This window comes from Labeo rohita, chromosome 8, assembly GCF_022985175.1.
Source record: "Labeo rohita strain BAU-BD-2019 chromosome 8, IGBB_LRoh.1.0, whole genome shotgun sequence".
In the NCBI taxonomy this organism is placed as follows: Eukaryota; Metazoa; Chordata; class Actinopteri; order Cypriniformes; family Cyprinidae; genus Labeo; species Labeo rohita.
This window is the reverse complement of record NC_066876.1, coordinates 32,990,784-33,062,872: the sequence shown is the minus strand read 5'-3', so window position 1 is coordinate 33,062,872 and position 72,089 is coordinate 32,990,784. Positions and strand designations below refer to the sequence as shown.

Sequence of the window (72,089 nt, the reverse complement as noted above, 5' to 3'; positions counted from 1 at the left end):
CAGCGCTGTATATCGGTGGGCTGCCCACAAAGCTATCGGCGCCGACAGGTTTTTGGACTGGAGTGGTGTGGATTACTTGTGATGTTTTCATCAGCTGTTTAGACTCTTATTCTGACGGCACCCATTCACTGCAGAGGATCCACTGGTGAGCAAGTGATGTGATGCTAAATTTCTTCTGTTACGATAAAAAAAAAACTTATCTACATCTTGGATGACCTGAGGGTGACCACATTTTCAGCAAATTTTCATTTTTGGCCTGAATTATTCCTTTAAGAAAACTGAAATGTGTATTTCCATTTTGATTTCCATCCCTAGAGAAAAGAAAAGAAAAAGGAGGAGTGAACAGGGTAAACGTGTCTTACAGCCGCTTTGGCCTCTGCTGCTTTGGCTTTCTTGAGTCGCGCTTTACAGGCGTCAAGATCCAAGCGCCGATTCTCCAGGAGTCTCCTCTCTTTCTGCAAGGTGGAGAACATTATTCAATGCATCAGAATCACCCTCAAATCTATTAGTACAAGGGAGTCAAACGCACAGAAATGGTTCTCCAGTCGCCCTCCAAAAAGTTGCGCAGGGGTGTGAGGAAGCTAATGGATGAGCTCTGCAGAAACTCTCTCTCAGCGCCGCCCAGTCTCCTCTGACAGTCGCCCACTTTGATCAGGGTGCTTCCTACATGGCCAAAGCACAGATGAGTCATGAGTAAAGCCCACGGTGTGGGCAGATTCTTGGCTGCATAACTTCATTCCCACAAAAAACATTTTATTTCCAACACAGATAAATGAAGTGTATTAAACAACACATTTTGAAGAAAATTCTGCTGATTTGCAAAAAAAAAAAAAAAAAAAAAAAAAAAAAAATGCTAATATTGCCTAATTTGATGATGCAGAGTCCAAAAATGTCAATAAAACTTTCCAGCACATACTGTTATTTTCTACATACAGTCAAAATAAGAATTAAGATGTTCAAATTATATATCTATCAAAATATGACAAAAGCAGTCAAAAATGTCAAAATTTTGGTTTTAATGACAAGTATTAGTAGAATGTATCATTTAACTTACAATATGCAACAGGGCAGTAAAAGTGTAAATCAGGATTTAGGCTTAAAATAATATCTTTAATTCACACATATGAAAATGAGCAGAAATTTGAACAAATAGTTGTAATCTGGCTCAGACTCAGATAGGAATTGTGTTTCTGGCAGTTTTTCCTGCTGATTAAGGGAAAATACAAGACTTCTTCACCATACAAATGGTTGCTGAAAACGAAAATGCTACAAAATGCATCATATTTCATAAGAAAGTGTGACGTGCTCAAGCAAAACAGGCACTATTTTTGGAATCAGAACCACAAAAAGTACTGGATTTCATTCAGCAAATAGGATGCAGAGCAGTGTAATTGTCATATTTGTCTGAGTGCAGTGCATTTACAGTATTGCAATCAACGGAGAGATCTGATGTGGATGCAAAATGAGGATGCAAGCAAACAGCCAGTTGAGAGGGATGTTCACAAACACAGGTTAATCAGAGCAGCTGTTCGGCCCACCAAATCAATAATTAATGCTGAACGCCTCTTTACATAACAGTCGATGATTTTAACTGCAAAACTTCACTGAATTTCCTCAAGCTCTATTTTGGTAGGCTCTAATATGGCTAGACTTAAAAATCACCATATTTTCTTTATGTATTTATTGTAAAACATAAATAGGTTGTTCCAAAAGTCTAAAACCACACCGAATGCTCATTTAAACCTGAAAATTCAGTTTTATGATTTTGAAAAAAAGTAAAACAAGACAGTTACAATGCAAAATAAAGAAGATTTTTTGCTGTATTTCTATGCAATGAGTGTCAATTGATCATGTGATTCTTTGTACAGACGGTCAGATGTTCCAGCTGCTCTTTGGATCATTTCAAATCATGCCGGAGAACACGATAATCAAATCCCTTAAGGGATTTTACATAAACATTAAGGGAAACAAAAAAAAACACACCAAATACTGATACATTCTTAAATGGTTATTAGAAGAATTAAAAAGAAAAGCATTTTTCAGGATACCTTTTAAAATGTATACATTTATGTGACCTATAACATGCTTTCTTGATACAAGTAACCTAATTAATGGCCTGCAAATGCAGTCAAAAGTTCATCCACAAACACGCATCTATTAATTTTACAAACAGACACTTCAAGATTTTCTATACTGTAGATAGGCTGCATTAGTCCTGTACTTACAGAGACAAACTGTGTATTTCCACTGACTGACATTACAGCCCATCCTAAAAGCATGTGGCCAGTCACGGGACGTTAATAAGCCATTTAAAACCACTAAGTGCACTTTAGTTTGAGAACAGACAAACAAGACAAGCACAGTCCTCTCTCCACTCAATGGATCTGTTATCATTTAGACCTGTGCTTCTCAAGTGGCAACCAAACACAGCAATATGAGCATTTATCATATGGCAATAAACTGGAATTCATATTATTATTGGCTGTTTACTAATATTATCTATACCAACCCATATTTAATGTAGTCGAGTCAAATCTATTTTTACAGCGCTTTTTACAATGCATACTGTTTCAAAGCAGCTTTATATATAAACATGATGAAAATGTTTATATCATAATATCTTCATGCCTTATAGTTACATTTAGCAGATTAGAGTTGGGTGATAATATAGTTTAGATATTAGATATATATAGATAATATAGCATTTTACAATGATACAAACAGTCAAGCAGTAAAGCAGTATTTCCTACATAGTATATGTGCCCTACATGTGAATATACTGAATGCAGATAAATTTATTTTAACTAAAACAATAAAAAACACTTTCGTTACTTAAAATAAAATACACTTTAGTTTATAAAAATAAAACAAACAAAAAAAATAATTTATTTTTAGGTAGTTGCCAAAGCAACATTTTTCATTTTCATTTAGTTTAACTTGATGTACTAAACTGCAGTTTTAATAATAAAAATTATATATTAAAAGTATATTATTTTAATGTGATGCAAAGCTGAATTTTTATTAGAATTATCAATGCTGGAAACCGTTGTGATGCCAAATATTTTTTTGAAACCTGTGATTCTTTTTTTCAGGAATCTTTGATGAATAAGTTAAAAAGAACAGCATTTATTCAAAAATATAAGTCTTTTCTAACAATGTAAATCTATGCTATCATTTTTTATTAATGTAACACATCCTTGGTAAATAAAAGTATTAATTTCTTAAAAAAAAATAAATAAATAAATAAATTACTGACCCCAAACTTTTGAACAGTAGTGTATATATTGTTAGAAAAGATTTCTATTTTAAATAAATGCTGTTCTTTTTAACTTTTTATTCATCAAAGAATCCTGAAAAAAAGTATTACAGGTTCCAAACAAATATTAAACAACACTGCAACAAAACTGTTTCCAGCACTGATAATAAATCAATAAATTAGAAAAAAAAATTTGAGAAAAATTCAGCTTTGATCACAGAAATAAATTTGATTTTCAGTGTATATTAAAATAGAAGAATGTTGTTTTACATTGTAATAATATTTCACAATATAATTTTTTTCTGTATTTTTGATCAAATAAACGCAGCCTTGATGAGCATTATTATTATTATTTAAAATACACCTTACTGATCCCAAACTTTTGACCGGCAATGTATATATAATTAATACAATGTATATATTTTTATAAATAAAATGCTTTTACTGTGTTTTGACAGATGAATGTTGGGCCAAATTGCTGACCAACATGTTTACATATCAATAAGCGCATTTTTTTTTCTGCACAACTGTATGGTTAATTTCATTCTTACATTTTAGTAATTTAATGTCAGTTTTATTATTTGCATTTAGCTATATTATTTCTTCCCAACTGTGTGCACAATCAAAACAGACCTGAAAAAAACAGGTCACAGGTCTTGTTTTGATTGGGTTACAGAGAGCAAACGGCTCATACTGCTGTGACAAATATGTTGTCACTGCTGTGACAAATATGTTTTCTAAAATTACTTTTTTTAATAGCTCAGAAAGCATAAAATGCATCCTCTGTCTGGCATAAAACCGTAAAGCAGAGCTTTAATATTATAGTTTTTGAGTATTAGGTATGAGTATTTTGATAAAAATGACTGAGGCACAGTTAGGTCAATTTAATTATCATGGAAGAGGCAAGAAAAACAACAACTACAAAAAAAAAACAAAAAAAAAAAAACAAGAAAATCAATTGTACAACTCTTGTGCTTCTAATAAAAGTTATAAATGGGAAAATCTTTGTGGAAGAATGCTAGCCAGGAAATGACATCACAGACTGCTGTGACCTCTGACACTATTGATCAATCCAACGGGGAACAGAAAGGAAAATGCATCGAGATTTATTGGTTTGGCTGTTTCCACACAGCCTGCAGGGAAAAACCATCAGAGACTGCAAAATCAATCCAATCACATGGAAAAACTTCAACATCGCAGTCGCCGCCGTTTGATCATTCCACCACTTAAAGAGTGAAATGCTCACTAACCTATTGCGTTTTTATATTATATCTACAAAAGCAGCTTTAGAATCACAAACACAGACAGTGGCTCTTAATGTTTCTGCAGGGGACTGAATTAAATTAAGAGCAACATTTGAGAACCAAATCAATGGAATTGTCCTCGACCGAATGGAGTTCAGCTTATTTTACTCTTACAGACAAAATAAATCAAGCATTTAGTCTTGGCAGCCTTTTTATGCCAAAAATGCACACAGACAATCCAGTGCTGAGGTTTGCAAAGAACTTACAAGTACTGATAAAAATAAATAAAATGAGACATTGTCAGACACATTTCTGAGTTTGGATTCTTACCGTACGGTGTTCCCGGTCCAAACTCCTTCGCTGCCTCCAGCATGAACTGGCCTAAGATCTCTCCATTAGTGGGCCGCGGTGGAACCTTGCGGTCAAGCTTTTCATACAGGAACTCTTCGATGCGAGCACCTGGCAAACAAATGGACAAATACAGCAACATCAAAAACAAAACATCAAAACCATCTACAACGCTAGACAGAGGCATGGACTGAAAATGAAAATGATGACAATGATTTTTGTTGCACAACCTTTGGTCTACTTCATAGTTTTTTGAAGGACCTTTAATTAGACACACATAAATACGTTTGGAAGTTATGAAGTTTTTAATTAAAGGACATTTTGTCTGCTCCTAGGATCATTTTAAATAAATAAATGATAGTGTTAAAAGAAAACACTAAAATAGCTTACTACTAAATGGATAAATAAATAAGAAAGTTAATCATTTTAAAGGAAAGATTTTAATTGCTTAAAACATTTTATTTCATTTCTTTTCATTTTTTCTTTCTTTAACTCCTAAAAGTGTTGAAAGATTAAATTTGCCCTAATTTCTGTATTTTGTGCTTGTTCCTTTCCTAGACTTTTTCATAAAATATATTTCCAAATCATTTGGTATTAACAAAAGATTTCCATTTCAGATAAATGCTGTTCTTCTGAACTTTCTATTTAAGATTATTAAGATTACTGTTTTATACATAATAATAATAATAATAATAATACAAACAATAATAATAAATGTTTTTGAGCAGCAAATCAGCATATTAGAAGGATTTCTGAAGGATTATGTGACTGGACAATTGATGCAAAAAAATAAAAAAAATTGGCTTTGAAATCACAGAAATAAATTACATTTTAAAATATATTCAAATAGTTATTTAAATACTAAAAATGTTTCAGAATTTGACTTTTTTTGCTGTACTCTGGATAAAATAAATCCAGGCTTGGTGAGCAGAACAGACTTCTTTAAAAAATATTTTTAAAAAAATCTTACTGTTCAAAAACTTTTGACTGGTAATGTATGTACAAAAATTAAAACTAAATCAAATTATTAATAATAAAAAAAAAAAACTAAAACAGATATATAAATATATACAATATATATGTAAACATATAGTCCATATAATTTTAAATGAAAGATTATGATTGCTTAAAACATTTTATTTCATTTCTTTACATTGTCTGTCTTTCTTTAACACTTTCTCTTTAAGTGTTGAAAGATTAAATTTGCCCTAATTTCTGTATTTTGCGCTTGTTCCCTTCCTAGACCTTTTTAATAAATTATTTTCAAATCATTTGTCATTTATGTAGATTATATACTGTACATATATTGTACACAAATTGTTTAGAACAACAAATTCTGTTCTATTGTGAGCTTGTTCCCTTTCTATCCTTACATATTTCCAATTCATTTGACATGATGGATATTAAATATATATTATAATATTATAAAATAATTACAATTATATTTACATCATCATCAAAGTATGTTTATTATGGGTCATTACCAAACTGGTCAGCATTTGGGAATTTAATTTTTTTATGTTAACTGTAATGTTCATTTTACTGTTATGTTAACTAATCCTCAGTTACTTTACTTCTTCAGAAAAAAATAATGTCATTACGATCACATACAGTAGTAGATGTTTGTCCAAAGCCTTAACCAGACATTTATTCCAGATCATGTTCGAGGTACCACAGATGAAACACAGTTGACAGAAGCAATGAAAAGTGCCGTGAAATGATGCATGACTCTTATATATCAGGTGAGTCATGAGCACCTGCTCACCAGGGTTTGGCTGAAGCAGAACTTCAGTCTGTCTGTAGATCTTCTCGGTCCAGTTTTTGGTGCAGTCAGCTCTGGACAGCAGATTCTCAAAGTGAGCGTCCAGCTCGGTCTTCTCAGCCTGTCCCAGTTTCTCCTCTGTAAACTGGAGCAAAAGTAACGATATCAACAAGACTCCATCATATTTCTGAGAGCAAACGCATCAAAATAATAACAACAGCCCGGTACATTTAAATACGCCTCATGTTCAGTCGATCAATATCACTATTTAATTCCTGTTTTAAAACATTCACTACATAAACCACATTAATTATGTTCTAAACTACATATAATTCAGCTAAAAGTGTATTTGTGATTTTATCTGTGAAACTCGGTTTCGTGTTTTGTGTGAACGCATATGCGGGTGTCACGCGCTACACATCAACTGTCACCGACACTCTGACTGCCGCGTTTAAATTCGTACGTTTATCCACAAACGGCCCGTTTTTACCTGAACAGCCCTTGAAAAAAATATTCCAGCATCTGTGGCGAGTTTCCTCACGTTGAAATCCATGTTGTAAGCGGAGAAAGAGGCGGAATCCCCGCTGCATCAGGCGCTCCGCAGAGGCCAGTGTGTTTCTGTCTTCCAACGGTTTCTGAGAAACCAACGGTTGTTCCGGTAGGGGGCGCTGAGCGACTCACCAATACGATTCTCCATTGAGTCGCATTCAAATCTCAGGAAGGTTTTTGTCTTAGTGGAAACATTTGTGCAGGGGAGAGTGTAATCGTTTAAATACGTTATTTTTAAAAGATTAATAGCCGATATACAAATAAAAATCCGCTGAAGCAATTGCTGTAAAATGACTTTTTAAAATTCCTAATCACAATCGACTGTGATTGGTCCATCTAAGCAGCGCTGAGAAAAGTAACAGCTATCACGTGAGGTTACGCCCTTTCAGCGCTTGTCGGGACAATAATAAATAATAATAATTTATACATGAATAATAAGTAACTTCAATATAAATTTAATTTATTAAAAAAACACAAAGTGAATAATAGGATAATTATTATATAAACTAATTATTACGGACCAATTACAGACAACTTCTGTCCGCCACTCCCCGCCTATTTGTAAAACACTATTAATGCAGATTGCCATTCTGCTTCTTATATTTCTATGAGCTAGTGTGTGTATTTAATTTAAGGCAGCAGTGCGCTCATCAGTCTACTGCTCCGCCTTGTTTAAAGAGCAATAGCACAGTTGAGATTGTATGAATTTATGAAAATGAAGATGAAATCACAACTACAGCTCGCACTATCACTTAGTTAAAGGACACATGCATAGTCACTGATGAGAATTTTATTGTTTAGTATAGAAATAAGCCTATAGGTTTTCTTATCAATGTACATCAACACGTTTATAAACAAAAAAATAAATAAATAAAATTTAAAAATAGACTTCAACTTAATTGTAGCTTGTAACTTGTAACTTTTATATATTTTATGCTATTATATATATATATATATATATATATATATATATATATATATATATACATATAAACGCAATTTTATTACAAATATATCATAGTATAAAATATAAGTTATAATATCTTGTGTGTGTCTGTAATCATTTTAATAAATGTAAATATAGTTTGTAATCTATATAATTAATATGATAAATAATAATCTATACAATCTATTTATTTTTTATATTTTATTTTTTAATTAATTTAAAAAATTATATATACTATTATATATTTTTCATAAAATTATATACACTAAATAATGTAGGCAATTTATTAACAGTAAATACAGTTTGTAATGTATATAATTTATATAAAAACACACACACACACACACACATATAATACAATGTAATTATTTTACTAATTGTAAATATTGTAATATATTGTAAATATAGTTTGTAATTTATATAATTTTATATTTTATACTATTGTATATTTGTATATATTATATTTTATGTAATGTAATCACTTTACTAACTTTAAATGTATTGCAATATATAATTTGTATATTTTGTACTATTATATATTTTTAATAAAATTATATACATCATATAATGTAAGCAATTTATTAACAGTAAATACAGTTTGCAATATATATAATTTGTATATTTTATACTATAATATTTATAAAAATAATATATATATATTATACAATGTAATCATTTTACTAATTGTAAATACAGTTTGTAATCTATATAATTTTTATATTTTATACTATTATATATTTGTATAGATGATATTTTATGTAATGTAATCACTTTACAAACTATACAAATATATTGCAATATATAATTTTTATATTTTGCACTATTATATATTTGTAATAAAATTATATAAATTATATAATATAAGCAATTAACAGTAAATACTGTTTGTAATATATAGCATTTTTATATATATACTATTATTTTAATAAAATTCTATATATATATATATATTATACAATGTAATCACTTTATTAACTGTAAATGCATTTTGCAATCTATATTTTTTTTATATTTTATAGTATTATATATTTGTGTAAATTATATATTATGTAAAGTAATCAAATTACCAACTGTAAATATATTGCAATATACAATTTTTATATTTTATACTATTTTTATAAAATTATAAATATTAATGTAATTGCTTTACTAACTGTAGTTTGCAATATATTTTATACTATATATATAATAATATATATAAATTATACTAATATATATAAATTATATTTTATACTACTATATATTTTTATAACACCATATGTACTATATCATGTAATCACTTTACTAACTGTAAACAGAGTTTGTAATAATGAGCTGTTCTGTTGTTGGTGTAGAGCTGTGCTGGAATCTGACACATTCCTGTGCATTATTATCACTAGTGTGTTAACTGACTAGTGCTGCAGTTCTAGTTAGTAGTCAGACTCAGTAGCGGTGGATGTACGTGATGGTTCTCTTCATTCTGAGCTTGGTTTATTTCTCTTTAGGCCTCACAATAACAGCTCCTCCACCTGAGCTGAAGCACAGCGGCTGTATTAAAGTCAACCGGTGTAAATGTCTGATGCGGGACGGGTCCGGCCTCATCGATCTGGGCTCAGTGGCGACTGAGGACGGGTTCATACAGCGACTCAAACCCCTGCCATCACCGGTGGGAAACACAGATGTACTCCTGTCTTTCAGCCCGTGTCTGCCCTTCTCACAGCCCGACTTCAGCACTGCACCAATGTGGCTGCTTGTGTCATTATACGGTCAGATCAGCACATTTAAAATGATTTTTGCTCACAAAGCTCACAAAATATCCCATCTGTTGTTGGTTTGAGGCATACTGTTATGTAAGTAAACTTCATGGAAGCTGTTTCTGCAGGAATCATCAGGACAACAGGTCCATCAATCAGTACTTGAACTACGGCAGACATGAAGGCAATAAATTCAGCTATAACGACTCAAAGAAAACTCTCACAGTGTCTTATTCCAGTAAGTAACTCTATCAAGCAAGTCTTTAACTCATTATTCACTTAAATTTAAGGTTTTTAGCAAATTCTTTTTTACTCTCTTGTCAACAGTACAATATTTCAAGCAGATTTTGAAAAGATTTTTTTCAACTTATTTATTTACATTTTTATTTAATAAGTAATATGTTTAATAAGTATTTTTTTATCAATTTAAACTGAATAAAACTGAAATTAAAGTTGAAATTTTGTGTTTTGAATGCATTAGAATTATATTTTATATTTTATTTTTAGATTTTCTGATTTCACTTACATTTTATTTAAAGTTTGTCCACATCAAAAGAAATTTACAAAAGGGATTTTATGTCCATAGAAAGCACATTAAATGTAAGTAAAGCGGCTACTTTTAAGTTTTTGGAGAATAAAATGTCAAAATTTGGTTGAAATAATGTTGTAATGTTGTTGTCATTCAGAGTAACACAATATTTATGTAAAAATTCAAACAGCATGCTTATTCTGATTTTCATATTAAAATACATAAAAAGGGAGCATATTAAATGTTATTGTGTTTTAAATGAGTGAAAAAATCTTACTGACAAATGGGCAAAACTTAGGATAGTGGCAAAATTAAAAAATGTAGAATTACAACTAATTAGTAATAGGGATGACATAGGCTTTTACATCTGAACTCTTCATATGTATATATATGTATATATATATATATATGCTATAATATGTAATTTTTATTCATGTTATTTAGTAGTTTTTAGTTTATTTAGTTTTTTTTTCAGTACTTTGTCAAATGAGATATGCTACCTTAACAGCTAGCTAAAATAAGTTTACATTTTTATTTTTTTTATTTTATTTCAGTTCATGTTCATTTTAAGTTTGCACAGTTTACAGGATCACTAAATGGTGCTCATCAAAACAATTTCATGTATGTAAATCTAAGGCTATCTGAAAGCAATAGAGAATATATTTTGACCTCATGACCTCTGTCTCTCTGTCAGTGTTTCCTGACAGTGAGCCTCAAACTGTGGTTCATTACCAGTGCAGCCCGAATCACTCCATCACACACAGCCAGAGCTTCAGCGCCAACGGGCCCCTGCAGATGTGGGTGGAGAGTCCCTGTGCGTGTCCGAACGCCTGTGCGTTGGTGGATGTGGGTCCCGGGACCATCTTCCTCATCATCCTCTGCCTCAGTGTGACCGCTTACTTCATTATAGGTCATTGTGCATCTCTCAGATGAACTTGTAGTACTGCTGAAGGCCAGTAGAGGGCATTACAACCACAGCTCCAAACACAGTTCAGTTGAATGATAAATTTTACCCTCTTCATTACTTCATTACCCTATATTTATTACAATATATACATACATATATATATATATATATATATATACATATACATATATATATATATATATATATACAATATGCTTTCAACTTGAACTGTTACCAACTAAACCGCAGTGGTCAAACTATTTCAAATACAGTGAATTAAGCTACAAACTCGATCATAATGCACAATGTTTCCATCTAACATGTATTTTGAGCTGCAGCTCGTCATATTAATGGAGTGTTTTCACTACTTAGCAGTAAACCGGTTAGCTCACCTGAATATGTTCGTAGATTTGTGTTGGATGTTATCTTTAGAATGGAAATATGTATATATTTTATTTGTAAACATCATACCTTTTCGCTTATTTCTGGTAATGTCATAAAACTAACAAGCTAAGCTAGTAGTAATACTGACAGTGTCATGTAAACATTACTGAGACACGATAAGTGGAGGAACCGACAAACCGAATCAATTGAGTGAGTCATTTACGCTGGAGCCGCTCCGACTGATTCAAACTTGTGACTTTGATCATTCAGTTTATGCGATTCACTAGCAAAATCAAATCAAAAGAGTCATTCGTTTTAGAATTTCGACATCGCTAAATGGTTTTAAAAAGCAAGTAGTGATGGGTAAAACAGAGCTTTTTGAAACTCCGAATCAATTATTCCATTGCGTTGCAAAACGATTCACTGTTTCAAGGTGCTCCAAATGGATCGCGTATCGCGAATCATTTAATCAGGACTTCGGAGCAGGTTCGCCAATCATTTCGCAGACTCGGAGCGTGGACTGCATGCGAACCATAAATTTAGATCGGGACTTTCGGGGCGCGGTTCTCAAATCATTCAATTCCCGAATCCGGTTCGAAGTTCCAATCTCAATCAAAAGATTCACAACCCGCTCCGATTTTCTGATCTATATATCAAATGATTCGCGATTCGGGCTCTGTAATCCCGATCCGAGTCGTGATCTAAAATGATGATTCGTGATTCATGGTCCAGATCCAGACTTCGGAACGGGTTGACGAATCTTTTGATTCAGATTCGAACCAGATTCACGAATTGAATGATTCGAGAACCGCGCCCCGAAGTCCCGAGCTAAAATTATGGTTCGCGAATCATTTCGCCAATTGAATGATTCGCGGTCCACACTCCGAAATGATAACTTGCGATTCATTGTTCAGATCCGATCTTCGGAGCGGGTTCGCGAATCTTTTAATTCATATCAGAACTTTGGAGTGCAGATTGCGAATCATCTGATTTAGAGCGAAACATCAGAGCGGGATCGTGAATCTTTTCGCGAATTGAATGATTCGAGAAGCTCGCTCCGAAGTCCCGATTTGAAATTATGGTTCGCAGATCATTATTCAGAATGGGAATACAGAGCGCGGACCGCAAATCATTTGATTTAGATCAGAAAATTGGGACCTGCTTGTGATTTTTTTTTTTGGTATCTTTCAGTTTTTCTTTGATAGGACAGTAGAGCTAGGACAGGAAGTGAGTGGGGGAGAGAGAGTGGGGTCTACAAGGTGGGATTCGAACTCGGGACGCCCACAAGGCTATCGCCGCCGACGGGTTTGTGAATATTTTGATAAAGATCGGAACTTTGGAGTGGATTCGCGAATCATTTTGCCAATTGAATGATTCGAGAACCACACTCTGGAAGTCCCGACCTGAAATTATGGTTGCGAATCATTATTCCAAACAGGACTACGGAGCGCAGGTCGCAAATCATTTGATTAAGACCGGAACTTCGGAGCAGGTTCGTGAATCTTTTGATTCAGATCGGAACTTCGGAGCGGATTCGCTAATCATTTTGCGATGATTGATTGATTCGAGAACCACTCTCTGAAGCCCCAATCTGGAATTATGATTCGCGAATCATTATTCAGAACGGGACTACAAAACGGATCGCGAATCATTTGAGTTATATCAAAACTTCGGAGCAGGTTCGCTAATCATTTCGCGATGATTGATTGATTCGAGAACCAAGCCCGGCTCCAGAAATGAGATGACGGGTGGGCCAAGTGAAATCCGAGGTGGGCCAGGGGGTGGGTGGTGGGGTGTAGTGGTAAATACATACATTATTTTAATGCATAGTGTGTTGAAATAAAATTTTAGTTTACAGGGCCTCAAAATATCACAGCTGAGTACACTATAGGTGTTCTTAAGATTATTTTACTAAAGAATAATTTTTGGTCATACACTGATGATTACATTACTTGACCACCTACATTGACGTTTAGCATAACATTTAGAAATAAAAAATCATTTAGTTGAGTTGGAAAACATACGCTACAATTCTAAACTGAGAGCATCTGCTGTATCAGTGTGATCTCATCATAATTCGTATGTATTTTACGTAAAAGTGGTTCTATAAAACGTACGTTTACTTACGTTTTCAGACACTAAAACGTACAATACTGACGTATTTACAGTATTTAAACGTAAAATACTGACGTTGACGACACCTAAAAAAGAAACCTTATGAATATTAAAATTGCGGTATTAATTTCATTATTATTGTTGTTTTTAGTTGTTATCAATGACCTTATGTTTTCAGTTTCATTTTTAAATTGTTTAATCATTTACTCAATATGAAATGATAACATTTTGCTCTGTTCTGTGTGATTTCTGCTGCCAGCTCATTTCCAAGATTCATGATGTTGCATCTTGACTGAACAAGACTACACATTAAACACTTAAGATAAATAACATTTCTGCAATCGTTTAATATTTAATATGTAATATTTACTTTGTTTTCCGTGGTGGGACACAAAAGGCGTTTTCTCCAACATGATGTGACTAACAATAGAACAAACATCCTTTACACAGAGTGCACGTTAATGACGAAAGCGAAAGTGAAAGTAAACAGCGCAAAAGCGATTTTAATACCCTGCATAATGATAGCGCAAAAACTATATACAATATTAAAGTGTTTCGGGGTGCGACCGGTAAGAAAGAAAAGACAAATTAAAATATAGCTCAACTGAATATTGCTCCAATTTGTGATTGGCTGTTAGGCTATGTAGTGTGGGGCCAGGGTGGGCCAAGCTTCTGATTGGCCCCCCCGTGGGGCCGGGCCTGTCGAGAACCACTCTCTGAAGCCCCGATCTGGAATTATGATTCGCAAATCATTATTCAGAACGGGACTACAAAGCGGATCACGAATCATTTGAGTTATATCAAAACTTCGGAGCAGGTTCGCGAATCATTTGATTTAGATCTGAAGTCCCGATCTGAATAATGATTGGCGAACCATATTTTCAGGACGGTTCTCGAATCATTCCATTCACGAAAGGATTCGCAAATCCGAAGTTCCGAAATGATGGTAAATGATAAAAGTATTAAGTTAATGTGTGCGAAGCATAAGTTAAGTGAATGAATGTCTGAATGAATCGAACTGAATCGCAAACTATTTCAGATCTTATGACAAACCCGCTTGACCTAACAGATCAACAGTGATTCATTCGCGATTTGCTAGTCCTTGTGATTTATCAGTAATATTTTACTGGCGCACAGTGGTATGTCACAACGATGATCAAATGTCTTAATATTCTCTCATCAACCTTTAGGATCATGTGCGCTTCGGCCGTTCAGGACCAGTAATGGTGTTCAGATGGCTCCAGAGGACAATGTTTGGTGTATGATCTGCCATCAGCTCACCGAGCGGCCCGACGGCGGCAGGCGGAAACGGAACTACTCGCTGACAGACACACTGTAAACTCACTGGAGACATTACCTGTGACATCAATATCACTATTTCATAAACTTCAAATGCATATAAATGGAAACTGAAATTGTTTGTTGAGGTGCCAGTACTGTACATTTTTTTAAAGAAATCAACAGCATACTTTTATAAATCACAAAAATCCAGGTTTGATCGCAGCAATAAATTACATTTCAAAATACATTCACATAGAAAACAGCTATTTTAAATTATAATAATATGTCAATTTTTACTGTATTTTTGGTCATATAAATGCAGCCTACTTCATTTCAACAAAACAGAATGGGTAAAACGGTTTCATAAACTTTATTAAAAGCACATTTGAGATTCACAAAAATAGTGCGCTACATACAAATACAAGTGAATTTCATTGAAATTATAGACATTTATTAAGTTATAGGTCTATCTCATTAATATAGCATTAAAATGTTAGCTTATTTGCAAGAAACATGAAGGGCTTGTGCATTTTGTACTCTTCAACTCACTCCAGAGTTAAAGAACATGTGGAGATCTCAGTGTTTGGTGCTGAACAAGATGAACGTCATTCTGCTTGCATGATCCAAAGTGGAAACTACACAGTGTTTAGTGCTAATGTTGTGCACTGTGATTTAAAAAGCGCTATAATTAATGATAATCTGGAGTGTGCTCACATTAGAATAAACGAGAGAACTCTTGTTTAAAAGCTTAAAAAGAATGAAAATACATGAACAAAGTAGACTCGTACAAGCACTCGGTTCATATGAGCAACACCATAAGCATCTGAAAGAGTCGATCACAGCTTATCAAGTGCACTTGAGAAACGCAAAACACACTTCATCTGCAGCATCTGAAGCATGTGTTACTGTAAAACTCCAGCACTGTCTCGAGGGATTGTTTTGTGAAGGAAAATAACCAGCCAGCTGGTTCTGGGAAATCTGAGGATGGTGTGGAGTTCCTCTATATTGGCAAAACGAGTTTCAGTTTAATGATTTCAAGAGGCGCCGTGTGACCAAACCATCCTGAAGACAGTAAAACTCACTTTCACGATGATAAAGACTAACTTTATTGTCCTGTCTGCGATATGTGAACCAGCAGTGACTAGAATTGTTTATGATGTTGTGAATAATTAAACAGCCATCGGTCCTGCCACTGACTGCATTTAGGGTCACACTAAACATCAACAGCTTGTGATATAGCTTTGTCCGATAAACATGTTCTTACAGAAGCTGTGTTTAGAAATATGATGTATTTTGTATTGAGTCGTATGCAGTTTGGCCCCCAAAAGTATTTGGGTGAATCTTATGAAAGAGAAATGTCCAGGTTGTATTTCATCCCAAAATCAGACAAATTTACTAAGAGAAGAAAGACTATTATTCGTCTCACTAGGATTTGTGATTATTTTTTATGACATTTAAGTGCATTACTCCAAAATTATTGCAATGCAAAATTAGTAATAACAATAACAATAATAATAATAATAATAATAATATAATATTATTTAATTAATAAATGGCATATTGTTTGATATTATTATTATTATTATTATTATTATTATTATTAAACTAATTAAAATACTGCATTACAAAAGAAAAAAAAATGAAAAGTACTGAAAATAATCATTGTAAATAAAGAATAATGGGAATTATTTGTGAAGGGAATTGCAAAAATGCTTAGCAATGTTACAATACAAAATAATAATGATAATATAAAATATAATAACAATAATAATAATAATAATAATAACAATAATACTGTGTAAAAAATATTATTTAATATTATTTAATTAATAATGGCATATTATTATTATTATTAAGCTAATTAAAATATTGCATTACAACAGAAAACAATGAAAATAAAAAAAAGAGTAATGAAAATAATCATTGTGAATAAAAAATAATGGGAATTATTTGTGATGGGAATTGCAAAAATGCTTAATGTTGCAATACAAAATAATAATAATAATAATAATAATAATAATAATAAAATACATTAATAATACAAAGTATAGTAATAATAATAATAATAATAATAATAATAATGTGTAAAACATTTATTATTTAATTAATAATGACATTTTGCATTAGAACAGAAAATAATGAAAATGAAAAAGAGTAATGAAAATAATCATTATGTATAAAGAATAATGGGAATTATTTGTGAACGGAATTGCAAAAATGCTTATCAATGTTACAATACAAAATAATAATATAAAATATAATAATAATAATAATAATAATAATAATAATAATAATAATAATAATAATAATGTGTAAAAATATTTAATATTATTTAATTAATAATGGCATATTATTATTATTATTATTATTATTATTATTATTCAGCTAATTAAAATATTGCATTACAACAGAAATCAATGAAAATAAAAAAAGAGTAATGAAAATAATCATTGTGAATAAAAAAAGGGAATTATTTGTGATGGGAATTGCAAAAATGCTTAATGTTGCAATACAAAATAATATAATAATAATAATAATATTACAAAATATATTAATAATACAAAGTATAATAATAATAATAGTAATAATAATAATAATGTGTAAAATATATTTATTATTTAATTAATAATGACATTTTGCATTGGAACAGAAAACAATGAAAATGAAAAAAAGTAATGAAAATAATCATTATGTATAAAGAATAGTGTGAATTATTTGTCATGAGAATTGCAAAAAAATCAATGTTACAATACAAAATAATAATAATAATAATAATAAATCTAAAGGAATAGTTCAAGAAGAAATAAAACAAATAGCTGAAAATGTGCTCACCCTCAGGTCATCCGGAAATACAAAAATGCTTTTTGCTTCTCAAGACCCTCATTCTGATGGCACCCATTCACTGCAGAAGATCCATTGGTGAGCAAGTAATGGAATGCAACATTTCTTTAAATCTGATGAACAAACAAACTTATCTACATCTTGGATGGCCTGAGGGTGAGCACATTTTCAGCAAATTTTAATTTTTGGGTGAACTATTTCTTCACTGATTCTAAAATAGGTTTCATTTTCTTTTTATAAATAAAGAATTTCTTGATTTTGAGCTACAATATGACCTGGATGGTTTTGGTGAGATTCTCCTGTAAAGTGCATTAAACTGGTTTTATAACACTAGGATCTGTAGGGAGGGAGTTTAGTGTTGCACAGCAACAGGTTTAATGATTAGAGGAAAACCGAAGATGGAGGACAACAGACAGGACGTCCTGTGGCTCAGAGAACATCTCTAGTACTTTCACAGCACTCAGACCAGCTGATGCTCCAGAAAAAGCCCACATGAAAAGCCCAATCAGTCAAAACGTAGTGTTATCGCAAAAAAAAAAAAAAAAAAAGTGGCATCAGACTCGGACAAAAGCAAATCACAAGTACACATTACAGATGTGAGACGAAGAAACAAGACAAAAACACACATACAGTATGGGGCTGTAAGTAGACAACATGAATGTGCAACTGTTCTCACTGGTATTTATAGAAGCCTGTTTCCAACACGGAATAAAAAAATAAAACCTAATTGTGACTTTTTCTCTCAATTCAGACTTTGTTTCTGGCAAATCTGAGGGAAAAATTCAGAATGGTGAGATAATTGCAATTACCTTTTTTATTCTTTTATCCTGTAGCAGAAACAGGCTTCTATAGCTGTATCTTGATTCATTCTGTTGTACAGTGTCATGATAAATCTGGTGGTAAAGCATCATGGTGGTTTGATTGAGGCATCTGCAGTGGTTTGGCACTTAAACATTTGTCTGGACTAATTTAGACATTTGTGTGATTCTTCCAGTATTTTGTTGATGAAGTGACAACAAGAACACCACAAGTGTAAATCTAATGGCTTTCAATGACGACCGGCTCATACACACCAGCGGAGACCCTGTAACACAACATAGTATGATAAGTGAGATCGTGTGTGTTTTGTGTTTTCGCAGCTCTGTAATTTTGCAGCATGTTTGTGTGGAATCACCTGTTTCCCAGCTGGATGCCGCTCAGTGCTGTCGTTCCATCTCTGCTCACAAACAGTCTCAGGTTGCTATCTGAACACAGACAGACAAAGCAGAAGGTGAATGGACTGCAGTGAACGCATGATGACTGATCACACCTAGATTTAACATGGCGCTCAAATGCATCTCACTTGTAAGTGGGTTTTGTCAATATTTCATAACTACAAACTATAAAGTTTATATCAGGTATTATTAAAATGTTCAGTGAAGTATTTTGCATTCCATTTTTAATGCTGATAAATAAAAAATAATATAAAAAATATAATATAATATAATATGGTCTTTTTCTAGTTTTATATATTATATTTATTATATTCTATATTATTTGCATTATAAATGCAATATATACAATATATATCATATAATGTTTGCAGATTTGTTATATATATATATATATATATATATATATATACACTGACCAAAATTATAAACGCAACACTTTTGTTTTTGCACCCATTTTTCATAAGCTGAACTCAAAGATCTAAGACTTTTTCTATGTACACAAAAGGTCTATTTCTCTCAAATTTTGTTCACAAATCTGTCTAAATCTGTGTTAGTGAGCACTTCTCCTTTGCCGAGATAATTTTTCCACCTCACAGGTGTGACATATCAAGATGCTGATTAGACAGTGTGATTATTGCACAGGTGTGCCTTAGGCTGGACACAATAGAAGGCCACTCTAAAATGTGCAGTTTTACTGTATTGGGGGGTCCGAAAACCAGTCAGTATCTGGTGTGACCACCATTTGCCTCACGCAGTGCAACACATCTCCTTCGCATAGAGTTGATCAGGTTGTTGATTGTGGCCTGTGGACTGTTGGCCACCAAAGTTTAAGTTCTTGTTTTGGTGCAGTAATTATTAGTAGGTGAGTATTTCCACTATAAATATACAATACATCAGTAGCTATGGTGTTCCATCACTATGTTTTTCACACATTTGAAGTACCGCATTAGAAACGAGTGATGGAAATGGCAAATTTCGAATAAACATAAACCCTTAATTTGCAAATAAGTTTTTACCCTCGCTTGAGGTGGTTTTTGACTTGTGCGAAAAAAGGGTTAATGTGAATAACGAAAGATGGAAATGCATTTGCCGAATAAATTCCTCCTTGTACATCAAAAAACTATTACAAAAACTATACAGAAGTATTTCTGTATAATTGTCTTCCAGAATTGTCTTACACAACTGCATTCCCAAACAGCAGACATCCACCTCTGAAAGCAATGACTGCATTTATTGTGTTTCATCTGTTGGCTCTGAGGAGTAATTTATTGTTTATGAAAATTATTATATTCAGTGGCTTCTCCTACATTTCTTAGTGATATTTAGTGCCAGTTTATCAAGAAACAACGATTTTGTTCTCTTCAGTGTTGGGGAGTAACTAGTTACATGTAACGGAATTACGTAATTTAATTACAAAATAAATGTAATTGTAATTAGTTACAGTTACTGAGAAAAAATATGTAATTAAATTACAGTTACTTTTGAAAAATGCCAGTGATTACAAAGGGGATTACATCTGAATTTTTTCACACACCCACACTTACAGATTCAATTGTTTCATATATTGCATTGACTGCTCTAAAATGAGACACCAATGTTTCAGGAGTTTAGGACACAGAATAGGACACATGCTTATTCGATAACTGTTTTATTTCCTATTTGGGTTTATGCATAAACTTTATTTTTTAAGATAGTTTTTTCCAAGGCATTGTTAGATGCTAGTGTTTTCTGTCATAACTATGCAAACATTTGATTTCAAACCCAGTATCATAGCTATTAAACTATTTCTTGTTATGATGTTATTTATGTTATGATCTTGTTATGACATATAGCGCAACCGCGCTCACGGTGACCCGAGTTCGATTCCCGTCTCGAGGTCCTTTGCCGATCCCGCTCCCCCTCTCTCCTCCCAGCTCTTTCCTGTCATCTCTCTACTGTCCTATCACAATAAAAGGCATAAAAAGACCCAAAAAATAAATAAACAAAAAAAAAAAGTCTGAATTTGTGGTGGCTGTGCTTTAAATTAAATTATTACACAGTTCAGACTCATTCAGGGCAACTTAAGTCAGTGCTATATGCTTGACAATTTGTCTTGGCGGAAGCTTTGCATTTGGTTAGCTAATAAAATATTAAAGCTTAGTTCCATATTATCTGTACAATTTCTTAATTCTGTCATCCTGGCATTGTGGACTTGCTGTATTGTTTCATACAAACGCAGCTGCTGCCATTTTTTGTTCTTGTACACTGTAATGGATATTATGATAACTAACAAACTAGTACTACTACTTAATTATTTATGTGGTGAAATGTTGTGTAAGAAAACTGGTATGACTGCACTGTGTCCCTAAAATGTCTAGTTTGAACTTGCCGTTTGCTAGCAACTGATTTCTTCATGGAAGCGTTCAAATATTTCAACTCAGATCAGTGTTTCGTGTCTAATAATTTTAACACGAAACATCTAAATAATCTATCAAGCAGCTGTGTAATAAGTGAGATAATGTACATTCAGCCAGTTGTTATCGCAAAATAAAGGTGTACGTTATCCCTTACTTATTATAATCTTAATTCAAGTGATGAAGGATTTTGAAAGTCTGACAGTGATCAGTGTTGAACGCTACTGTAAAGTTAATTCTGCCTGGTTTAAATGTTTCAAAATGATTAACAGTTGAAAATATTAGAAATTTAGAAAAGTAATCAAAAAGTAATTAAAAGTAATGTTACATTACTTTAACAAAGTAACTGAAAAGTTACACTACTTATTAGATTTTAAATCAAGTAACTTGTAATCTGTAACCTATTACATTTCCAAAGTAACCTTCCCAACACTGGTTCTCTTCGACTTATTCACCAATGTTTTGTGTGATATTCTAACTTTGGATGGAAACCCGGCAGACGCTGTTCACGTATCAGCTGAGATGCAGTTTGATTGTCCTAATAGCTAGTGATTTGAAACATTTACCTTCATTGTTACTGATGTCAGAAAAGTTCTGACTCTGGACGATCTTCTCCACAATGTCGTCTGCGTCAATACGCGTGTCGTTGACCCAGGTCGGGTGATCCTCCACAGAATCCTGTTTTCTCCTGAAATGCACAGAAGCAAATGGCAGTTACATTTACTGTCAGACATTTCTGTTTCTCCCGGCTGGCGTGGACGTACCGTAGCGGTCTGTTGGAGGGTAGCATGGGCCGCGGGGGTCGCGGAGGCCGGTCGGGACGGGTGTCACTCTCAGACGGGGGGGTCGGCGCTCACGCTGCTGCCTGTAGACGTGTTCCTGCGATGGGTCAGATCAGACAGACTGGAGGAGCAGGAGTGTTCGGTGCTGTAGCCTAAACACAAACACACAGAGTCGCTATACGCATATACAAACATGTGCATGATCAAAATCACACAAACACTCGGTAGCTGATGAGATTCACCCAGTGAATGTGTTGGGAAACACCGAGTCACGTGAAAGAGCTTTAAGTGTCTTTTAAGTGTTTTTGCCGTAAACGCTCCAGGGGTGTCAGTAACAGTATGTTAAACAAACATTCCCACACAATAGCGGCGTGTCGCAGGGAAAAAAGACAGGAAGCTATAGGCGTGCTTCCTGAATCAGCAACTGGCAATGACATGCAAAAAAATATGTACAGAATTCACTGGGCTTCCCTTTATTATGGAAAGACAGTCAGTGTAAACACACACACACACACCTGATAGTTTGCTTTGCTGACTGGCATAACTGGAGTTGCGTGAATGACCCGTGTGAAACGATTCATCAGGACTTTGACCCTGATCCACTTCCTCGGGAAGTGCTAAATAACAAAAACAGACAGAAAGATCATTTAAAAAATGAACATATAAATACCGCACTGAAAATTTATAAAATGACACCGCTAACAAAAAATCATAAACATGAAGTTTGCTGGACATGTGCTGTGAAATATTACGATTTTATTATTAGCACTACTGGCTGATAAATGACTCTCATTCATATCTGTGATAAAACACACTTTTAATAAACTGATTTTTTATTTACCAGAGCCGAGTATAGAAGGTCTCTGTTTAGCCAGTCGGGGCAAAACTTCTGTGGTTCCTTCTCCTTTACAGTCCAGCTGCAGGGAAGGGTCTCGACCAGCCACAGATATACATTTGGCAGTGCTTGGGGGACTATTATACACAAATAAAGACTTTTTACAATGTCTAACACGCATGAAATCAGTAACATCCCCTATAATGTCAATGTAATGTCATTTATCAGCCTGAAGGAGGCGCCAGAGCTCATATTACAGCAGCAGCCAGTGAGAAGCCACACACTCACGTTTTGAAACACGGATCTCCGGATAAGAGGGTCATTCCGATTGTCACCTTTAAAATGACAGGAAAGAGCATATTAGATTTTCACAGATCAATTTAACACTAAGAATAATGCAAGATAGAGCCCAGTTTCAAGAATATGACATAACCACAAATAACTAACAAATCATGCAGGAGAGAGCAGAAATGTGCATGCAATCACAGTCACATAATTACATATTTACAAACCTGGTGTGTTATAATTCTCTTTTTGTTCATTTTAAACATGTTAACTTTCATTCATATTCATTAAATTATTTTCTTGAATTTCCATCTACTGTCCCTTGTATTTGCATCCCTGCTGTATTGATTTTAAAAGTGTTACGTTTCAGTTGTATTTTTTTATTTATAATTAAGTAATAAATTGCATTTTTGGGTACTGTGCCTTGTATTTCCATATCTGTTGTCTTGATTTAAAAAATGTTAAGTTTTTTTTTTTTTTTTGAAAATATGCATTTCTTTCTTTCTTTTTAATTAACTGATTTTAAAAAGTCAAGTTTGTTTTATTTTTTGTTTATTAAATTATGCATTTATTTATTTTTAATTTATTAATTTCTTGCATTTATGTGTTCTGTCCCTTGTATTGCCGGGTGTTCTTGGTGTTGTGTCCCTGTTGTCTCAATTTGAAAAATGTTAAGTTTATTTTTTTTGTTGTTGTTAAATTTGTATTTATTTATTTTTAATTGATTAATTTCTTGCATTTTTTTTGTGCATTTTGAGTATTTCCATCTCTTGGCTTGATTTAAAAAAATGTGAAGTTCCTGTTTTTATTTATTTATTTTCATTTATTGATGAATTCATTCATTTATTATTTATTTGTTTATTTACCAACTAATTTACTTATTTATAATTTAAATTACTTTTTGGGGGATTTTCTATCTACTGTCTCTTGTATTTGCACCAATGTTGGCTTGGCTTTAAAAATGTTAAAGGAGAAGTCCACTTCCAGAACAACAATTTACAAATAATGTACTCACCCCCTTGTCATCCAAGATGTTCATGTCTTTCTTTCTTCAGTCGTAAAGAAATTATATTTTTTGAGGAAAACATTTCATTTTCATTTTTCTCCATATAATAGTCTGTTTTTGTTCCGGTTCATGACAGTTAGGGTATGTCGAAAAACTCCCATCTCATTTTCTCCCTCAGCTTCGAAATCGTCCTATATCGCTGTTTTACCTTTTTTGTTAAGGGTGTTTGATCTTCTTTGCATGTTCATGTTGCATAGACTGGGTCGGTACTTCTGCAGCGATGTAGGATGATTTTGAAATGATTTTTGAAGTTGAGGGAGAAAATACGATTGGAGTTTTTCGACATACCCTAACTGTCTCCAGCCAGAATACACAGAGTTCAGGGGGAGAAAGACAAGATGAGCACTTGAGATTATTGTATTTTTTAATGAAAATAACAGATCGTTTTGCTAGATAAGACCCTTTTTCCTCGGCTGGACTTGTTTACAACTGCATTTGGGATCGTTTGAAGCCACATTTAAACTACATTTTGGAAGTTCAAACTCGGGGCACCATATCAGTCCATTATATGGAGAAAAATGCTGAAATGTTTTTCTCAAAAAACATGATTTCTTTACGACTGAAGAAAGAAAGACATGAACATCTTGGATGACAAGGGAATGAGTACATTATATGTGAATCCTTGTTTTGGAAGTGGACTTCTCCTTTAAGTTTGTGTTTTATTTAGATATTTTCATTTAGTTTATATGTATTTTTTATTTCCAATTTATGTATTTATTTATTATTTTAAATTAATTTCTTCAATTTCTGTCTACTGTCCTTTGTTTTTGCTCCCGTCTGATTTTTTAAAAAATGTTAAATTTATGTTTTATTTATTTTAATTTTTTATGTATTTACTTTTATTTTATTTGTTTGTTTGACAGTTTGATGAATTTAAAAATATTAAGGTCCTATTTTTATTTATTTATTTTACTTGATTTATTTGTTTATTTGCTAACTAATTATTTATCATTTTAAATTATTTTTGGGGATTTTCGATCTACTATCTCTTGTATTTGCAGTTTGTAGTTATTTATTTTCATTTTATGTATTTATTTATTTATTTATTTATTATTTTAAATTAATTTCTTGAATCTGTTGGCCTGGTTTTAAAAATGCTAATTTTTATGTATTCATTCATTTTCATTTAGTGTATTTATTTATTATTTTAAATTAATTTCTTGAATTTCTTACATTTTTATTTCTATCTACTGGCCCTTGTCTTTGGTCCCCTGTTGGCTTGATGTTAAATGTTAAGTTTGTTTTATTTTTATATCTATTTTTGAATTTTTTCATTTAGTTAATTTTTTGTATTTTATTTGTAATTTTTTATTATTATTATTATTATTATTATTTTAATTGATTGGCTGGAAACATTTGTGTTTCTGTGGTCTTTCGTATTCATTCGTTATTCTTATTTAACGTCTTGAATCTTGTGTTTGCACCAGTATTAGCACTTTAATTTTATGTCCTTGTGTCATTCACTAGAAAATGCTGTTTCTAATGTATGCCATAAATGAGTCACGCTGTGTGTGAGCTCATATTTGACCTCTGACCTTCAGGATGGAGTTGTCCTGCCGGGTGTTCTTGGTGTCGTACCCCTCCAGCAGACAGCAGCGCGCAGTGGAGCCCGAACCAGCAAACTCCGCCATGTTCAGATCAGCAAAGCCCAGCTGAGAGAATCACATACACACACATACACACATACAGACACGGTTCACATTTGCTTTTGTTTATAAGCGCAGGATTCCCATCATGCCATGCCAAATGTGAAATATGTGCTGATTATAGTTTGGCAGCGTATAGAGCATATGGTGCACATCAGACTTGTTCTCTCCTGCACTTTCTCAGCAAACAGTTTGCTGAATCTTTGCCTTTCAAAACTAATTTGATTAGAAGTTTGAACCGTGCTACAGGGGAATACCGCATCCGTCCATAACGAAATATCACAGTCATGACAAAATGAATCATAAATGTTTCCCAGAAAAATCCACTTCCTTACACTTCTGGAGGTAACTGGAAAGTTTGTATTGTTAAGTCTCTTCTGCTGATCAAGGCTATATGTATTTGATCAAAAATACAGTAAAAATGTGAAATATTATTAGAATTTGAAATAACTGTTTTCTATGTTTCCTATTACTGTGACACAGCTGAATTTTTAGCATAATTACTCCATTCTTCAGTGTCATATGATCTTTCAGAAATCATTTTAATATGATGATTTGCTGATCACAATACATTTATTTTTACTATCAGTGTTAAAAGCAGTTGTGCTGCTTCATATTTTTGTGGAAGCCATGAATTTTTTTAGGATCCTTTGATGAACAGAAAGTTGAAAAGAACAGCATTTATTTTTTGTAACATTTCTTAATTTGAAACATAAGTTTCAGTTTTCTTTTATTTATATATATATATTCTGTTTTCTATTATTTATTTAATTTATCACCCGTGTCTTATTTGCATCCTGTTGGCTTTTTTTTAATTAATTTTCTCTTTTTTTATTTATATATTTATTTATTTATAATTATTGATTAATTTCTGGCATTATTGTGTCTTTAATATTACTGTGTTTGGTTCAGTGTCACATGATCCTTCAGAAATCATTCTAATATACTGATTTGCTGCTCAAAACACATTTATTTATACTATCAGAGTTAAAAACAGATGCGCTGCTTCATATTTTTGTGGAAACCGTGATTTTTTTTTTTTTACGATACTTTGATGAATAGAAAGTTGAAAAGAACAGCATTTATTTTTGGAACATTTCTTAATTTAAAACATAAGTTTCAGTTTTATTTATTTATTTTCTGTTTTCTATTATTTATTTAAATGTGTCACCTGTCTCTTATTTGCAGCCTGTTGGCTTTTGACTTTGCCTGTTGACTTATTTATTTTTATATATTTTTTCTCTCTTTTTATTTATGTATTTATTTGTTTATAATGTTTGATGAATTTCTTGCATTAATGTGCCTTGTATATTACTGTGTTTGGTTTTAAAGATGTACATTTATTTATTTATTTATTTTTTTAATTTCTATCTACTGATCCTTTGTTTTTGCTCCCCTGTTGGCTTGGTTTTAAAAATATTATATTATAAATATTATATTTTTTTATATATTAATAATATATAAAAATTGAATATTTATAATCTAATATTTAATTATATCATTATTATAATAATTATTTTTTTAAAATATTATATTCTTGTATTTCTGTCAACACATTTATTTGAAAAAGAACAGCATTTATTTGAAATAGAATTTCACATTTATTTGAAATTGTTTGCAACATTACAAATGTCTTTACTATCAATTTGATGCATGCTTGCTTTCAGTTTCTCTTTTTCTGTTTTGTTGTGCAACAGTTGAAAACCTTAAATCTCATAATCATATCTTTTTTTTTGATCACTAGACACATTTCTAGTCAATCAACACATTTTCTCAACTCGAGCAACTCACAGTACATTCATTATTTGCTATTTTGACACCGGCGAAGTGTATTCCCGTTGCACGCCTGAGCGTTCGGTAAATGTTTAGTACACATCTGCTAGTTAAACATCCTGTTGAGTTATTGTCACGTCTCAGTGGGTCCCCGAGGATTCATTTCCCTGAACACCTACCGCTACCAGATGCATTTATTTAAAGAGGCCTTCTCCTGTGGAGCACGAGTATTTTTAGATCAGGGAAATCCAAACTTAGCCCTGCTGCAAGGGAAAATACAAGGAAAAGTTGATTAACTCCCGAGGAATGAAGCATCCCCACCTCTGTGTGCTATCTAGGGCACTTACGGGTAACGCCGAGTCAGGCCGCGACTTTGAATGGTCTTTTATGTGAGCGATAATAAGCATTGCTTATGTAAGATAAGCATCACATGCCTGAAACCTGCAGTCAAATGACCACTGCATCATAATGAGCGTGTAAATCTTGTGACAAGCCAGACAAATAGGTTTACAACATCGCATAGAGGTGAATTAGTGCCTCCAGTATATGATAACGCTGTGAAGTGTAATGTTTTGTTGACTGTCGAGTGTTAATGTGATGTATGACTGCAACTAAACCTTGTAAAAGCCTTTTATCTAGCTGCGGCATGACGGCACCTATAAACTAGAGTTCATGAGATTTATTTGACAAGGTTTTAGTGATTTTAATGTGTCACAAGGATGTCAAGAGAAAGCAAGAAGTTTACAAAAGTAATGCTTTCTTGTGAAATCAATAGTATAAATTCAATTTGCTATTTTACTGCTCAATTTCGAACTAACGCGATTGTGATGGAAAAGGCCAATCTTACACATATTTAAAGTTTTATGCAACAAAATGACATGCGTATCATGATATCCAGATATTTTATCTAAATAATTATGATGCTTAACACCACTAATAAAACCAGTGAAATACTCACTGATCAAAAGTTTGGGGTCAGTATTTTTTTAAAGTCTCTTCTGCTCATCAAGGCTGCATTTATTTGATTAAAAATACAGTAAAAAACATTTATGATTATTATCAATGTTGAAAACAGTTGTGCTGCCCAATAATTTTGTCAAAATTGTGATGCATTTAATTTTTCAGTATTTTTTGATGAATAGAAAGTTCAAAAGAACAGCATTTATTTGAAAAATAAATATTTTGTAACATTATAAAATGCCTTTACTGTCTCTTTTGATCAATTTAATGCATGCTTGATGAATAAAAGTATTCATTTCTTTCTTTAAAAAAATATATAATAACAATTACACAAAACTTTTTCATTTTAAAGAAATTTAAAGAGAGAAATATTTTTTGTGAGCTTCTGAATGAATGTTCAAGTGTACAATCTCAGTTCTATATATAAACGTACAGTAAGGAAAGATGTGGAAGCTTTCACTCACCTTTGAATACGCTTTTCCTCCTTTGAGTTCCTGTAATGAAAACAGGAAGAGTGTGAAGTTCAGTGACAGGACAGTCAGACGCACTAAACGGCACCCATTTTTATCCCAACGCACCTAAACACAAGCTCACCCTTCACAAGCAACACTTCAAGCTGACAAAAACCTCAAACTTGGCAAGACCTTAAAACCTAACCTCGCTTCAATGAGACCAAACCACAAAGAACTCATCTCACCTTCCTGACAGAGATGCGACACACGCAGGGGTCCAGAACGCCAGTGTTGGGGTTGGCGCTCATTTTGCATACAAAGGAGAACCTCTTCCTCCAGCGAACGGCGTTCTCGTGGACTTCTTCTCTGTGGGTGAGAGAACAAAGATCCAGGACTGTTATTTCAGACACGCGCTCGAGCCGCAGATCCAGACTGGACACTGATGAGATGTTGATGTTGGTTGCGATGTCGGCTCTCTGCTAATGTTTCAAGCTGTGGGTCTGTTTGTAATGGCTGGTCGTGTAGTAAAGAGTTTGAGGCCGTTGGTGACTGGAGATGATCCAGACCTTCAAAGGCTAGGAACTGGGATCAATCGAACCACACGTTCCTCAAATAAACCAATGTGACTTTATTTCAATATAAGAGCCAATCTGAAGAATTTCATTATAATCTAAAGGAGATTTATATTATATTATAGTACATGTCCTCAATAATTGACACTAGTTACTACTAGTCATGCATCAAAATGAGTTTTTACCAAAACACTCATAATGAAAGTTTCCATTAATTAAAATAAAATTAATTTATTTTAATAACCAACAGTCAAACATTTAAATTGCACATAAGACAGTGTTTAGATCAACTTCTTTAATGACATAAATGTTTCTACATTTCTATGTTTCTGCAGCTGAAATATAAACATTGAAATGGTGACTGTAATCAAAACTTAACAGATTCAAACATACATTAGTTAACTTAAGATATTACTAACAGGTTAAGTATAAAATATCATGAATATGTAATATAGCACATGTATTTACATGTATTTTTTGTTGGTGTAGTTGAAACACTGAATAAGCAATTACATGACACACAATACATTTTAGTATGTTTCCATCTTTCAACATACTTTCTGATTTATTTTGTGCTATAACTTGTAGTAAAGAGGAAGACATAAGTTGATTTGCTGCTTTAACTGAGGCGGCTATACAGATCGGTCAAACTGCAATAAAAAGCATTGAAAACATTTAAACTGCATATAAGATGGTTTTATACATTTGCACATGGGTGTAATAACTTGTTTTTATAACAGATTTATTAAAACATACATTAGTTAACGAAGACATCACTAACAAGTTAAGTAAAAGATAAAGAATACATAATATATAGAGAGGCTGTGTTAGACTTTACCTGTGTCCGTCATTTTGACGGACAGGATCATAAAAACTCTGTCATAATCTATTATTATCCGTCATTTTAATTTTCATACTTTAATTAGAATAACACATTAGTTTTGTTCACATTTTCATTTTTAATCATGAACCTACAGGACGACACTGTAGTGTTTAAAAACAACAAAATATGCTAGGGCTGGATAAACAACAACAAAAAAAATTGATTTCTCGATTTTCATAGATTCTCATTTTAATGAACCAATATTGATTCTTAAATCAGAAACGATCTTTTGGTCTATGCTGTTTTCAGTAGATAAATTAACAGTGCATAGTGTGTCTTCCTTCCAATAAATAGCAATAGGCTAGGCTTTGTGTTGCTTCTGATATGAAACAAAGTCTCAGATTTCAAGTTCTGTCCATTTCACTAGGAAATTCAGGCAATAAATACAGTTTTGGCCCTCTTTAATGTGGTGTGATAGATCATTGCAGCTTCTGTGTATCAACCGCACAGCAAAACACTCAGACAGTTTTGTTTTTGTTCTGTATCCCATGCTCTGCTTCCAGATTCGAGCGCGCTTGCCACCAAATGACGGACAGCCTTCAGATTTTTCCATCACTGACAAAAAAATGCTGTAAGTGATGGACAATTTACGGTTAACGTGACCTCTGAATATAGCACATATTTATCTCTCTAAAGTTAGTTTTTCTAGCTACCTAACCAGTTTATGGACGTTGAATGGCTTCCAGAGGTAAATGTAAGGTGTTTTATTGTTTACAAGCCGTTTTATTGGTGAAGATGAAACGCTGAATAAGCAATAACATGACACATAATACATTTCAGTACGTTTACGTCTTTCGACATACTTTCTGAGGTTTATTCAAGTTTATTTTGTGCTATAACTTTTAGTAAAGAGAAAGCGATGATTGGTTGACTTGTCGCTTTAACTTAGGTGGCTATACAGATCTGTCAAACTGCAATAATGGAGCAAAACATCATTTAATGCCTTGTATTTCATTATAAAATGTACTTAATCAATGAACCAATCAAATTAATTAAATAATCTACACACATATATTTAAATAGCATATAAGATGGTTTTATACATATAAACATGGGTGTAATAACTAAAAAAAACAGATTTATTAAAACATGCATTAGTTAATGAAGACATCACTAACAGGTTAAGTAAAACATAATGAATATGTAATATAGCACATATTTATCTCTCTACAGTTATTTTTCTAGCTACCTAACCTAATGTTTTTAAAAGTCTCTTCTGCTCACCAAGCCTGCATATATTTAATCCAAAGTACAGCAAAAACAGTACAAATTTGAAATATTTTTACTATTTAAAATAACTGCTTTCTATCTGAATATATTTTAAAATATTAATTATTTCAGTGATTTCAAAGCTGAATTTTTAGCATTACTTCAGTGTCAGATGATCCTTCAGAAACATTCTAATATTCTGATTTGCTGTTCAAAAAACTTAATTTTTATTATTAGCAATATTTCAAACAGTTAAGTATTTTTTTTTCAGGATTCTTTGATGAACAGAAGGATACAAAGATCAGCATTTATCTGAAATAAAAAGCTTTTGTAACATTATACACTATAATGCCATTCAAAAGTTTTTTGGTAAAGAAATCATATAATACTTTTATTTAGCAAGAATGCTTTAAATTGACCAAAAATGAGGATAAGGCAATTATAATATTACAAAAGATTTATATTTCAGATAAATGCTGTTCTCCTGAACATTCTATTTATCAAAGAAACCTGAAAAAATTCTACCTAGCTGTTTTGAACATAATAATAACAATAAATGTTTTTTTAAGCAGCAAATCAGAATAATCTGATTTTGAAGGATCATGTGACTCGAGCAATGATTCTAAAATTTGAAAATCACAGGAATAAATTACATTTTAAATATATTCAAATAGAAATCAGTTACTTTAAATAGCAAAAATATTTCAGAATTTTACTGTTTTTGCTGAACTCTGGATCAAATAAATGATCAATTAAAAAGGACAAACTGATATTGTCAATGAAGCACTAGCTGATATGTTTACTGGTTGTAGTTTATCCACGTTATGTGCATGAAACAGAAACTGACAGCCAAAACGCCATCGGGCAAGGACTAATTAAACATGACTATTTAATTCGGCTTCAGCCATTTTGGTCCATCACTAGCTCCTACCGATAAAGACTGCAAACAGACAGGATGGGAACTGCTCAAAAGTCTACATTTACAAACCCGGCACTTGTTTACTATACAAATACACAAGCTTCAATTCAAATACACACGCAAACACATTCACACAAACTCATGATTGTCTTTGAGAATGTAAAGAGAAGCATGAACAAACACTACTGAATATTAATGAGCTTCGAGCATCTGCTATGCAAATATACGTCTAATAATACTGCGGAAAGCGATCCCAACAACTTTCAGTTTTTCATAAGAAACCACTGAGGTGACTTTAAATTAGAATAGCAAATGTTACATTAAGGATAACAGTAAGCAATCACCTAGCAACCACCCAGAACATCCTAGCAACCACAAAGCAATGCGGTAAAACCACTCAGAACTTCTTAGAAACCTCATCGGTTTCTGGGAATCCAGGTTTGAGTGGATTTGCTAGCAGCTGGATAAAATAAACCTGTTGAATGCTAAAGCAGTATGTCATCATGGATTTGGTGGATAAACACACACAGATCAGAGATCAGGACAGAACCAGAGCATCTCCATCTACAAAAGGTTCTGTTGTAATGTGGCTTATCGCCAACGACGGCATCTGTTCCTAATCCTTCTTCACACTCAAACACACACACTTCATACCGCACTGAGGAGTGGCATTAGTGTGCGACTCAGTTTCATGCTCTAAAAACTAAAACAAACTGCATACATGTTTGCTTACACTCACACACGTTTATCTAAATGAGAACACGCTACAAACTTGTTTTATTTAAAGCAAACAACAAGAGACTAACCCAAACCACACTTTGCTCTTTGCTCTGTTTAGGGCCTCAGAGAGACTGTGCATACTTCAAATGTGTTTTAGGAAACTAGAATAGACATAACATAGCTAGTCACATTTGTCAAGTGCATGTCTGCCTTTTGATACCAAAGATAATTGTATAAAATAATAAAAAATATATATAGTATATATGTGACCCTGGACCACAAAACCAGTCTTAAGTCGCTGGGGTATATTTGTAGCAATAGCCAAAAATACATTGCATGGGTCAAAATTATTGATTTTCCTTTTATAGCAAAAATCATTAGGAAATTAAGTAAAGATCATGTTCCATGAAGATATTTTGAAACTCAATTTTTGATTAGTCATATACATTGTGAAGAACTTTATTTGGACAACTTTAAAGGTGATTTTCTTGATTTTTTTGCACCCTCAGATTCCAGATTTTCAAATAGTTGTATCTCAACCAAATATTAACCTATCCTAACAAACCATACGTCAATGGAAAGCTTATTTATTCAGCTTTCAGATGATGTATAAATCTTAATTTTGAAAAATGTACCCTTATGACTGGTTTTGTGATCCAGGGTCACACACATATATATATATATATTATATATTATATATGAACAGTAAGATTTTTAATGTTTTTAAAGAAGTGTCTTCTGCTCACCAAGCCTGCATTTATTTGATTCAAAGCACAGCAAAAACAGTAACATTTTAAATTTTTTTTACTATTTAAAATAACTCTTTTCTATTTGAATATATTTGAAAATGTAATTTATTCCTGTGATATCAAAGATGATTTTTTAGCATCAGTACTACAGTCACATAATCCTTCAGAAATCATTCTAATTTTCTGATTTGCTGCTCCGAAAACATTTATTATTCTATTATTATGTTGAAAACAGCTGAGTAGAATGTTTTCAGGTTTCTTTGATGAATAGAAAGTTCAGAAGAACTGCATTTATCTGAAATAGAAATCTTTTGTAATATTATAAATATCTTTATCATCACTTTTGATCAATTTAAAGCATCCTTGCTAAATAAAAGTATTAATTTCTATCATTTCTTTCCCAAAAACAAACAAAAAAAAATTATACTGACTACAAGCTTTTGAATGGTATAGTGTATAATGTTACAAAGGATTTTTATTTCAGGTAAATGCTGATCTTTGGATCTTTCTATTCATCAAAGTATCCTGAAAGAAATGTACTCAACTCTTTTAAATATTAATAATGACATAATAATAAAAATAAATGTCTTCTTTCTATTCTTTCTATATTTTTCTATTCATCAAATCCTGAAAAAATTAACTCTGTTTTAAATATTGCTATAATTAAAATGATGGTTTTTGAGCAGCAAATCAGCATATTAGAATGATTCCTGAAGGATCATGTGACACTGAAGACTGGAGTAATGATGAGTGAGATTTGAGATTTCTCTCAAAAATAAATGCTGTTTATTCATTCATCTTGAAAAATAAAATGCATCACAGTTTCCACAAAAACATGATGCAGCAAAAGAGTTTTCAACATTGAGAATAATCAGAAATGTTTCTTGAACAGCAAATCAGCATATTAGAATGATTTCTTAAGGATCATGTGACAGTGAAAACTGTAATGATGTTGAAAATTCAGCTTTGCATCACATGAATAAATTACATTTGACAATATATTCACATAAACAACAGCTGTTTTAAATTATAATAATATTTCACAATTTTTACTGTATTTTTGATCAAATAAATGCAGCCTTGGTGAGTTAAAATATCAAAAGACTGTAAACAGAAAGATCCACTTTATTTATGAATCATTTTCTGCTTTAAAGATATAAACACACTGATTCCAAGAATCGTCAGCCTCTGCACGATATCTGCCTATTATATATGAAGCAGCTTTCAAGGGGCCGATAAACGTGTTGAGGGTCATCGAAGGGTTTACTATTGTACGTTTCTTCTGTTCTAGCACTTGTTGTTATCAGAGCCGGTCTGGTTCATTCTCTCCCCCCGCTACATTCTTTCCCAGCATTCCAGGGGCCGTGGTACTTTGTTCTATCACCGTAGTAACCACAATCACGGTAACACTGACGGACCAGGAGAGGAAGGAGAAAAGGAGGACACCCATAATGCACTGAGAAAGAGTGACACAGGTTTTGACTTGGGCCAGTAAGCAACCACTTAGATACCAGAAGAGATTTGCATGCATTTTTTCTTCAAATATTTAGTATTTGAATGAAATACTGCTGCAAAATCCAATCCACTGATGCAACATCATATTTTCAAAGCACCAGTTCCTATAATAAATATTCCCACAAACAACAACACAACAGGCTTTGTGCGTTCTTGGGTTTTCTCCTTTCATGCTCTCGGCTCGACTCTCTCCCACGGCGGCCAAAGGCAAACCCAATCAAGCGCTCCTGAATGGGCCAATTGTTGGGAGACTCGGGACAATTTAGAGCGTACAAAAGATCCATGAGTGAGATTCATGTGGAATAAATATGCATTAGATGCGAGCCAGCCAGACTAGCAGGGAGCAAAGGTTTGCGGGGAGAGAAAAATGACAGGCAGGTGGGTGAGATTCAAACTCTTTACTATCACTAAAAGATCAATGACAAATAAAGACAAGATGATTAAAAAAAAAAAAAAAAAAAAAAAAAAAAAAAAAACTTAAACCATAAATAGTTTAAGTAACATGCAATGTTTCTGTAATTTTTTATAAAAAAATATAATTGTTATAATTGTGTAGAAATACTAGCAAGTAAAGTTAAGAATATACACACACACATACGCTTATTTTACACTTATACTCTTATACTTAAACCGTAAATAGTTTAAAATGTGCAATGTTTTTGAAATGTAATTTTGGAAATATATAAATAAATAAAGGAAATAAATAAATGTTTTTTTAATATTTTATAAAATATTTTATAAATTTATATTTTCTAAAAATAAAAACTTGTTTGTGTGTGTGTGTGTATGTATATATATATATGGGTCAAAGACAAAAAAAAATGATCATTTAAGCATGAAAACAATAAGGGTAATATTAAAGGGTAATATTACTGCTTTAAATTGTTGTTGTTCCAAATAAAATTAAAAAGTTTTGCATTTAATTGAACTGCATTTTTGTTTTTGTTTTCCTGAGCAAAAAATAAACATCATACATTTTTCCCTAAACCACTAAAATGTCATTTAGTGTAACAATGTTGACAGGCATATTTACAAAATCAATTTATGACATATTAAAAGACAAATTACTTTTAACCCAAATACTAATTAGCTGTAATTCTACATTTTATAACACTTGCCACTATCCTAGGTTTTGCCCATCTGTCAGTAATCATTTTTCACTCATTTAAAACACAATAAAATTTAATATGCTCCCTTATTCTTTTATATATTTTAATATGTAATATGTCTGTTTGAATTTTTACATAAATATTGTGTTACACTGAATGACAATGTAACATCATTTCAACCAAATTCTGATATTTTATTCTCCAAAAACTTATTTGAAACCTTAAAGTACGCACTTTACTTACATTTGATGTGCTTTCTATGGACATAAAATAACTTTTGTAAAATTTTTTTGATGTGGACATCCTAACGTCTTTGACGCATTTACGCATTTTTTGTAATATTTATATTTATTTACACACACACATATTAAACAGCAAGAATAATAATTTTAATTTTAATAATTCCGCAAAGATGCATTATAATTTTTTGTATTCATTTTTGAAAAATTGTTTATACCTAATTAAACAAATATATATATATATAGATAGATAGATAGATAGATATAGATAGAGAGATAGATAGATAGATAGATAGATAGATAGATAGATAGATAGATAGATAGAGTAAAAAAAATTACATGTGTATTATGCATTTTTTTCATTCATTTATATCTTTCATCATAAAAAATATTTGTAATATTTTGAATGCATGAAATCATAAATATCATGATGTTTTATTGAGGTCTACAAATTTGAACTAATTTTCCTATATATCAAAAGGGTCAAATTATCTTTTTCTTTCAACAATTTAAGCCTATTGATGAAAAACTTTAATGGTAATTTTTAATAATATATATATGTTAGATGCATGGCAAGGTAACACAGCTACTGCACTGAATATTCATGTGTGTAACACACAGCAAATCTGATTGTGTGACGTATCTCTCAAGATGTAGCGTGCTGCACACTCTGAACAAAACCTAGAATACAAAACAAAAGAGAGAGGCTTCATTAAAGACAGGAAACCCTGAAAGAGGCCAGATCCTCCCCCTGACCCAAAGCACACGGCCTCTCAGCGAACACCAACACAATGATCACAATGAGCCACTCGAACTCAACACTACACCACTAACCCAACCTGCTCTATACTAACCACAGTACCACTGACATTTACAGATAACACTAACAGATAAATCAGATTAATACTGATATCCACAAACACCAAAACTATGTTTAGCATTTTTTACTGCTGTCAGAATTAGCACATTAACGCACAAATGCAGCGGCCCACACTGTAGTCTGTCATTTCATATTAAAGCGTGAATGAAACTACGAGTAAAGTAAAAGCAGCCAAATAACCTATTAACCCATCTGCTGTGATGTCAATTAATCAAAGAACAAAAAAAAGAGGAAATAATTAACTTTTCTAGCCTTCTGTATGTAAATAATGGGCTTATGTGAAGATTGTTTTAAGTTCTCTTAAACTAGAAGTTATCTTTTTTTCTTTTTTTAAGTCTAATAAATGTTTAAACTGATAGCTATTATACTATAAGGTTGAATATCTATTATCAATGGTTAAGAAATTATTAAGCAATAACAAACAATTTCCTGGAGACATCAGTAATATTGGTATCAGTGATACTCGCCTTCAGTCATAAAAAAATATCTGACAAATATTAAAAATATACTGTCATTATGTTGTTTCTACATTAACTTGAAGATTGAATGTGAAATTACTGCAGTATAAAAGTATATTTAAAACTTTAACGTTAGGTGGGACTAATCATGATTACTTTCGGGAAAATTTTTTTTTTGTAATTTTGACTAATTGACAGCACTAGTATATTTGGAATAGCATACTGCCACACGCTGCAAAAAACAATTTGTTGAGTCTACTTAAAATAAATTTGTTACCTGGCTGCCTTCAAATTTTAAGTTCAGTCAACTCAATAAAGTTTATTCAGCTTGAAATGTTAAATTATACTTAACTATACTTATATAATTATATAATATATAATTATACTTAAGTGACAACTTAGATATTTGAGTTGATTCAACTTAAAATTTTAAGGCAGCTGGGTTACTTACCCATCTGTTAAGTTTAGCAAACACAAATATCTAAGTTGTTACATAGTTCAACTTAAAATTTCAAGTTGACTAAACTTATTTGAGTTGACTCAACTTAAAATTTTATGGCAGCAGGGTAACAAATTATATTAAGCTGACTCAACAAATTGTGTTTTTTATTTTTTACAGTGCAGTACTTACAATATGCACACTACTCTTACTATATAAAGATAAGGCAGAAATATGGACAAACTTGCGGAGTTCCACACACAACATGCAGACAAAAATATATACATATCATGGTTATGAATGAAGAATTCGTTTCCTACAACTCATTCATTCCCTTATATTAGTATTTGTCCCCTCGTTTTAGTAAATCATGACACTGTTGCACTTATTTGTTCCCTCATTTTAGTGATTCGTTTACGCATTTTAGTAATTCATTCCTGGCAACGTTGCACTTATTCGTTACCTCATTTTAGTAATCAGTTTACGCATTTTTGTAAATGCGTTTTAGTAGATCATCCATTTGTTTTAGTAAATCTTGGCAAAGTTGCGCTTATTTGTTACCTCATTTTAGTAATTTGTTTACACATTTTAGTAATTCATTCTCTCGTTTTAGTAAATCACTGGTGATGTTGCGCTTATTCATTCCCTCATTTTAGCTATTTGTTTCCTCGTTGCAGTAAATCTTGGCAATGTTGCACTTATGTGTTTCCTCATTTAAGTAATTTGTGACCGTGTTTTACGGTAGATCTTTCACTCGTTTTAGTAAATCATTGCGATGTCGCACTTATTCGTTGCCTTAATTTATTAATTTGTTTATGCATTTTGGTAATTCATTCATGGCAATGTTGCACTTATTCAATCCCTCATTTCTGTAATTAGTTTACACATTTTTGTAAATGCATTGTAGTAGATCGTCCATTTGTTTTAGTAAATCTTGGCAAAGTTGTGCTTATTCGTTCCCTCATTTTAGTAATTTGTTTATGCATTTTAGCAATTACTTCATGACGATGTTGCACTTATTAGTTTCCTAATTTTCACAATTAATTTACGCATTTTTGTAAATACGTTGTAGTAGATCATCCCCTCGTTTTTGCAAATCTTGGCAATTTTGCACCTATTTTTTTTCCTCATTTTAGTAATTCATTCCCTCATTTTAGCAAATCGTCCCCTTGTTTCAGTAAATCATGGCAATGTTGCACTTATTCGTTCCCTCATTTTAATAATTTTTTTATGCATTTTAGTAAATACGTTGTAGTAGATCATCCCCTCATTTTAGTAATTCATTCATGGCAATGTTGCACTTACTCATTCCCTAATTTTAATAATTAGTTTACACATTTTTGTAAATGCACTGTAGTAGATCATCCCCTCGTTTTAGTTAATCTTGCCAACGTTGCACTTCATTTCCTCATTTTAGTAAATCATGGTGACACTGCACTTAAGCATTCCCTCATTTTAGTAATTTGTTCAAGCATTTTAGTCATTCATTCCCTCATTTTAGCAGATCGTCCCCTTGTTTCAGTAAATCATGGCAATGTTGCACTTATTCGTTCCCTCATTTTAGTAATTTTTTTATGCATTTTAGTAATTCATTCATGGCAATGTTGCACTTATTCATTCCCTAATTTTAATAATTAGTTTATCCATTTTTGTAAATGTGTTTAGAAGATCATCCCCTCATTTTAGTTAATCTTGGCAGTGTTGCACTTATTTGTTTCCTCATTTTGGTAATTCATTCCCTCGTTTTAGTAAATCATGGTGACACTGCACTTAAGCATTCCCTCATTTTAGTAATTTGTTCAAGCATTTTAGTCATTCATTTCCTCGTTTTAGTGGTTCATCCCCTCGTTTTAATAAATCATGGCAATGTTGCACTTACTCATTCCCTTATTTTAGATACGTTTCCTCATTTTAGTAAATCATTCCCTCGCTTTGGTAATTTGTTCCCTAGTTTTAGTAAATTCTGGCCATGCTGTACTGACTTGTTTCCTCGTTTTAGTATTTTGTTCACTTGCTTTAGTAAATCATAAAGTCATAATGCTATACTTATTCATTCCCTCATTTCAGTAATTTGTTGCCTTGTTTCAGAATTTACCATGCAGCACAGTGAAAACTATCGTTCAAAGGTTTGATGTTGGTATAATTATATATTTTATGCTCACCAGGACTGCATTTTCTTAATCCAAAAATACAGTAAAAACTAACTGTTTTCTATTACAATATATTATCAATGTAATTTATTGTTGTGATCAAAGCTGAATTTTCAGCATCATTACTCCAGTCTTCAGTGTCACATGATTTTTCAGAAATCATTCTAACATGCTGATTTGTTGCTCAAGAAACATTTAACAAAGTAGAAATCCTTTGTAATCCTTGTAATCATTATAAATGTCTTTACTTTCACTTTTGGTCAAATAATGCATTGTCCTTGCACAATAAAAGCATTCATTTCTTTCCAAAAAGTATTCTGAACGCAGTGTTACTGACTGCTGCTGTCAGACGTGTGTAATCATGTTTCGTGAGGCCTGTCGCTGTACGATCCTCTTCCCTATCCATGTAGCCCTGTTTTTGCAGATGATTCAGTCGAGCAGAAATGTGCTGCGCTGAAACAGGATTCTTATCTCCCATCCTGTAGCTCAGGCCGTGTCAGAGTCCAGACGGCCCGTGTCAGACCCTGACAGCGCTTGGACAAACATCCCCAGAGCGGCGCTCCAATCACACGGCCTGACGTCACCGCAGACCTTCCTATACTATCTGCTAGCGGACGCAGAGCTGCTGGCTGCATGACAGACAGCGCAGGATAAGGGAAGGTGAAACGGACAGAGGGTTCGGCTTATTTCGGAGAGGAAGCTGTCGTTTAATACTTAGGCCAGTGTTTAGTATCATATTAGTATAGTGTTTTGTTAATATTTTAAAGTAGATTTTAATTTTACATTTTCTGTTTTAACTTTAATTTTAGTTAAAGTTTCAATAACTTTGTGTTTTTGTCTTATTTTTTACATTTTTATTTATAATTTGTAATTATATTTTAAACATTTTGCATATGTAATAATTTCTATTTAGTTGGTTAGTAATTAGTTTTTAATTATATAAGTATTAATTATATTCTACATATATTTTTAGAATTTTATTTATTAGTAAGTATGTTTTTTATTTATTAGTAAGTATGTTTTTAATATATTTTTCTATAACGTATTTTTATTTATTAGTTTTACTTTATTTAGTTTTTTATCATATTTGTATTACATTCAAAATATATTTTCATATTTTTAGAATTTTATTTATTAGTTTATTTGTTATTAATAATTTGTAACTATGTTTTTAATATATTTTTCTGTAATTTATCATTTTTATGTATTAGTTATAGTTTATTTAGTTATACTTGTATTAATTATATTCTAAATATATTTTTAGATTTTTAGAATTTTATTTATTAGTTTATGTTTTTTAATAATTTGTAATTGTTTAAATATTTTTTTCTATAATTTATTATTTTCATTTATTAGTTATTTATTTATTATATTCTAAATATATTTTTATATTTTAAACATTTTATTTATTAGTTTATTTGTTTTTTAATAATTTAATTATGTTTTAATATATTTTTTCTATAATTTATCATTTTTATTTAGTTTTAGTTTTTTATTACAGTTGTATTAATTATATTCTAAATATATTTTTATACTTTTAGATATTTATTAGCTTATTTGTTTTTAATAATGTGTAATAATTTGTTTTTAATATATTTTTTCAATAATTTATCATTTTTATTTATTAGTTTTAGTTTATTTAGTTTTTTATAATATTTGTACTAATTATATTCTAAATATATTTTTATATTTTTTAAATTTTATTTAGTTTATTTGTTTTTGAATAATTTGTAATTATGTTTTAACATTTTTTCTATAATTTACCACTTTTATTTATTAGTTTTAGTCTATTTAGTTTTTTATTATATTTGTATTAATTATATTCTAAATATATTTTTATATTTGTTTATTTTATTTTTATATTTTTATATTTTGTATTTATTACTTTATTTGTTTTTGAATAATTTGTAATTATATTTTTAAATAGTATTCATATAATTTATCATTTTTATTCATTATATTTTGTTTATTTAGTTTTTATTATCATTTGTTATTATATTTTTTAACATATAATTTATCATTTTTATTTTTATATTTTAATTTTTTTAGTCTTGGTTATTATAGCACTTCTAGTTAAACTAAACTAAAATAAGAAAAGTTTCCTTGGCAACTAGTTGAAATAAAGCAAGTTTTTTTTTTTATATATATATATATATCAGTTAACATTTAGTTTATTTAACAAATGCACAAAAATACAGCATCCAGCAGATTGAAATCACAACACAGAACATCTGTTTACATCTGGCTCTTAGTGAAAACTTTCTTTTCCATGACAGTGATCTAATAAGAAACTTATTTATTGCCATTTTTTTCTCAAATGCATCACAACTTTCTCCTCCAAGCTGACTGTTCAAAACAGGAAGTGATCACCGGAGCGTCCAATAAATGAAGCACTCGTTCTCTCTCTGCCAGCCTGAACCCACTCGCCTCCAGATGGGACGAGGAGGACCAGCTGTGTGCAGACATCCGATCGGAGCGCCTGAGTCACCGGCCCCAGGCCCCGCAGCATCAGCACAGGGGCCAAATCAGATTTTGGAGAGGAAGTTGGTTTAATAAGGCCCCCAGTTCACATCAAACACAGGCCCGTACGCACAAACAGAGAGCAGCGCTCAAACACTAACACACGCTGAGAGCTTTTGTGCTCGCCATCACACTATAAACATATGAGATTCAACCAGCACTGATGCACATAGACAAAAACTATCATTGAAAATAAGCATGCTTATTAATTCTTATCCTCATTAATTGATTGTCCAGCAGTGGATCGACCTTGCTGATAGTTGATTTATTTTTTTATTTAATTGGTTTTATAATTGTTCACTTTATTATAATAATAGTCATTTATTTTTAGCATATTATTTATTTATTTATTTATTTATTTATTATTTTATATTCTTGTTTACTTATCCATTTCTATTTCATTCAATATTCATATTTCAATTCATATTTTATTTTACAAAACATATATTTTTATTATTTATTTTTTTATTTATTACTTTGATATAATTCATAATTTTATAATATATATTATATATACATATAATTATATAATATAATATTTATTGTATGTATATAATTTATTTAATTTTGTTATTATTTCAAAATATTTATATCATTTTCTATATTATTATTCACTTAATTTTGTTATTATATGTATATTGTTTATTTATATACTTTTGTCATTATTGTTCCTATTTCTACATTATTATTTATTTAAAAATGTGTATATATTTTTTTATTTTTCCTTCAAGTATTTCTTAAATGTCTATTAGTAAATTATTAATTTAGTTAACTTTTTGTTAATTTGTATTCTTATTTATAATTATGTATTTAGTATTACTTATAATAATATATTTTTATTATATGTACATAATTTACTTATTTTTGTTATTATTTAATTTATTATTTATTACCTTATTATTTCTAATAATAATATATTTATATGTATATTATTTATGCATATATTTATTTACTTCAATGTTTTCTTATTTTATGTATCTATTTCAATATAATTATTATTAATAATAAAAATAAGAATAATACATGTATATAATAATTTATGCATATGATTATTTTATTTCCCCCCAAGCATTTGTTAAATGTCAATTAGTAAGTTATTAATTGAGTTACTTTTTTTTGTTATTTTGTATTCTTATTTCTATGTATTTATTTAGTATTACTACTACTAATAATAATATTAAAATATTTTATTATATGTCTATAATTTACTTGTTTTTGGTATTAATTTATTTTTTATGTATTACCTTGTATATTACCTTGTATATTTATTTACTTTTTTATTATTATTTAATTATTTTTTGTATCTACTTCTATATTATTATTATTTTTATTACCATTACTATTACTATTATTAATATATTTTATGTATATAATTATTTTATTTCTCCCCCCAACCATTTATTAAATGTCCATTACTAAATTATTGAGTTACACTTTTTTTGTTATTTTGTGTTCTTATTTTTATGTATTTATTTTGTATAACTAATAATAATATTAATATATTTTATTATATCCATATAATTTATTTTTGTAATTTATTTTTTATTTATGTATCTATTACCATATTATTATCAATAATATTAATGTATAGAATCAATTTATTTTTTATGATTATTATCATAATTATTGTACATTCTCATGTTTATTTCTTAAATATTATACATTTTTCAATCATTAAGTTGTGGGTAAATCTTGATTACTTGCCACCAAGTGATTCAAACCAAATGTAAAAATCTTTTAAAGATTAATTAACCTGTCAAAAAAAAACCATACATGCATACACTGACTCTGAGAAATTACGCAAGTCAGTCAAGCAGATTTAAGCAGGAGATTTCAGAAAACTCTTCCTGTTTTTGCATACAATATGCATTCAACTATCCATGCACAGAGGCTGAAACTAGACAGAAGACTAAAATCTGTTCTACAAGTTAATGAGCTTTAACACTAAAAATGCTTTGAATCGAGATTCACAATACTGTTGTCCAAACTATCCAAACCATGAAATGATGAACATTGCATGTGTTGGTATTAACTGAGCATTTCTGAACAAGATATCTGTAGTTGCTCTGACAAAAATGCATTGACTGAAAGAGATTTATGCATTTGAACACATTTAAATAGCTGACAACAACTGCAAAGACAGATTGCTTGTTGAGTGCACTTAAAGATTGCACAGAGGCTGAAAACAGCCATTCGTAGAAAGTTTCTCCCTATATTAAATCAATACATTGAGTTAAATCAATCAGCTGCACACGTGGCTAATTGACCGTTCAGAACTCCGTGTCAATCAATGAAGGTCACATGTAACTTTTATAAAGCTGAGGTCAAAAGGTCACAGCACAACTGCAATCACCCGGCTGACTATGCATGATTTACAAACCCAGTTGCATAACCGCAAATCTGGACAGAGAGTCTGAGCTCTTGTTCTGGATTTATATCTATTGGACATCGAGGAGTGAGACTTTGGAAATGCGAACGATAAATCCAAATGCGTCAATTACATAACGCAACCCCCACAAAGACGCTTACAGCTCGGAGCCGTAAGGTCCAACGACTGACCCTTTGAACCGCCCAGCTGCTTACAGCATTAAAGCCACGTCTCTCATTACAAGAGCAAGCAGAATATCTGCTTTGAGCCATGATAAGTTTATGTTGTGCTTGTTTGGTGGGTTTACGGCCTTTGAAATATTACAGATACGTGCAAAACGCAAAGCAGATCTTGTGTTTGTGAGGTTCAACGTTCAAATTTAATTGCAGCAAGGGATTTCATTCGCCCAGAAGGGACTGAACGCGTCTTATCCCGCCGTTTTGTGATCTTCTCTGATGTTGCTGGTAAACAGCAGAAGTAATCAGATGAGACAGACTGAAGTCCTGACGATGTCCACTCTGTGTGGACGCTGTAATGAGGACAGAGAAATGCAATGGAAACCTGTCGATATGTGTGTATCATGTAAGATGTATCGTCCAGTATTCAGTCAGGAAGAGACAGCTGCTCGCGGTCAACAGTTTGCAGAAAATCTGCTTACTCAGATACACAAATCAGCAGTTATGAATCTGCAAGTCTGAGACAAAACAATGCAAATTAGACAGTCGGCACATCTGTTCATATCTATTGGTCAGCAAAAAATAAGTATCTCTTCTGTATGAGTCACAGATAATAAGAAATGTATGGAAGTTTGATTAAATCACAATTCACGCCCGAGTTTACATCTCGCAATTCAAATAAAATACGTTATAATGTTCATTCATGTTTTTTTTGTGCTTTAAGTAAAGAAGAAAAGACCTAATAAGGCAATACATTAATCTGTCACAACGAATTAAAGAGGAACAAAATGATATTTGTTGTTTATTTATTTCTTCAAAAGATGATACCATTTTAAAGCTGAGACCTTGATCATACCAGAAGTAACCTGCTCTGTCTTTCTCAGTCACAATTTTTATGGTTTTTCTCAGAATTGATGTTTACATCTTGCAATTTTGACTTTTTTCCTGGATTTTGGGTTTACATCTTAGAATTTTTACTGTTTTTCTTTGAATTTAAAAAAAAAATGTAATTTTGGCATTTTTCCTGGATTTCGTGTTTACATCTCGCAATTTTTACTGTTTTACAAAGTCTACAAGTTGCAATTTTGTGTTTACAGCTCACAATTTTTATGTTTTTTCTCTGAAATCTGAGTTTACATCTCACAACCTTGACATTTTTCCTGTATTTTGGGTTTACATCTTAGAATTTTTACTGTTTTTCTTTGAATTCTGAGTTTACATCTCATAATTTTGGCATTTTTCCTGGATTTCGTGTTTACATCTCACATCTTTTACTATTTTACTGAGTCTAAAAATTGCAATTTTGGCATTTTTCCTGGATTTTGTGTTTACATCTCACAATTTTTACTGTTTTACAAAGTCTACAACTTGCAATTTTGACATTTTTCACAGATTTTGTGTTTACAGCTCAAATCTGAATTTTTTACAGTTTTGATTTTTCCTGTTTTGTTTACTCTTAGAATTTTTACTGTTTTTCTTTGAATTCTGAGTTTACATCTCACAATTTTGACATTTTTCCTGGATTTTGTGTTTACATCTCACAATTTTGACATTTTTCCTGGATTTTGTGTTTACATCTCACAATTTTTACTGTTTTACACAGTCCACAATTTGCAATTTTGACATTTCTCCAGGATTTTGTGTTTATACCTCAGATTTTGTACGATTTTTCTTGGAATTCTGAGTTTACGTCTCACATTTTTGACATTTTTCACAGATTTTGTGTTTACAGCTCCAAATTTTTATGTTTTTTACTCTGAAATCTGAGTTTACATCTCACAATTTTGACATTTTTCCCAGATTTTGCATTTACATCTCACAATTTTTAGTGTTTTTCACTGAATTTTGAATTTATGTCTTGCACTTTCAACATTTTTCCCGAATTTTGTGTTTACATCTCACAATTTTTATGTTTATTTTTCTTTTCTGAATTTTGAGTTTATTTCTTAATTTTGAGTTTTTAAATCTTGCAACTCTGTTTTTTGGTTTCTGCCACCAAAAAAAGGGAAAAGGTTACTACGTCTTTTTATCTTGCAATTCTTACATATTCAGAGTTCATATTTCACAATTCCAAGCTGATATCTCACAAGTCTAAGCACAAAATTCAGGATAATGCAAGATAAAAAAAAAGGAGGACTTTATCCCGTAGCAGAAACAACCTTTCATAGTACTAATTTCATAGGAACTCATTTCTGAACAAGAATTGCCTTGACAAAAATGCATTGACTGTGTGAGGTATTTGCATTTGAAAAAAATTTAATTACACAAAAATATTGCACGGCACAATGGTTGTCAACATTGATAATAATCAGAAATGTTTCTTAAGAAGCAAATAACCATATCAGAATGGTTTCTGAAGGATCATGTAACACTGAAGACTGGAGTAATGATGCTGAAAATTCAGCTTTGATCACATGAATAAATTACATTTGACAATATATTCACATAGAAAAGTGTTGTTTTAAATTGTAATAATATTTCACTGTTTTTACTGTCTTTTTCATTAAAATGCAGCCTTTGTGAGCAGAAGCGACTTTTTGTAAAAACATTTAAAAATTTTCATTATGCCAAACTTTTGACCAGTACTGTAAAATCGTTTACATTTGTTAAAGAACATTTTTAGAGTGCAACTAAAACATTGCAGCATGTATAATTTATTGCATTATTCATTTGACATGTGTTATGGTTCATCTTTGAAGCGCTGTAATCATGAGTACCTGTAACAGCAGCGGCTCGTATGTCCGATTAAACTGATTAAACTGAACTACAGCCTGTCAGGAGTTACAAACATGCATGCCGAGTAAAACACACAGGTTTCACAAATTAGAGGAAAACTGCACATGTGGCAAAAGGCTGGTGGGGCCGAACCACACACCCAGTGGTTTGTGCTTTTTATGGTTAACCTTTCAAGAGCAGGGGCACAGCAGACCTGCTTTAAAACTACAGATCGTTATGCTGCATTTTAGAAAAGACATCCATACAACTCTGAAACATTCCCTTCATCATCTAAAAGACTTAAAACTAAAATTGCACAAAGTAAAAACAGTTTCCACCAAAAAAATGAGCAGTACTTTTTTACAAAACATTTAGTTCTGGAATATATTAAACGTGAATAAAGTATAGGTTTTTAGATGCAAAGACGTGTTTTATGTGAAAGGCCCCTTATGTTGCTTTTTATGTTCTTTTTGGAAAGAACAACCAAAAAAAAGCATGAAAACAATATGTTCAGCTACGTTCGTAAATATGATTTTGAGTGAATTCTGCTTTTGAGGCGTGTGGCTGGACACTTTTAGCGCAGAACCTGATGATTACGAATTACAGTAAATACAAACTCAGAGGCTTTTCATTGCATAACAGAGGAGAATCTGCTATAAATATCAGCTGTTTCAGTGTTGTGGTCAATGCACAAAATTAGTAAACCTTCTAAATCCATACTCTCTCAACGCTCATGCAGGCGTATGAAAAACGAGATGCTTTTAACTTAACTGCAGGCCAAACCCTCCTAATTATGATGCTGGTTAACGATGATTCGGCGCACCCATCATCCTATGAGAAACTACTATTCATGGAAAATACTATCTTTCTATAAATAACAGTCTGCATTTATGTGTCTGGTAGGTATTTTGATAAAAATTATAATAGGTCAAAAATAGGTCTAACACTATTTAAAGGAGTCACAGCGTTTGTCTTGCTCTTTTGAAACATTTCTTATATTGTTGTGGAAGTAAACGCTGAAAAGATCTTTACCAAAAACCATGCTGCAGGCATATGCAAAATTTATTTGCAGCTCTCATTTAAACTTCAGCAGCAAAAATGGTGTTAAGAGGTCAGTTAATTTCCCCAAATCAGATTCAGAACTCAATGATTTACTTCAAAATGTTTGCAGAAGTGCCTGCACAGCATTTTTACATGTATTAAAATGTTTTAGTAGCAATATATGGAGATAAAGGATGCTGTTTATAGGTATGAATTGTTATATTGGTCCAAGCAGGATGCTTTTATCGATCTTTTAAAAACTAACATAAAAATCAACACAAAAGTGGTTGTTTTCTGTGTTTGTGTTGAACTTACTATTACTTCAAATAAAGTTTTAGTACATTTTTAGTTTATGCAACCAAAAGCTTTCTGTTTTTGATACTTTACATTATTCTCACATTAATAAAAAAGGGATGTTTAATAAAAAAGGTGTGTTTTCTACACTTTTTTTTTCACTAAACTGACACAAAGAATAATTATAGTTAATTTTTTTTTTATTAATTTACATCAATACATAGCCATAAACAGCATTCTTTACCTCTATATATTGCTACCAAACATTTTTAATACGTGAAAAATGCTATGGAGCCACTTCTGCAAACATTCTGGAGTAAATCATTGAGCTCTGAATTGATTTACTCCAGCTGAACTGATTTGTGAAAATTAACTATATGTTTACAATTCTGACATTTTTTCTAGATTTTGTGTTCAAATCTCACAGTTTTTACCATTTTCCTCTTAATTCTGAGTTTATATTTCACAATTTTGACATTTATCCTGGATTTTGTGTTTATACCTCACTATTTTTACTGTTTTTATCTGAATTCCGAATTCACAATTTGCAATTTTGACATTTTTCCTGGATTTTGTGTTCACATCTCACAATTTTTACTGTTTTTTTTTTTTTTTTTTTTGTGAATTCTGAGTTTATATCTCACAATTTTTACTGTTTTTCCTCTGAATTCTGAGTTTATATCTCACAATTTTGACATTTTCCTGAATTCTGTGTTCACATCTCACAGTTTTTTCTGTTTTTTTTTTTTGTGAATTCTGAGTTTATATCTTGCAAATTTTACATTTTTTCCTGGATTTTGTGTTTGCATATCACAATTTTTACTGTTTTTCTCTGAATTCTGAAATTGTAATTTGCCTTTTTTTTTTACATTTTATGTGCCACAATTTTTAATGTTTTTCTCTGAATTCTGAGTTTACACTTTGCAAGTTTGACATTTTTCCTGGATTTTGTGTTTGCATCTCACAATTTTTAATGTTTTTCTCTGAATTCTGAGTTTACACTTTGCAAGTTTGACATTTTTCCTGGATTTTGTGTTTGCATCTCACAATTTTTAATGTTTTTCTCTGAATTCTGAGTTTACACCTTGCAATTTTGACATTTTTCCTGGATTTTGTGTTTGCATCTCACAATTTTAATGTTTTTCTCTGAATTCTGAGTTCACAATTTACAATTCTGACATTTGTCCTGGATTTTGTGTTTATACCTCACTATTTTTACTGTTTTTCTCTGAATTCTGAGTTCACAATTTGCAATTTTGACATTTTACTGTTTTTTTCCTTTTTTTAAGGAGTTTACATTTCATAATGTTGAGTTTGACTTATCTTGCAATTCTGACATATTCATAGTTCTAAGTAGAAAAAAAACAGAATTGCAAAACAAAAATAAAAAAACACTTTTATCTCATGGTGGAAACAAGCTTCCATAGTAATGTGCATTACTTTGAATCTACATAAAAACATGTTTGATCCACAATATTGTTATACAAACTAGTCGAACAGAGTCCAATCAAAGTATTTAATATTGAGGAAAGTTGCTGACTTGTTAAGTTAAGGTTTTTGAATCATGAATAACACATAATTATACTAGCTATATCACTCAGCAATAAAATTGGGTCATACGTCTAATTTATTGCTGTGATGCAGAAAACAGGTGATGGCCTATTTCCTCCCGTTCCTGCCGTCTGTCTGAAACCGCGTGAAACCAGACACCACATTTAGCACCAAACTTCCTGCAAAACATCAAGCAACTTTCCGTTTCTGATGTTTCTGTTTGCATTTTAACAATATCCTGCAATCCTCACAATTGAGACATGCAAACAGCAGGATGCTTAACCCAACAAGTTTACAAACGAGCGAGACAAACTACAGTCCGATCTGTGAACTTCCTCTCACTCACGTTCACTGACGTCTCTGTCTGTCTACTGTCTCCATGCCCTGCCTTTTGACTTCCTCCTGCCAACCAACCCAGGACTCAACTGAAACAAAAGCGGTTTATGTGCAGCGGAGGTGTGTGTGTGTGTGTGAAGGGTGGGAGACAGGAGAACGTGTGTGACTTGAATGAGAATGTTAAAAAGAAATAAATGAGACCTTTAAGAGCTTGTATTGTGTCACTGGTTCTCTCATAGGCTGACCAACTAGAAACAGATCTGCCAACATGAAATCAAAACTACTTTAAAGCATGTTCCTCATCTTAAAAGAATAGTTTAGCCATCATGACTCCCCCTCAGGCCATCAAAGATTTAGAGAAATGTAGCATTGCATTATTTGCTCACTAATGGATCCTCTGCAGTGAATGGGTGCCGTCAGAATGAGAGTCCAAACAGCTGATAAAAACACAACAACAATCCACAAGTAATCCACACCACTCCAGTCCATCAATTAATGTCTTGTGAAGCCAAAAGCTGCATGTTTGTCAGAAACAAATCCATCTTAAAGATGTTTTAAACTGTAAACTGTTGCATGAGTCCATGACACATAATAACGCTTCCACCAGTAAAAAAGTCCATCTTCTGTTGTCTCTCACATCAAAATCCACTCACATATTTGTTTAGAGCTGTTTTGGCTTGTAAACAGTGCTTGATCTGTGCAGATTTCTCTCCTGATTCAGATGAGATTACTTTTTCACTGGAGGAAGCGTTATTATGGATTATGGTCTAAAGTTAAAAACGTCTTCATGATGGATTTGTTTCTTACAAACATGCAGCTTTTGGCTTCACAAGATGTTAACTAGTGGACTGGAGTGGTGTGGATTATTTATGGATTATGTTGATGTTTTTATCAGCTGTTTGGACTCTCATTCTGATGGCACCCATTCACTGAAAGGTCTGAAGATGTCAGTGATTTATCAGACCATGTTATTGCAAAAAATGACACAACTTGCAACACAAAACTCCTGCTGTGAAACACTGGGATGCATGGATGGAAAAAAGTTTGTATGAAAAAAACGATGCCGTGGACAGTGAGTCTTTCCTGTTATTCTCCCAGTGCAATGAGCAAAGAGGAGAAAAGACACTGGACAGCCAGACAAACAACAGCCGAGGTGTGTGCATAGTTTAAGAATGATTTTACTAGTGCATTTATAGGACACCTAAACTATGTGTAATGTGAGAGAAAATGTTTGCAAGACTACAGAATCTCAGTCACAAGTGAAAAGAAGGACAACGATAAAATGCAATATCCACCTTACACAAACAAATCCATTATGGAGCTCATAGTGACTCTATTAAAGGATGAAGTGAAATGTATAGACATTAGTATCAGACTACACAAAGAAAGTAAAACAATTCAACAGACACTGCATCTGGAAATGATCTTGTACATGTGAGTCTGTCTTCACTTCCCTCTGATCACATGTCACAATCAACATCCTCATGCAACCGTCTCAAACTGCAGAAACTCAACTGATGGACTTTAACTGAGAAATAGATAATTAATAGCAATTCCCTGGCAACCATCCAAAACAGTCTAGCATTGTTACTTTAGAACCAAATCAATGCTCCGAAGAACCTAAAATGTAACAAAGACTGTTTTTAATCTCCTAGAACCAAATGCTCAAAAATACTACAGCTAAAAAATAAATATATATGTGCATATAATATAATAGCTGCATATAATAGCTAAAATTAAATATAAAAAGAATAAAAATCCAGAATGAAAAATATATTTATGTAAAAAAAAAAACTAAACAAATAAAAAAAGAAATACACACACAAAAGACTTTACCTAAAATTAAAAAGAAAATATAAAATATCAAAATCAAAACTATAACAATATAGTGCTGTCAAACAATTAACTGCATCCAAAATAAGTTTGTTTACATAACGTACATACTGTTTGTTTATAATGTATATATAAATTCACAAACATACAGTATATATTTTAAAAACATTTGCATGTATTTACATGAATATATTTATGTAATTTACATTATATATAAATATTTTTAATATATAAACAGCATTTTTCATATATATACACATGCATGTGTGTGTATTTATATATACAAATTAAATATACACAGTGCACACATATTACGTGAACAAAAACGTGCCATTAATGGTTTGACAGCACTACTATAACACCTCAAATACACTAAATAGCAATTAGCGTTATTAAATTAAATAAATAATACAAATAACAAGGTCATGCTCAATTCAGAGCAATGAACTTCATTTTAAAGGTGCACAGCAACAAGTACCATGGTACTATCATCATTATAAGATAATTACCATAGTACTATACTGATTTTTTTTTACCATGGTACCCTTATAAAAGCACTGTGGTGGTACCATAACGCAGTTAATACAATATAAAGCATAAGACTGCAATACTACAGTACTTCTGATTTGAATAATGCTGCAGAAATTCATGCACCACGGTATTTACAATAAAAAGTAAAATGTTCTGTGGTACTTTTTAGAACTTTTAGCAAATGTAACCATTGCAGACCATTTTAAATGGCTAGGAGCAGCATGGAAATAAAATGATGCATGAGTCTGACATTATCATAACTGTACAGTTTGAATGAGAGCATCCAGAATTAAATTAATAAACAAATGAAGCGTTGATAGATGATGGTGTTTTACCTGGTTGATGAAGCAGTAAAATCTCCTCCATCCAGGAGTCTGATCTTGCAGAACAAAACTCCATTGACAAACGGCACGGCTGTCAGCTCTTCCAGAGTAACATGAGTCTGAAACTTAAACTTCTTCTTCTTGACTAAAAACGCCATTAACACCAATTTGAAATGACTTAATTCTCTAGTGAAGTGTAATGTTTGAACTGAACGCTGTATAACGGTTTTAATCTGGCTGTGGAAACTCTCTCTGCGGGATCATGTTTTCATTGATCATCTGCGGGGAAAGAAAAAAACACAAATCAAAACTAACGTGAGAACAGATAATCACTAACACATTAGCAAATCGATAAACGTCTACTTTGAGTATGTGATTCGCATTTAGAAAAGAGCGTTTCTTTGTAAAGTTCCTGTCAGGTTTGTTCAGTTCACGCACCCGCAAACAAACCGACTCTTCGGATTTTCTCACTGATGATCCTCGTGCAGCGGCGGGACTCGAATTAACTCTCAATCTTTGAAACATGAGCAGCATTAACGCTGATCGAGTGAAATAATCATGTCCTCTAGTGTTTCTGTCTCCTGTGTTTGGATGTGATTCTGTCCCTCCGGTCACTGTGTGTTTAGATTTTCTAAAGGGATTATGAAGCTCCGCCTCTCTCTCTCTCTCTCTCTCTCTCTCTCTCTCTCTCTCTCTCTCTCTCAATTCAATTCAGTTCAATTCAAATGAGCTTTATTGGCATGACTGTGTAACATATCACAATGTTGCCAAAGCAATAAGTATATTATACAAACATATAGATTGACAGAAAAAAAAAAAAAAAAAACAGAGAGTTATTGTAAATGGTTATTGTAAAGAGGGTATCAGTCTTTTTCCCTCATTTGATGGCAGGAGTACACATACTGCGTTGCCAGGTGGATGCATTTTTCCTTCTCTCCCAATATATACAAGAGTTTCTCTGTGTTGCTTGTTTGCTGGAATTCAGGTGACACTAGTGCTATTTGTTTGAAATAGGCATCTCTGATGTGTTTATATTTGCTGCACTCTGTAAGGAAGTGCAGCTCGTCCTCTATGAGACTCTCTGTGCAGTGAGAACACAGTCTGAGCTCTCTGGCTCTCCAGCTCTTTTTGTGTCGGCCCGTCTCTACACTCAGACTGTGCTCACTCAGACGATATTTCGTCAGCAGCTTTCTGTGACCATAGTTTTTAATACTGCTCAGGTATGGCGCTAATTTATAATCAGATTTTATATTATGGAAGTAAGTTAATTTCTTTTCTTTTCTCTCTCTCTCTCTCTCTCTCTCTGCTCTGGTCTCCAGTCAGTGATAATCAGTGTTGGGAAGGTTACTTTGGAAATGTAATAGGTTACAGATTACAAGTTACTTGATTTAAAATGTAATAAGTAGTGTAACTTTTCAATTACTTTATTAATGTAACTTATTACTTTTAATTACTGATTACTTTTCTAAATTTCTAATATTTTCAAACTGTTAATCATTTTGAAACATTTAAACCAGGCAGAGTTAACCTTACAGTAGCACCAAACACTGATTACTGTCAGACTTTCAAAATCCTTCATCACTTGAATTAAGATTATAATAAGTAAGGGATAACATACATCTTTATTTTGTGATAACAACTGGCTGAATGTACATTATCTCACTTATTACACAGCTGCTTGATAGATTATTTAGATGTTTCGTGTTAAAGTTATTAGACACGAAACACTGATCTGAGTTGAAATATTTGAGTGCTTCCATGAAGAAATCAGTTGCTAGCAAACGGCAAGTTCAAACTAGACATTTAGGGATACAGTGCAGTCATACCAGTTTTCTTACACAACATTTCACCACATAAATAATTAAATAGTAGTACTAGTTTGTTAGTTATCTTATAATCCATTACAGTGTACAAGAACAAAAAATGGCAGCAGCTGCGTTTGTATGAAACAATACAGCAAGTCCACAATGCCAGGATGACAGAATTAAGAAATTGTACAGATAATATTGAATTAAGCTTTAATATTTTATTAGCTAACCAAATGCAAAGCTTCCGCCAAGAAAAATTATCAAGCATATAGCACTGATTTAAGTTGCCCCGAAAGAGTCTGAACTGTGTAATAATTTAATTTAAAGCACAGCCACCACAAATTCAGACTTTTTTTTGTTGTTGTTTATTTATTTTTTGGGTCTTTTTATGCCTTTTATTGTGATAGGACAGTAGAGAGATGACAGGAAAGAGCTGGGAGGAGAGAGGGGAGCGGGATCGGCAAAGGACCTCGAGAGGGGGATCGAACTCGGGTCACCGTGAGCGCGGTTGCGCTATATGTCATAACAAGATCATAACATAAATAACATCATAACAAGAAATAGTTTAATAGCTATGATACTGGGTTTGAAATCAAATGTTTGCATAGTTATGACAGAAAACACTAGCATCTAACAATGCCTTGGAAAAAACTATCTTAAAAAATAAGTTTATGCATAAACCCAAATAGGAAATAAAACAGTTATCGAATAAGCATGTGTCCTATTATGTGTCCTAAACTCCTGAAACATTGGTGTCTCATTAGAGCAGTCAATGCAATTTATGAAACAATTAAATCTGTAAGTGGGGGTGTGTGAAAAAATTCAGATGTAATCCCCTTTGTAATCATTGGCATTTTTCAAAAGTAACTGTAATTTAATTACATATTTTTTCTCAGTAACTGTAACTAATTACATTTATTTTGTAATTAAATTACGTAATTCCGTTACATGTAACTAGTTACTCCCCAACACTGGTGATAATTTTAATTTTGTCAATAATAAACGTTTACAACTTATACAACTTATAATGGTTGTGTGAGCAAGTAGTAGTACTGACGGTGTCATGTAAAATGTAAACTTAGCTGAAGACAAGAAAAGCGAAGGAACATACAAACCGATTCAACTGAGTGAGTCATTTGCGCTGGAACCGCTCTGATTAATTCAAACTCCAACTTCGATTCATCAAATCAATTCACCAGCAAAAAACAGTTCAAAAGAGACTTTCATTTTCGAATTACCACATCGCTTGTGAATGATTTTAAAAACCACGTAGAAACTCCGAATCAGTTACTTAATTTAGATCGGAACTAAGCCTAATAAGCGGGTTCGTGAATCTTTTAATTCAGCTGGTTTGCGAATCATTTTAGTCGCTGCCATGTCTTGATTTGAATAACGGTTCGCGAATCATTATTCAAATCGGGAGCGCGTATCGCGAATCATTTGATTCAGAACGGAACTAAGCGGATTCGAATCTTTTCAGATCGGTAGTTCGGAGCGGGTTCATTTGATTCAGAACGGAACTAAGCGGGTTCGTGAATCTTTTCGGATCAGCACTTCAGAGGTATAGCGAATCATTTGATTCAGATCGGAACTCGGGTTCGGAATCAGCACTTCAGAGCGAGTATTTGATTCAGATCGAATCATTTGATTTCAGATCAGATCGGAACTAAGCGGGTTCGTGAATCTTTTCGGATCAGCACTTCAGGCGAGTAGCAATCATTTGATTCAGATCGGAAGCGGGTTTTGATCTTTTTAGATCGGGACTTCGGAGCGCGAAATCATTTGATTCAGATCGGAACTAAGCGGGTTCGTGAATCTTTTCGGATCAGCACTTCAGAGCGAGTATCGCGAATCATTTGATTCAGATCGGAACTAAGCGGGTTTTGATCTTTTTAGATCGGGACTTCGGAGCGCGTATCGCGAATCATTTGATTCAGATCGGAACTAAGCGGGTTCGTGAATCTTTTCGGATCAGCACTTCAGAGCGAGTATCGCGAATCATTTGATTCAGATCGGAACTAAGCGGGTTTTGATCTTTTCGGATCAGCACTTCAGAGCGAGTATCGCGAATCATTTGATTCAGATCGGAACTAAGCGGGTTCGTGAATCTTTTCGGATCAGCACTTCAGAGCGAGTATCGCGAATCATTTGATTCAGATCGGAACTAAGCGGGTTCGTGAATCTTCTCGGATCAGCACTTCAGAGCGAGTATCGCGAATCATTTGATTCAGATCGGAAGCGGGTTTTGATCTTTTTAGATCGGGACTTCGGAGCGCGTATCGCGAATCATTTGATTCAGATCGGAACTAAGCGGGTTCGTGAATCTTTTCGGATCAGCACTTCAGAGCGAGTATCGCGAATCATTTGATTCAGATCGGAAGCGGGTTTTGATCTTTTTAGATCGGGACTTCGGAGCGCGTATCGCGAATCATTTGATTCAGATCGGAACTAAGCGGGTTCGTGAATCTTTTCGGATCAGCACTTCAGAGCGAGTATCGCGAATCATTTGATTCAGATCGGAAGCGGGTTTTGATCTTTTTAGATCGGGACTTCGGAGCGCGTATCGCGAATCATTTGATTCAGATCGGAACTAAGCGGGTTCGTGAATCTTTTCGGATCAGCACTTCAGAGCGAGTATCGCGAATCATTTGATTCAGATCGGAAGCGGGTTTTGATCTTTTTAGATCGGGACTTCGGAGCGCGTATCGCGAATCATTTGATTCAGATCGGAACTAAGCGGGTTCGTGAATCTTTTCGGATCAGCACTTCAGAGCGAGTATCGCGAATCATTTGATTCAGATCGGAACTAAGCGGGTTCGTGAATCTTCTCGGATCAGCACTTCAGAGCGAGTATCGCGAATCATTTGATTCAGATCGGAAGCGGGTTTTGATCTTTTTAGATCGGGACTTCGGAGCGCGTATCGCGAATCATTTGATTCAGATCGGAAGCGGGTTTTGATCTTTTTAGATCGGGACTTCGGAGCGCGTATCGCGAATCATTTGATTCAGATCGGAACTAAGCGGGTTCGTGAATCTTTTCGGATCAGCACTTCAGAGCGAGTATCGCGAATCATTTGATTCAGATCGGAACTAAGCGGGTTCGTGAATCTTCTCGGATCAGCACTTCAGAGCGAGTATCGCGAATCATTTGATTCAGATCGGAAGCGGGTTTTGATCTTTTTAGATCGGGACTTCGGAGCGCGTATCGCGAATCATTTGATTCAGATCGGAAGCGTATCTCGAATCTACTAGTTAGGTACTTATTTTTTTTACTTTTTCTTCTAATATAATTATAATACATTTAATAATAATTATGTTAAAATGTTCACTGTCATAAGGCATCATAATATACATGTGGTGAAAGTGTTAACTTAGAATCAACATTTAAATTTAGACAAATCAGATTTCATAGGATTTTTTTCCTCTAAGGATTTTTCAATATTCACATCGGAAAACAAGTGACAAAAGTCTAAACAAACTTATATTTGTTATATAAGTCATATTTAGGAAGCGTACCATTTAAATAAAAAAGTTCGTCTGAAACTCGATATTAATTTTTTGTTTGTACAAACAAGCCGATTTTCAGCACAACAGCACTCTTGCTCAATTAAAATTCTAAAACAATGACACAAAATCTCTAAACTATTAATATAGGCTAATAATCAAACTATCATAATCATGAGTAATATGCACACTTACACTCTTAAAATTACTCTTAATTAGCAGGGATGAGCATTTAACATAAAGAGCCTTTAACACAAAGTAAGAACTGAAGGAAAAAGCTAATTTTTCCATAAGTATTGAGTCCCTCAGATATGGCGCACTTTGTCTCCACCTAGTGGCGATAAAATGAACTACATGCATCATGCATATCTATTAAGTGACTGAAAAATAGGGAAATTATATTATATTGTTAAATTAAGGGATACTGTATCAAAACGTGAAAATATCAATATATAATTAAAGTAAAACACAAATGTTATCTCTTTATGAGAAAAAAGTACTGTTAGACAGTTTATTTAGTACATGTTGAAAGCATATATATATATATATATATATATATATATAGTAAGGATCACATGCTTGAGCATCAATAACTCACATAAAGACTCATAAGTGTGTGGAGAGTTTCTTTATTCAGCGTACTTAAATAAAAATTGCAAATTCTCAAAAGCTAAAGAAACAAAAGCCTCCACAAAGTCTTCCGTCACTGAAACCACTGGCTTTTCCTCACGAAACTGTGTTTTCTGTAGGTCTCTGACCTTGATTTGAATTTTGCATGTTCATTTTAGGGTCAATTACACACCAAAAAAATAAATTAAATGTGTTGATATTTAAGCAACCAAATGTAAAAATAAAAAGTTAAACTGAAAAGACTTTACAGTAGCAAAAGGTCTTTTTTAAAGTAAAACTTTTATATTTTGGCCACCTGTTTAAAATGCTCATAAAAGTCCTCATTTTATTCTCTCCCTGAAACACTCACACATATAAGCACAAAGTCTTTGAGGCACCGTGCTGTACAATAATTTACAGTCTAATCTAGACCAGACCATCACACACACACATTCATATTTGTCTCTATTGTGCATCTTCTGTCTGCGGCGGCACGTTTTCCACTCCTTCTCCAGTCTCCGCGGCAGCCGCTGCGTTTGCGCTGTTGGCGTTCTGTAGAAACTTCCTCAAGTCCTTCAGTGCGGGTCTGAACATCTGAATGAGGGCGAGCAGGGCGGCCTGCGTCCCCTCCAGAGCCTGGGCTTGTCTCTCCTGAGCGCAGGCCTGGGCCTCCTGCGAGCGGCGGATCATCTGGAGCAGGTCGTTCTGGTTCTCCAGGTGCTGGGCGATCTCGCGCACGTGCAGGTTGGTGACGCGGTGCTCCTGCAGCAGTTTGGCGGAGTTGAGCGCGATGCGGCTCTTCAGTTCCTGCGGTTTGGCCGAGCATTCGGCCTGCGCCGCCAGCATCTCCACCGGAGCCTCTGCGGTGACGGTCACCGGCGTCTCGGTGGTGCAGTACTCCACCATGCCTTCCTCCAGCGTGTGGTACGTCGTCTCGGCTGCGGAGGAACAAGCATGGACATATTGTGGTTTTATAGACAGAAAATAAGTCTTAGATGAAGATCATGAGTCAAGCTACAATCATACCTTCAAGAGTTTTTATCTCACACGCTGCTGCGGCCGCTGGCTGAATGCCTGAGAAGAAAGAATCACGTTTGTTCAGCACTGAAATGCATTTGTAAAACTGTTAGGACAAAATGTAAACTATAAAACGAAAATGATCATTTTCCTTTGAGGATTTACATCAGTGTGAACATCAAGGCAAGACACTGCAGGCAAAACCACTGTTTTTTTCATGCACTGGTCTGTTTTGAGCTCTTTTGCTTTTATATCATAAAACTAGTGTAAATAAAACATCCGATATTAACATTTAGGTGCTTAAATTAGTACACTTTATCTATTTGCAGCCGTAGATTTCTATTATAATACATTTCTTTAAAGGCCATTTTCTTAAAATGAGACATTTTTTCTCACAATTTAGCCTTTTTTCACAGTGCTGAGTTTATATCCTGGAATTTTGACTTTTTCTTGCAATCCTGGGTTGTTTTTGCACAATAAAAAAAAAAATTCTTGCAATTTTGAGTTTAAAATCTCTTTTTTTTTTTTTTGTTTTTTTTTTTGCAATTTTAAGTTTATATTTCACAATTTGGATTTTTTCATCATAATTTTAAATTTGTATCTCACAATTTCAACCTTTTTTCCTTGCAATTTTTCATATCTCCCAATTTGGATTTTTTTCTTGCAATTTTGAGTTTATATTTCACAATTTGGATTTATTTTATCATAATTTTGAGTTTATATCACACAATTTGGATTTTTTTTATCATAATTTTGAGTTTATATCTCACAATTTCAACTTTTTCATCATAACTTTGAGTTCATATCTTACCATTTAGATTTTTTCATCATAATTTTGAGTTTATATCCCAAAATTTCTTTTTTATCATAATTTTGAGATTATAACTCACAATTTAGACCTTTTCTTCATTATTTTGAGTTTAAAATCTCACAATTTTGACTTTTTTTCTTACCATTTTTTGAGGTTATATCTTACAATTTCAACCTTTTTAATCATAATTTTGAGTTTATATCACACAATTTAGACTGTTTTACTCACAACTTTGAGTTTATGTCTCACAATTTGGACTTTTTTTCTTGCGATTTTTTTTATCTTATATCTTACAATTTCAACCTTTTCTTATCAGAATTTTATGATTTAAAAAAAATTATGTTTTCCTCACAACTTTGAGTTTATATCCAAAAATTTCTTTTTTATCATAATTTTGAGATTATAACTCACAATTTAGACTCGTTTCTTGCAATTTTGAGTTTAAAATCTCACAATTTGGACATTTTTCTTATGATTTTTTGAGCTTATATCTTACAATTTCAACCTTTTTATCATTATTTTGAGTTTATATCTCACAATTTCAACTTTTTCATCATAACTTTGAGTTCATATCTTACCATTTAGATTTTTTCATCATAATTTTGAGTTTATATCTCACAATTTGGATTTTTTTCATAATTTTGAGTTTATATCCCAAAATTTCTTTTTTATCATAATTTTGAGATTATAATTCACAATTTAGACTCGTTTCTTGCAGTTTTGAGTTTAAAATCTCACAATTTGGACTTTTTTTCTTACCATTTTTTGAGCTTATATCTTACAATTTCAACCTTTTTATCATTATTTTGAGTTTATATCTCACAATTTGGATTTATTTTATCATAATTTTGAGTTTATATCTCACAATTTCAACTTTTTCATCATAACTTTGAGTTCATATCTTACTGTTTAGATTTTTTCATTATAATTTTGAGTTTATATCCCACAAATTGGATTTTTTAACCATAATTCTGAGTTTATATAAATCAATTTTTAGCTTATATCTCACAATTTGGATATTTTTCTTGCAATTTTGAGTTTATATCTCACAATTTGGATTTTTTTAATCATAATTTTGAGTTTATATCACAATTTAGACTCTTTTACTCACAACTTTGAGTTTATGTCTCACAATTTGGACTTTTTTTCTTACGATTTTTTGAGCTTATTTTTGACTTTTAAAATTTTAAAAGTGAAATCCGAAACCCCCTTTGTAAAAATAATGAACTCTAATATGTCAATAAATAAATAAATACATAAATCAAACAAGAATCTCGAACCTGGCTTTATCCAATGCTCAGAGTTCTGTTTTAGAAGATATTGCAAATGAATGCATATTGAGCTACATAATGCATACTTTGTATATTTAAACATGACATTTCAATAAAATGAAATGGCTTTATGCAGCGTTCAGATTTCTGTTCCGGAAAATTATGCAAATTGATGCGTATTTGAGATCATGCCTCATTTGCATATTTAACCATAACATGTCTGGGGGGTAATGAATACGTTTTAATGTACTGCGATTACTTAATTAGGGAAGTATGATTCCATATATTAAAGTATATTTTTACCCTATTTGCCGCATGAAAATGATGACAGATGTAAATCAGTGAAGTGTAACAGTTGTGGGACTTTGCGCATGTGAAGTTACGCAGCAGTAACGCTAGTGTCTTACTTTGCGTTAACGTGACGGTGGCTGCGGAGCTGATGGGCACCGCGATCTCCGCGCCCGCCTCCGCCGCCGGAAGGCTGATGATGGTCGCTTCTCCCAGCAGATTGCAGATGCGCTGCTGCATGGAGGTCAGGATGACAGGCACGGTGGTGCAGTCGCCCGTGCCCTCCATGGCCGCCCGAGCCTGGGCCACTTTGCGCCGTACCTCCGTCTTGAGATCCGACCATTTCTTCTTGACCTCCGCGAGCTCGCGCTGACAGGTGCTGACGGCGTTTACGCGCTTCAGGATCTCCATCCACGCGCTGTTCTTAGCGATGTGCGTGACGCCCGCGTTAAAATGATTCACCAAAATGTGTTTTTGCTTCTCCATCTCCTCCACGATGATCTCCACCTCCCTTTCGGAGAAATTCGTTTTTCTCTTTTTGGCCTGAGATGCCATAATCTATTTAATTGGACCGGGGGGGGGTAATATAAAATTGCGTAGAATACGTAAAAATAGTAAGTTTTTGTCCCGACACAATTGCGCAGCGTAATGGCTTCTTGAATCGACTTCTCTTCCAACAACAACGTTTGCGGCCGCAAATGGCTGAAGTCCCACCCATTCGTCGCCTCTAACGACTCCCATTGGCTCAGATTTGCCATTGACGGTGACGATCCTTCTTTTTATTGGTGGAAACTGTGATCAACCACACCAAGTATTTGCGCTAGTCTTTTTTTTTTTTGACCAGAGGAGGGAGCTATTTACTTGTCAAAAATCATGTTTTTGTTATGTTATCATGTTTTATTGTGTTAGTTGTATTTGTAATTTATTTAGTTCATTTTACTTTACATTACAATAACCCAACTGCAGTTTGATTGAGATTAATTGGAATGCACAATGAAAAAATATAATTGTTAATCTGTTTTTGCAAAGGAACAATTATAGGAATGTTTATATATATATATATATATGTATGTATGTATGTATGTGTGTGTGTATGTGTGTGTGTGTGTGTGTGTGTTAATTTCATTAAAAATTAAATTATATTATCTTAAAATTGTTAAAACTTAATTTAAAATATATTTGTTATTTTTTATATATATATATATGTGTGTGTGTGTGTGTGTGTGTTAATTTCATTAAAAATTAAATTATATTATCTTAAAATTGTTAAAACTTAATTTTAAATATATTTGTTATTTTTAATATATATATATATATATATATATATGTGTGTGTGTGTGTGTGTGTGTGTGTGTGTTAATTTCATTAAAAATTAAATTATATTATCTTAAAATTGTTAAAACTTAATTTAAAATATATTTGTTATTTTTAATATATATATATATATATTTATGTGTGTGTGTGTGTGTGTGCGTGTGTGTGTGTTAATTTCATTAAAAATTAAATTTTATTATCTTAAAATTGTTAAAAATGTAAAATATATTTGTTATTTTTAATATATATGTGTGTGTGTGTGTGTTAATTTCATTAAAAATTAAATTATATTAATTATCTTAAAACTGTTAAAACTTAATTTAAAATATATTTGTTATTTTTAATATATATATATATATATATATATATGTGTGTGTGTGTGTGTGTGTGTGGTGTAGGTATATAGTTTTATTTAAAATTTACATTAAAAATTACATTATATTACAATTTTATTTCAAATGTTAGAATTTTATATACAATATATTTTTTTGTTATATTTAAGATTTATATAAATTTATATAATCTCTAAAATCTATATACGAAACATGTATATGTAAAGTTTTATTTAAAATGTAATTTAAAAATGTCATTATATTATAGTATTAAAATAAAATTTAAAATGTGAAAATTTAAAATACATTTATTTGTTACAATTAATATCTATATAATCTCTAAAATCTATATAAGAAACACATAAGTATATATATATATATATATATATAAATCACATTATATTAACTATATTAAAATGATATTTAATATGTTAGAATAATATCTATATAATTTTAAAAAAAAAAATCTATATAAGAAACATACACACACACACACACACATAATAAAAAATCTTATTATATTAATTATTTTAAAATTACAGTGAAAATGTTAAAATTTAATTTAAAACATTTATTTGTTGTATTTAAGATCTATATAAGCTCTAAAATCTATATAAGAAACATATATATATATATATATATATATATATATATATATATATATATCATATTACATACAGAATAGATACCACAAAAATCTATATAAGAATTATAAATATAACTATACTACAAATATATAAAATATATATTACATTTTATATTTAGTTGTATTTTTTATATTAAGATCATATCATCTCTTTAAAATATATTGTCTATATTTAAGATATATTTAATCTATAATCTCTAAAATCTATATAAGAAACACACAGAAAAAGATAAATCTATATATGAATTCTATACAGAAATATAAAGTAAAATATACATTTAAATTACATACACAATAGATATCTCTAAAATCTATCATATCTAATATAAATATAAAATATATTAAGTTTTTTATGTTTAGTTGTATTCTTTTATATTTAAGATCATATAAACTGTAAAATCTGTATAAGAAATATACATGATATATATGAAAAATCTCATATATCTCAATTTTCATGCCAAAACTATAATTTACAGAATAAAAAAAGTGTCCTCAATTGTAACAGCATTTTTCTCTCCAAAGAGACATGGATCAAAATTTGATGATATGACTGGAATTCAAAATTCTATTCATTAATAATTTATCATTCGTCTTTAATACTGAAGAAAGTGAACAAGCAGTTTTACATTTAGGCCTAGCCTCTCAACAGATGCTTTCTTGTTTAAAGTACAAACGTGGCAATTATCCATCCATTGCATCCAGATCCTAGGTGAATTAAGGTATATACTGTGTCATTCAATCAATGAACAGGAAGGTTAAAGACGTTTCTGGACTGTATTTGCACAGGATGCGAGGCAAGGAAACCAAAAGTGGCACACAATAAACAGCAGTCCTCATATCCGACTGAAACAAGTTTCTGTGTTGACGCAACAAAACCATCTAAAAATAATTTTAAGAACACTGACAAGATGTTTCCAGTATAGTCAAGCTTGTGCAAATATGTAAAGGCTTGACCTGTGGCATTTCTAATCAGTTATTGCTGAAATGTGCAAACTCATAAACCTAAAATTAACAGGTCAAACCCAAAGCTTTGAAGTTTAGTAAACTATAAATCTCATAAATCAGGCTTGTCTTTGATAATGGTTTCATAGAAATATTAGCAGGGACTGAAATAGCATTCTGAGAATTCAGATTGATATTATAGCTTAATAAAACTGAATTCTTAGAATAAAGTCACCTATTTAAATGAATTGACACCAAACACAGAACCCGAGGCTTTCACACGCTCACACTAACATGTGATGCATCACCAGCTGTGATATTTGTAGCTCAGATAACAGTTCCAGTGCTGTTCTGCTATGAAAGATGTGCTGACAGCATCTGGTATATTGTGAAGATGCTTTCTAAAGTGTGAAATTGCTTGAATTTAGTTACATTGTAAATCTTTCTGTACTGTTTATTATCAAAACATAATGTCCAAAGGTCACAACCACCAACCTGTTTAAGTTACGTAATATCCTCAAGCAGTAGTGGCCCTCGCACCTGACTGGAAGTTAAACCTAAATCATTCTTATGTTGAGATTTTTAGGAATTCGCACTCTCGTTCGCAGACTTTTGTGGGTCAGACATGCTAATAAAGTTCCTGGAATGAAGAAAATCTATTATCATCTCTATTATAAACCCTCTGAATGATCAGCATGATCTAAACATTGCTGAAAAATATGCACACCATGATAGTTTATACTTCTTTAGCAAGTAAAAGGTTTTTTAGTATAGATCTACAAACATCTACCTACAGCTTGTGCTTCACGTGTCTTTTTGCTGTCAAAACTTTACTGATTTTTGTAAAGTACACATAGGAATAGCTTTGATATTGTTAGTAATATATCCAGATGAACACTGAAACAGCTTTGCTGTATTTTATTACATGCATGATATTTTAGAAAAATCAGTGAATGTCAAATATCATCATCAGGCTTCTGAGAAACATTTATTTATCTCTCAATCATTATTAGATTGCATTCCATTATATATTTTGATCATTTAAATATCATCTACCAGTCAAACGTTTTTGAACAGTAAGTTTTTTCATGTTTTTAAAGAAGTCTCTTCTGCTCACCAAGTCTGCATTTATTTGATTCAAAGTACAGCGAAATCAGTACAATTTTGAAATAGTTTTACTATTTAAAATAACTGTTTTCTATTTGAATATATTTTTAAATGTAATTTATTTCTGTGATTTCAAAGCTGAATTTTTAACATCATTACTGCAGTCACATGATCCTTTAGAAATCATTATTCTGACTTGCTGCACAAAAAAAAAAAAAACGTATTATTATTATTATGTTGAAAACAGCAGTAGAATTTTTCAGGTTTTTTTTTTTTTTTTTTTTTGATGAATAGAAGCTCAGAAGAACAGCATTTAGCTGAAATAGAAATCTTTTTTTAACATTATAAATGTATTTATCATCACTTTTCATCACTTTAAAGCATCCTTGCTAAATAAATACATACATTTTATATAATTTCTATCCCGAAAAAACAATATATATATATATATATATATATATATATATATATCTTTGGTTCTTTCTATTCATGAAAGAATACTGAAAAATGTTTCTTGAGCAGCAAATCAGCATATTAGAATGCTTTCTTAAGGATCATGTGACACTGAAGACAGGAGTAATGATGCTGAAAATACAGCTTTGATCACAGGAATAAATTATATTTTCAAATATATTCAAATAGAAATCAGTTAATTTAAATAGTAAAAATATTCACAGTTTTACTTATTTGCTGTACTTTGGATCAAATAAATGCAGAACTGGTGAGCAAAGAGACTTCTTTAAAGCGAGACACTGCAGGTGATTGGGGTAAAAAAAAAAAACTAATAGTTATTGCCTTACCCAGCTGATTGATTACATTGATGCAAACATTTTTTGTATTACAAACTTTTTTTTTAAATGTTAGGTTTATATATGCAAATGAGGCATTGTTTAATAAAATCTGCACTAATTTGCATACATTTCTAGTACAAAAATCTAAACCCTGGATGAAGTCAGTTTTTACAAAGGAAATCTCATTTTTGTCACTCCATAATTCAGAAAATATTTAGACAGAAAACACTATATTTTAACATTTTTGGGGAATAAAATGTAAATAATCAAGCAAATTATATATGAACAACTCCCTCTGTAAAAACCTTCAGGATATAGACAGGAATAAAAATGTAAAGTGCTACTAAGGTGGAGATTTATTGTCTTAAAGTGTAGGAAAAAATTAACTCATTTTGAGAAAACGGCCTTAAAAATATGTATTCTATTTGAAATCTATAAAAGAAACACTTAACAGTGTCTTTTGGATGTTTTCTTTTCACTAGTCTAAAAATACACTTTATGAAAAAACAAAAAGCCCAAAAGCTCAATCTTGACTGGTGCATAAAAAATAGTGTTTTTGCCTGCAGTGTCTCCTCTTAAAAACATTAAAAAATCTTACTGTTCAAAAACTTTTGACTGGTAGTGTACATAGACACATGATTGGAGATATAGAGTGACAACTGATATGTAAGTGTCTGCTATACTGTTATAAAGATCGTATTGATTTACATTACAAGCATCAGAATTTGATTGGTTGAGTTACTTGTATTAGTTGCTTGTAGAATATATTGAAAGATCACATCAGTGTTGGTTATATGGATAAGGAACAGGATGTCTTGTCAAAAAGCAGCACATGTTGTTCACAAACGTCATCTTAAGCAGTTGGAACTGCAAGCGTTACAGTGTTCTTCTGGTAGCTTGAGATATTAGCCAACACAAGAGCACAGGCCATACATAAATGTTTCGAACAGAGTCACATGTGAGAGACGTCGGCCGCCCTTCACTGTGTGATGCTGCTGTCCATCAAGGGCTCTTGCCTCATCTTTTCATTTCACTGCATGCTGGCAGGACTTTGTGTTTCGTTTTTACAGTCATGACACGCTGAAACACTTTCAGACTCTTCCAAGAAAAACATGTGAACAAAGAACATGGCCAGTAAGAGACTCCAAGGCTTGTATACAGCTTTTATGTCTATTATTGTTTCATTATGCAATCTGAATATGAATGTATATGTATATGTTCTTGATTGCAATTAAAATGTCAACATGAAATTCACACCTGCTGAAGTTTTGACTGCAATTTGCGATTGCAAAATAAGCAAAAATTCGGGGCTTCTTTACTTTTATTCACCAAGGATTAGGGTTGGGTATCGAAAACCGATTCCGATTCCAGAATCGGATACTTAAGGTCAGGAATCGGATACTTCTTGTGAAATTAAAATTTCGATTCCTATGTACGGGTTTTCTTTTTTTTTCTCTCTCATTTGTGAGGACCCGACCTAGCGATCTGCCTGGACCTTGCTCGCTAATCTAAGCACATTGCGCTCCAAAGTATGGCTACACTTGCAATCAGAATTTAAAAACCAAAGTATAGTATTTGTGATAAGCTAAACATTTTGCAATAGAGGTGTCACCAACAATATGACAAAGCATATTGGATATGACATGAACTCTGATATGTACGATACAGAGCAAAATAGAGTAAATAATCCTTTTAAAAGTTAAAGGAGAGGTCCACTTCCAGAACCAAGACGTTCATCCAAGACGTTCATGTCTTTCTTTCTTCAGTCGTAAAGAAATTATGTTTTTTGAGGAAAACATTTCAGGATTTTTCTCCATATAATGGACTAATATGGTGCCCCGATTTTGAACTTCCAAAATGCAGTTTAGATGCGGCTTCAAACGATCCCAAATGCAGTTGTTAAAGATCCCAGACGAAAGAAGGGTCTTAACTAGCGTAACGATCGGCTATATTAATAAAAATAATACAATTTATATACTTTTTAATGGCAAACGCTCATCTTGTCTGTTTTTGTTCCAGTTCATGACAGTTAGGGTGTATCGACAAACTCCCATCTCATGTTCTCCCTCAACTTCAAAATCGTTGTATATCGTTGTTTTACCTTTTTTGTTAAGGGTGTTTGATCTTCTTTGCATGTTCACTTTGCAAAGACTGGGTCACAACTTCTGCACTGATGTAGGATGATTTTGGGTGAGTACACCCAAAATCAAGGGGGTGAGTACATTACATGTAAATCTTTGTTTTGGAAGTGGACTTCTCCTTTAATTTGACATTCCAAATAATGTTAAAGATTTATCGATTAAGTCGTTATGCCAATAGATGGCGAAAGGGGGCTGTTAATAATGTATTTGTCTTTGATCATTCATTTTAAAACACTGATTCATCCAGTAATGAACCAAGTAAATCTTGAGTGAATCACTGAATCGTTCACCTATAAATTAGGCCTATATGTGATTTTGTTTAGTTGTCTAATGTTTTTTTTCTTTAGAATCATAAGAAAACCACAACTTCTATTTAAAAAAACAACAACAACCTTGTTCATGGTATTCAGCTGCAACTAAATGTTTAGCAAAAAAGAAACAAATAAATATGCTTGATATTATCTTTTATTCACATTGGAATCGAAACTGGGAATCGGAATCGATAAGCGGAATTGGAATGCGAATTGATAAAATTCTAACAAAACCCAGCCCTACCAACTATGCATTTAAATGATCCAGAGTGAGAGTAAAGATATTTATAATGTTACAAAAGATTTCTATTTCAAATTAATACTGTTCTTTTGAATTTTCTATTCATCAAAGAATGCTGAAAAATA

General features: G+C 32.1%; 3 protein-coding genes across 5 annotated transcripts in view; all 3 read right to left on the bottom strand.

The window, feature by feature from the left end:
• sh3glb2a (SH3-domain GRB2-like endophilin B2a) overlaps positions 1–7,266 on the bottom strand; it is a 19,046-nt gene extending 11,780 nt beyond the window's left edge. For all 3 annotated transcript variants that reach the window (XM_051117394.1, XM_051117392.1, XM_051117393.1), the window contains exons 1-5: positions 7,101–7,266; positions 6,614–6,755; positions 4,831–4,959; positions 530–663; positions 363–455 (exon numbers count right to left, since the gene is read on the bottom strand). In XM_051117394.1, the coding sequence (XP_050973351.1) occupies positions 363–455; positions 530–663; positions 4,831–4,959; positions 6,614–6,755; positions 7,101–7,163 (561 nt within the window). In that variant the 5' untranslated portion in view covers positions 7,164–7,266. The remainder of the gene's footprint in view (positions 1–362; positions 456–529; positions 664–4,830; positions 4,960–6,613; positions 6,756–7,100) is intronic.
• A 10,155-nt stretch (positions 7,267–17,421) lies between these two features.
• On the bottom strand, positions 17,422–55,456 carry eeig1a (estrogen-induced osteoclastogenesis regulator 1a). The gene is given in 13 exon segments (XM_051117828.1): positions 17,422–18,979; positions 19,070–19,139; positions 22,069–22,190; positions 22,267–22,341; positions 22,343–22,436; positions 22,800–22,901; positions 23,126–23,256; positions 23,408–23,454; positions 26,006–26,122; positions 29,314–29,343; positions 29,547–29,667; positions 54,844–55,110; positions 55,270–55,456. Coding segments are annotated over 12 exon segments (1,101 nt in total). The 5' UTR covers positions 54,990–55,110; positions 55,270–55,456; the 3' UTR covers positions 17,422–18,933.
• A 5,309-nt stretch (positions 55,457–60,765) lies between these two features.
• naif1 (nuclear apoptosis inducing factor 1) lies at positions 60,766–65,317 on the bottom strand. Its single transcript, XM_051116524.1, has 3 exons — positions 64,259–65,317; positions 61,779–61,826; positions 60,766–61,690 (listed from the first exon to the last, which is right to left on the bottom strand). Exons 1-3 carry the CDS (start codon positions 64,692–64,694, stop codon positions 61,218–61,220), a joined length of 957 nt encoding a protein of 318 aa, XP_050972481.1. The 5' UTR covers positions 64,695–65,317; the 3' UTR covers positions 60,766–61,217.
• Between the last annotated feature and the right edge of the window lie 6,772 nt (positions 65,318–72,089).

Excerpts from the sequence above, each read along its gene's own strand:
- naif1 (XM_051116524.1), bottom strand. The coding sequence starts at position 64,694 with ATGGCATCTCAGGCCAAAAAGAGAAAAACGAATTTCTCCGAAAGGGAG. Across the intron at positions 61,827-64,258 it reads CACCGTCACGTTAACGCAAA|GCATTCAGCCAGCGGCCGCA; the intron begins GTAAGACACTAG and ends CTTTCTTCTCAG. Across the intron at positions 61,691-61,778 it reads TGAGATAAAAACTCTTGAAG|CCGAGACGACGTACCACACG; the intron begins GTATGATTGTAG and ends GTTCCTCCGCAG.